General features: G+C 37.2%; 1 protein-coding gene across 1 annotated transcript; it reads right to left on the bottom strand.

The window, feature by feature from the left end:
* Positions 1 to 49,949: 49,949 nt before the first annotated feature.
* Positions 49,950 to 52,337, bottom strand: LOC147616854 (uncharacterized). The gene is made up of 2 exons (XM_086776300.1): positions 52,043 to 52,337; positions 49,950 to 50,661 (listed from the first exon to the last, which is right to left on the bottom strand). Exons 1-2 carry the CDS (start codon positions 52,163 to 52,165, stop codon positions 50,155 to 50,157), a joined length of 630 nt encoding a protein of 209 aa, XP_086632426.1. The 5' UTR covers positions 52,166 to 52,337; the 3' UTR covers positions 49,950 to 50,154.
* Positions 52,338 to 72,089: the final 19,752 nt, after the last annotated feature.

The raw sequence follows: 72,089 nt of genomic DNA, 5'->3' as shown, positions 1-72,089 counted from the left end.
TTATAAAAAGCATCCCATGAAGTCTATTCTCTAATTCATGCTCCGTATCATATATATATATATATATATATATATATAATTGGAAAAATTGAGGAGCCGCATCTCATATTCTATTAGGTATTACAAGCCAACATGATGATATGTAATACCATGGATTCGAAAATTAAATACATGTACCTCCCCCTAGTGATTTGATTATCCAAGTGAGTACCCAGTGAAACGAATGCTAAGGCATTGTTTTTATAAGAGCATATATTCTTTCTGTGTTCCTTACTTGCATTATCATCACCAAGTAACAGATCAACCAATGTAGGAGGAGGATTGTCCTTGCATTTGGAGGAGAGGTTTCATTCTCTCAACCTCTTTCTTTTCACTAGGATTGACTCCATCTTGCTTGAAAACCGCCACGGGCAAGTTTACCTTATAACCGTATATACATAGCCTCTTTGGAGAAGAGGTTGCATTCTCTCCACCTCCTTCTTTGCAATAGGATTGACTCCATTTGCTTGAAAACCACCACGGGCAAGTTCACATTATTATAACCATGCATATCCTCAAATGCTGGCATCCTAACCCTTCTAAACACTTTATAATGCTTATAGAAGTGACGAGCAAGCTTGGTGTTGGTATTTCCCTTTAGTGATCCATATCTAGACTTGGGAATCCTCAAGAACACAAAATACCCTTTTAATTTTCAGGGCCTCCTTTGAGCATCGTCAGAGTCCTTCATTTTCTCTTGTAAGGTCCCGCTCCCAAGCCATTTATGTGTCTCTTTTAATATAGATTTCAAGAAGGAAAGAGAGCGCACTTAGAGAAGGCTGAGACAATAAGGCTAGAAACATTAGGAAAATGATAAGAGTAAAAATATTAGCTCCATAAAATCCTAAAAGAAATAAGAAGACAAGAATAGTTCTATTAAGAGAGATAAGTATCTCCAAAAATAGAAATTCAAATTTAGGTGATAGGAGGTCATATTTAGAGTACTTTTACATATTTAGAGACCATGCACGCTAAAAAGCATTGAAAACCAATGGGATTTTGAAACGTAAGTGTGCAGTACATCCATTTAAAAGTAACAATGCAGCTATTCTAGAAGATGCACATGCAAAAGCAACTTGATTCTATCCACGTAATCAAGATAGAAAGGCACTATAAATATATATTTTGCCTAATCCACTTGCTCTGTCAAGGAAAAAAACAATGGCAAAAAACACTTCCATTGTTTAAATAAACAGTCTCAAAGATGGTATGAAATGCTCTTGATTGACAACTATTAAGACTCCGCTGCAAGATTTGATCTATCAGGAAGAGACAACCCTTCAAAATCATATAGATGTTTTTCATATTATTGTAAGAGGTCTTGCATGTGTAATAGAGATTGATTCTTAGCTATAGAATTACAAACACCAGTGTCACCACACCTTCTCTCCAAGCCATGAAAAAAATATTTGGAAGTTTGGTAGAGAATTTGTGCCAAACCTGTCCAAGAGATATAGGCTCACAAAAAAGCAGAATAATGACAAAAAGTTGATGCAATTAGAATCTGGTTTTTTGAAATGCAGCTTCTCGAAGACATATATACCACTTGTATCTCTCCAGCATTCCTCTAGCTTCACACGAAATCTTAAAACAACAATACAAATGTCCATTCACTGTTTGTACATCCTCAAAAGATATGCAGCCTTTACACACTATAAGTAACATGTATGGATAATATTGATTACATGCACACTCGGCCTAACATTATACATATATGTACAATCATATTTTCTTTTTTATTTTAGTCCATGATCAAAAAGTTAGATAGCACGCAATTTGAATCTGCATGCAATTGACCAGCTCTGAACCATTCAGTGAGACTAGTTATTCAGTTTTCGCTTTCCGAGCCCGATAGAGTTTTCTGGCAGGTCTCCGGCAGTCCTTGCTGGGAGGGGTACGCAAGGATTTAAAGCATTGCTATATATATAGGTAGATAGATATAGATACATCCATCTATCTATATGTATCATGCTATGAGTATCAACAATGTATTGTTACAAAAGTCGACCACCACGTAGAAGGCACACATTTGTATCTTCCCTTATTTGTAATCTATATGCATAATATCACCGTTGAATTATAGTATTTGTCTCCTCATTTGAACCTTGTCTATTCCTACCATGGAGTGAAATTCTAACATGCTAACTATCCTCTCCTCGAGTAACCAGAACATATTTTTTTATAGTATTTGTGCGAGACATTATTTGAATATCTCTATGACCTACATGAAGAGCATCCCCTTGACCTAGTATGATAGCAGCTATCTTACTACCTGTAGGAACCAATTATTTCCTTAATATTGATCCAACTTCAGTGACCATTCTCAAATCTACATGTGGACTGGACTGTAACATTTCTCTTATTGTATGCAATGCACATGCATATGGATTGTGTTTATACATCATTATTTGTAAGCTTTCAAGCATGTTATGATTTATAAAAAGCATCCCATGAAGTCTATTCTCTAATTCATGCTCCGTATCATATATATATATATATATATATATAAAATTGGAAAAATTGAGGAGCCGCATCTCATATTCTATTAGGTATTACAAGCCAACATGATGATATGTAATACCATGGATTCGAAAATTAAATACATGTACCTCCCCCTAGTGATTTGATTATCCAAGTGAGTACCCAGTGAAACGAATGCTAAGGCATTGTTTTTATAAGAGCATATATTCTTTCTGTGTTCCTTACTTGCATTATCATCACCAAGTAACAGATCAACCAATGTAGGAGGAGGATTGTCCTTGCATTTGGAGGAGAGGTTTCATTCTCTCAACCTCTTTCTTTTCACTAGGATTGACTCCATCTTGCTTGAAAACCGCCACGGGCAAGTTTACCTTATAACCGTATATACATAGCCTCTTTGGAGAAGAGGTTGCATTCTCTCCACCTCCTTCTTTGCAATAGGATTGACTCCATTTGCTTGAAAACCACCACGGGCAAGTTCACATTATTATAACGATGCATATCCTCAAATGCTGGCATCCTAACCCTTCTAAACACTTTATAATGCTTATAGAAGTGATGAGCAAGCTTGGTGTTGGTATTTCCCTTTAGTGATCCATATCTAGACTTGGGAATCCTCAAGAACACAAAATACCCTTTTAATTTTCAGGGCCTCCTTTGAGCATCGTCATAGTCCTTCATTTTCTCTTGTAAGGTCCCGCTCCCAAGCCATTTATGTGTCTCTTTTAATATAGATTTCAAGAAGGAAAGAGAGCGCACTTAGAGAAGGCTGAGACAATAAGGCTAGAAACATTAGGAAAATGATAAGAGTAAAAATATTAGCTCCATAAAATCCTAAAAGAAATAAGAAGACAAGAATAGTTCTATTAAGAGAGATAAGTATCTCCAAAAATAGAAATTCGAATTTAGGTGATAGGAGGTCATATTTAGAGTACTTTTACATATTTAGAGACCATGCATGCTAAAAAGCATTGAAAACCAATGGGATTTTGAAACGTAAGTGTGCAGTACATCCATTTAAAAGTAACAATGCAGCTATTCTAGAAGATGCACATGCGAAAGCAACTTGATTCTATCCACGTAATCAAGATAGAAAGGCACTATAAATATATATTTTGCCTAATCCACTTGCTCTGTCAAGGAAAAAAAACAATGGCAAAAAACACTTCCATTGTTTAAATAAACAGCCTCAAAGATGGTATGAAATGCTCTTGATTGACAACTATTAAGACTCCTTTTTTGGAAAGAGCCAAATCATCCTGTTGAGAACAGAATCAAACATCATCTCTTTCCATCAACAAACCATTGTTTTCAGTAGCAAGATTTGATCTATCAGGAAGAGACAACCCTTCAAAATCGTATAGATGTTTTTCATATTATTGTAAGAGGTCTTGCATGTGTAATAGAGATTGATTCTTAGCTATAGAATTACAAACACCAGTGTCACCACACCTTCTCTCCAAGCCATGAAAGAAATATTTGGAAGTTTGGTAGAGAATTTGTGCCAAACCTGTCCAAGAGATATAGGCTCACAAAAAAGCAGAATAATGACAAAAAGTTGATGCAATTAGAATCTGGTTTTTTGAAATGCAGCTTCTCGAAGACATATATACCACTCGTATCTCTCCAGCATTCCTCTAGCTTCACACGAAATCTTAAAACAACAATACAAATGTCCATTCACTGTTTGTACATCCTCAAAAGATATGCAGCCTTTACACACTATAAGTAACATGTATGGATAATATTGATTACATGCACACTCGGCCTAACATTATACATATATGTACAATCATATTTCCTTTTTTATTTTAGTCCATGATCAAAAAGTTAGATAGCACGCAATTTGAATCTGCATGCAATTGACCAGCTCTGAACCATTCAGTGAGAGTAGTTATTGAGTTTCCGCTTTCCGAGCCCGATAGTGTTTTCTGGCAGGTCTCCGGCAGTCCTTGCTGGGAGGGGTACGCAAGGATTTAAAGCATTGCTATATATATAGGTAGATAGATATAGATACATCCATCTATCTATATGTATCATGCTATGAGTATCAACAATGTATTGTTACAAAAGTCGACCACCACGTAGAAGGCACACATTTGTATCTTCCCTTATTTGTAATCTATATGCATAATATCACCGTTGAATTATAGTATTTGTCTCCTCATTTGAACCTTGTCTATTCCTACCACGGAGTGAAATTCTAACATGCTAACTATCCTCTCCTCGAGTAACCAGAACATATTTTTTTATAGTATTTGTGCGAGACATTATTTGAATATCTCTATGACCTACATGAAGAGCATCCCCTTGACCTAGTATGATAGCAGCTATCTTACTACCTGTAGGAACCAATTATTTCCTTAATATTGATCCAACTTCAGTGACCATTCTCAAATCTACATGTGGACTGGACTGTAACATTTCTCTTATTGTATGCAATGCACATGCATATGGATTGTGTTTATACATCATTATTTGTAAGCTTTCAAGCATGTTATGATTTATAAAAAGCATCCCATGAAGTCTATTCTCTAATTCATGCTCCGTATCATATATATATATATATATATATATATATATATATATATATATAATTGGAAAAATTGAGGAGCCGCATCTCATATTCTATTAGGTATTACAAGCCAACATGATGATATGTAATACCATGGATTCGAAAATTAAATACATGTACCTCCCCCTAGTGATTTGATTATCCAAGTGAGTACCCAGTGAAACGAATGCTAAGGCATTGTTTTTATAAGAGCATATATTCTTTCTGTGTTCCTTACTTGCATTATCATCACCAAGTAACAGATCAACCAATGTAGGAGGAGGATTGTCCTTGCATTTGGAGGAGAGGTTTCATTCTCTCAACCTCTTTCTTTTCACTAGGATTGACTCCATCTTGCTTGAAAACCGCCACGGGCAAGTTTACCTTATAACCGTATATACATAGCCTCTTTGGAGAAGAGGTTGCATTCTCTCCACCTCCTTCTTTGCAATAGGATTGACTCCATTTGCTTGAAAACCACCACGGGCAAGTTCTCATTATTATAACCATGCATATCCTCAAATGCTGGCATCCTAACCCTTCTAAACACTTTATAATGCTTATAGAAGTGACGAGCAAGCTTGGTGTTGGTATTTCCCTTTAGTGATCCATATCTAGACTTGGGAATCCTCAAGAACACAAAATACCCTTTTAATTTTCAGGGCCTCCTTTGAGCATCGTCAGAGTCCTTCATTTTCTCTTGTAAGGTCCCGCTCCCAAGCCATTTATGTGTCTCTTTTAATATAGATTTCAAGAAGGAAAGAGAGCGCACTTAGAGAAGGCTGAGACAATAAGACTAGAAACATTAGGAAAATGATAAGAGTAAAAATATTAGCTCCATAAAATCCTAAAAGAAATAAGAAGACAAGAATAGTTCTATTAAGAGAGATAAGTATCTCCAAAAATAGAAATTCGAATTTAGGTGATAGGAGGTCATATTTAGAGTACTTTTACATATTTAGAGACCATGCACGCTAAAAAGCATTGAAAACCAATGGGATTTTGAAACGTAAGTGTGCAGTACATCCATTTAAAAGTAACAATGCAGCTATTCTAGAAGATGCACATGCGAAAGCAACTTGATTCTATCCACGTAATCAAGATAGAAAGGCACTATAAATATATATTTTGCCTAATCCACTTGCTCTGTCAAGGAAAAAAACAATGGCAAAAAACACTTCCATTGTTTAAATAAACAGTCTCAAAGATGGTATGAAATGCTCTTGATTGACAACTATTAAGACTCCTTTTTTGGAAAGAGCCAAATCATCCTGTTGAGAACAGAATCAAACATCATCTCTTTCCATCAACAAACCATTGTTTTCAGTAGCAAGATTTGATCTATCAGGAAGAGACAACCCTTCAAAATCATATAGATGTTTTTCATATTATTGTAAGAGGTCTTGCATGTGTAATAGAGATTGATTCTTAGCTATAGAATTACAAACACCAGTGTCACCACACCTTCTCTCCAAGCCATGAAAGAAATATTTGGAAGTTTGGTAGAGAATTTGTGCCAAACCTGTCCAAGAGATATAGGCTCACAAAAAAGCAGAATAATGACAAAAAGTTGATGCAATTAGAATCTGGTTTTTTGAAATGCAGCTTCTCGAAGACATATATACCACTCGTATCTCTCCAGCATTCCTCTAGCTTCACACGAAATCTTAAAACAACAATACAAATGTCCATTCACTGTTTGTACATCCTCAAAAGATATGCAGCCTTTACACACTATAAGTAACATGTATGGATAATATTGATTACATGCACACTCGGGCTAACATTATACATATATGTACAATCATATTTCCTTTTTTATTTTAGTCCATGATCAAAAAGTTAGATAGCACGCAATTTGAATCTGCATGCAATTGACCAGCTCTGAACCATTCAGTGAGAGTAGTTATTGAGTTTCCGCTTTCCGAGCCCGATAGTGTTTTCTGGCAGGTCTCCGGCAGTCCTTGCTGGGAGGGGTACGCAAGGATTTAAAGCATTGCTATATATATAGGTAGATAGATATAGATACATCCATCTATCTATATGTATCATGCTATGAGTATCAACAATGTATTGTTACAAAAGTCGACCACCACGTAGAAGGCACACATTTGTATCTTCCCTTATTTGTAATCTATATGCATAATATCACCGTTGAATTATAGTATTTGTCTCCTCATTTGAACCTTGTCTATTCCTACCACGGAGTGAAATTCTAACATGCTAACTATCCTCTCCTCGAGTAACCAGAACATATTTTTTTATAGTATTTGTGCGAGACATTATTTGAATATCTCTATGACCTACATGAAGAGCATCCCCTTGACCTAGTATGATAGCAGCTATCTTACTACCTGTAGGAACCAATTATTTCCTTAATATTGATCCAACTTCAGTGACCATTCTCAAATCTACATGTGGACTGGACTGTAACATTTCTCTTATTGTATGCAATGCACATGCATATGGATTGTGTTTATACATCATTATTTGTAAGCTTTCAAGCATGTTATGATTTATAAAAAGCATCCCATGAAGTCTATTCTCTAATTCATGCTCCGTATCATATATATATATATATATATATATATATATATATATATATATATATATAATTGGAAAAATTGAGGAGCCGCATCTCATATTCTATTAGGTATTACAAGCCAACATGATGATATGTAATACCATGGATTCGAAAATTAAATACATGTACCTCCCCCTAGTGATTTGATTATCCAAGTGAGTACCCAGTGAAACGAATGCTAAGGCATTGTTTTTATAAGAGCATATATTCTTTCTGTGTTCCTTACTTGCATTATCATCACCAAGTAACAGATCAACCAATGTAGGAGGAGGATTGTCCTTGCATTTGGAGGAGAGGTTTCATTCTCTCAACCTCTTTCTTTTCACTAGGATTGACTCCATCTTGCTTGAAAACCGCCACGGGCAAGTTTACCTTATAACCGTATATACATAGCCTCTTTGGAGAAGAGGTTGCATTCTCTCCACCTCCTTCTTTGCAATAGGATTGACTCCATTTGCTTGAAAACCACCACGGGCAAGTTCTCATTATTATAACCATGCATATCCTCAAATGCTGGCATCCTAACCCTTCTAAACACTTTATAATGCTTATAGAAGTGACGAGCAAGCTTGGTGTTGGTATTTCCCTTTAGTGATCCATATCTAGACTTGGGAATCCTCAAGAACACAAAATACCCTTTTAATTTTCAGGGCCTCCTTTGAGCATCGTCAGAGTCCTTCATTTTCTCTTGTAAGGTCCCGCTCCCAAGCCATTTATGTGTCTCTTTTAATATAGATTTCAAGAAGGAAAGAGAGCGCACTTAGAGAAGGCTGAGACAATAAGACTAGAAACATTAGGAAAATGATAAGAGTAAAAATATTAGCTCCATAAAATCCTAAAAGAAATAAGAAGACAAGAATAGTTCTATTAAGAGAGATAAGTATCTCCAAAAATAGAAATTCGAATTTAGGTGATAGGAGGTCATATTTAGAGTACTTTTACATATTTAGAGACCATGCACGCTAAAAAGCATTGAAAACCAATGGGATTTTGAAACGTAAGTGTGCAGTACATCCATTTAAAAGTAACAATGCAGCTATTCTAGAAGATGCACATGCGAAAGCAACTTGATTCTATCCACGTAATCAAGATAGAAAGGCACTATAAATATATATTTTGCCTAATCCACTTGCTCTGTCAAGGAAAAAAACAATGGCAAAAAACACTTCCATTGTTTAAATAAACAGTCTCAAAGATGGTATGAAATGCTCTTGATTGACAACTATTAAGACTCCTTTTTTGGAAAGAGCCAAATCATCCTGTTGAGAACAGAATCAAACATCATCTCTTTCCATCAACAAACCATTGTTTTCAGTAGCAAGATTTGATCTATCAGGAAGAGACAACCCTTCAAAATCATATAGATGTTTTTCATATTATTGTAAGAGGTCTTGCATGTGTAATAGAGATTGATTCTTAGCTATAGAATTACAAACACCAGTGTCACCACACCTTCTCTCCAAGCCATGAAAGAAATATTTGGAAGTTTGGTAGAGAATTTGTGCCAAACCTGTCCAAGAGATATAGGCTCACAAAAAAGCAGAATAATGACAAAAAGTTGATGCAATTAGAATCTGGTTTTTTGAAATGCAGCTTCTCGAAGACATATATACCACTCGTATCTCTCCAGCATTCCTCTAGCTTCACACGAAATCTTAAAACAACAATACAAATGTCCATTCACTGTTTGTACATCCTCAAAAGATATGCAGCCTTTACACACTATAAGTAACATGTATGGATAATATTGATTACATGCACACTCGGGCTAACATTATACATATATGTACAATCATATTTCCTTTTTTATTTTAGTCCATGATCAAAAAGTTAGATAGCACGCAATTTGAATCTGCATGCAATTGACCAGCTCTGAACCATTCAGTGAGAGTAGTTATTGAGTTTCCGCTTTCCGAGCCCGATAGTGTTTTCTGGCAGGTCTCCGGCAGTCCTTGCTGGGAGGGGTACGCAAGGATTTAAAGCATTGCTATATATATAGGTAGATAGATATAGATACATCCATCTATCTATATGTATCATGCTATGAGTATCAACAATGTATTGTTACAAAAGTCGACCACCACGTAGAAGGCACACATTTGTATCTTCCCTTATTTGTAATCTATATGCATAATATCACCGTTGAATTATAGTATTTGTCTCCTCATTTGAACCTTGTCTATTCCTACCACGGAGTGAAATTCTAACATGCTAACTATCCTCTCCTCGAGTAACCAGAACATATTTTTTTATAGTATTTGTGCGAGACATTATTTGAATATCTCTATGACCTACATGAAGAGCATCCCCTTGACCTAGTATGATAGCAGCTATCTTACTACCTGTAGGAACCAATTATTTCCTTAATATTGATCCAACTTCAGTGACCATTCTCAAATCTACATGTGGACTGGACTGTAACATTTCTCTTATTGTATGCAATGCACATGCATATGGATTGTGTTTATACATCATTATTTGTAAGCTTTCAAGCATGTTATGATTTATAAAAAGCATCCCATGAAGTCTATTCTCTAATTCATGCTCCGTATCATATATATATATATATATATATATATATATATATATATATATATATATATATATATATATATATAATTGGAAAAATTGAGGAGCCGCATCTCATATTCTATTAGGTATTACAAGCCAACATGATGATATGTAATACCATGGATTCGAAAATTAAATACATGTACCTCCCCCTAGTGATTTGATTATCCAAGTGAGTACCCAGTGAAACGAATGCTAAGGCATTGTTTTTATAAGAGCATATATTCTTTCTGTGTTCCTTACTTGCATTATCATCACCAAGTAACAGATCAACCAATGTAGGAGGAGGATTGTCCTTGCATTTGGAGGAGAGGTTTCATTCTCTCAACCTCTTTCTTTTCACTAGGATTGACTCCATCTTGCTTGAAAACCGCCACGGGCAAGTTTACCTTATAACCGTATATACATAGCCTCTTTGGAGAAGAGGTTGCATTCTCTCCACCTCCTTCTTTGCAATAGGATTGACTCCATTTGCTTGAAAACCACCACGGGCAAGTTCTCATTATTATAACCATGCATATCCTCAAATGCTGGCATCCTAACCCTTCTAAACACTTTATAATGCTTATAGAAGTGACGAGCAAGCTTGGTGTTGGTATTTCCCTTTAGTGATCCATATCTAGACTTGGGAATCCTCAAGAACACAAAATACCCTTTTAATTTTCAGGGCCTCCTTTGAGCATCGTCAGAGTCCTTCATTTTCTCTTGTAAGGTCCCGCTCCCAAGCCATTTATGTGTCTCTTTTAATATAGATTTCAAGAAGGAAAGAGAGCGCACTTAGAGAAGGCTGAGACAATAAGACTAGAAACATTAGGAAAATGATAAGAGTAAAAATATTAGCTCCATAAAATCCTAAAAGAAATAAGAAGACAAGAATAGTTCTATTAAGAGAGATAAGTATCTCCAAAAATAGAAATTCGAATTTAGGTGATAGGAGGTCATATTTAGAGTACTTTTACATATTTAGAGACCATGCACGCTAAAAAGCATTGAAAACCAATGGGATTTTGAAACGTAAGTGTGCAGTACATCCATTTAAAAGTAACAATGCAGCTATTCTAGAAGATGCACATGCGAAAGCAACTTGATTCTATCCACGTAATCAAGATAGAAAGGCACTATAAATATATATTTTGCCTAATCCACTTGCTCTGTCAAGGAAAAAAACAATGGCAAAAAACACTTCCATTGTTTAAATAAACAGTCTCAAAGATGGTATGAAATGCTCTTGATTGACAACTATTAAGACTCCTTTTTTGGAAAGAGCCAAATCATCCTGTTGAGAACAGAATCAAACATCATCTCTTTCCATCAACAAACCATTGTTTTCAGTAGCAAGATTTGATCTATCAGGAAGAGACAACCCTTCAAAATCATATAGATGTTTTTCATATTATTGTAAGAGGTCTTGCATGTGTAATAGAGATTGATTCTTAGCTATAGAATTACAAACACCAGTGTCACCACACCTTCTCTCCAAGCCATGAAAGAAATATTTGGAAGTTTGGTAGAGAATTTGTGCCAAACCTGTCCAAGAGATATAGGCTCACAAAAAAGCAGAATAATGACAAAAAGTTGATGCAATTAGAATCTGGTTTTTTGAAATGCAGCTTCTCGAAGACATATATACCACTCGTATCTCTCCAGCATTCCTCTAGCTTCACACGAAATCTTAAAACAACAATACAAATGTCCATTCACTGTTTGTACATCCTCAAAAGATATGCAGCCTTTACACACTATAAGTAACATGTATGGATAATATTGATTACATGCACACTCGGGCTAACATTATACATATATGTACAATCATATTTCCTTTTTTATTTTAGTCCATGATCAAAAAGTTAGATAGCACGCAATTTGAATCTGCATGCAATTGACCAGCTCTGAACCATTCAGTGAGAGTAGTTATTGAGTTTCCGCTTTCCGAGCCCGATAGTGTTTTCTGGCAGGTCTCCGGCAGTCCTTGCTGGGAGGGGTACGCAAGGATTTAAAGCATTGCTATATATATAGGTAGATAGATATAGATACATCCATCTATCTATATGTATCATGCTATGAGTATCAACAATGTATTGTTACAAAAGTCGACCACCACGTAGAAGGCACACATTTGTATCTTCCCTTATTTGTAATCTATATGCATAATATCACCGTTGAATTATAGTATTTGTCTCCTCATTTGAACCTTGTCTATTCCTACCATGGAGTGAAATTCTAACATGCTAACTATCCTCTCCTCGAGTAACCAGAACATATTTTTTTATAGTATTTGTGCGAGACATTATTTGAATATCTCTATGACCTACATCAAGAGCATCCCCTTGACCTAGTATGATAGCAGCTATCTTACTACCTGTAGGAACCAATTATTTCCTTAATATTGATCCAACTTCAGTGACCATTCTCAAATCTACATGTGGACTGGACTGTAACATTTCTCTTATTGTATGCAATGCACATGCATATGGATTGTGTTTATACATCATTATTTGTAAGCTTTCAAGCATGTTATGATTTATAAAAAGCATCCCATGAAGTCTATTCTCTAATTCATGCTCCGTATCATATATATATATATATATATATATATATATATATATATATATATATAATTGGAAAAATTGAGGAGCCGCATCTCATATTCTATTAGGTATTACAAGCCAACATGATGATATGTAATACCATGGATTCAAAAATTAAATACATGTACCTCCCCCTAGTGATTTGATTATCCAAGTGAGTACCCAGTGAAACGAATGCTAAGGCATTGTTTTTATAAGAGCATATATTCTTTCTGTGTTCCTTACTTACATTATCATCACCAAGTAACAGATCAACCAATGTAGGAGGAGGATTGTCCTTGCATTTGGAGGAGAGGTTTCATTCTCTCAACCTCTTTCTTTTCACTAGGATTGACTCCATCTTGCTTGAAAACCGCCACGGGCAAGTTTACCTTATAACCGTATATACATAGCCTCTTTGGAGAAGAGGTTGCATTCTCTCCACCTCCTTCTTTGCAATAGGATTGACTCCATTTGCTTGAAAACCACCACGGGCAAGTTCTCATTATTATAACCATGCATATCCTCAAATGCTGGCATCCTAACCCTTCTAAACACTTTATAATGCTTATAGAAGTGACGAGCAAGCTTGGTGTTGGTATTTCCCTTTAGTGATCCATATCTAGACTTGGGAATCCTCAAGAACACAAAATACCCTTTTAATTTTCAGGGCCTCCTTTGAGCATCGTCAGAGTCCTTCATTTTCTCTTGTAAGGTCCCGCTCCCAAGCCATTTATGTGTCTCTTTTAATATAGATTTCAAGAAGGAAAGAGAGCGCACTTAGAGAAGGCTGAGACAATAAGGCTAGAAACATTAGGAAAATGATAAGAGTAAAAATATTAGCTCCATAAAATCCTAAAAGAAATAAGAAGACAAGAATAGTTCTATTAAGAGAGATAAGTATCTCCAAAAATAGAAATTCGAATTTAGGTGATAGGAGGTCATATTTAGAGTACTTTTACATATTTAGAGACCATGCACGCTAAAAAGCATTGAAAACCAATGGGATTTTGAAACGTAAGTGTGCAGTACATCCATTTAAAAGTAACAATGCAGCTATTCTAGAAGATGCACATGCGAAAGCAACTTGATTCTATCCACGTAATCAAGATAGAAAGGCACTATAAATATATATTTTGCCTAATCCACTTGCTCTGTCAAGGAAAAAAACAATGGCAAAAAACACTTCCATTGTTTAAATAAACAGTCTCAAAGATGGTATGAAATGCTCTTGATTGACAACTATTAAGACTCCTTTTTTGGAAAGAGCCAAATCATCCTGTTGAGAACAGAATCAAACATCATCTCTTTCCATCAACAAACCATTGTTTTCAGTAGCAAGATTTGATCTATCAGGAAGAGACAACCCTTCAAAATCATATAGATGTTTTTCATATTATTGTAAGAGGTCTTGCATGTGTAATAGAGATTGATTCTTCGCTATAGAATTACAAACACCAGTGTCACCACACCTTCTCTCCAAGCCATGAAAGAAATATTTGGAAGTTTGGTAGAGAATTTGTGCCAAACCTGTCCAAGAGATATAGGCTCACAAAAAAGCAGAATAATGACAAAAAGTTGATGCAATTAGAATCTGGTTTTTTGAAATGCAGCTTCTCGAAGACATATATACCACTCGTATCTCTCCAGCATTCCTCTAGCTTCACACGAAATCTTAAAACAACAATACAAATGTCGATTCACTGTTTGTACATCCTCAAAAGATATGCAGCCTTTACACACTATAAGTAACATGTATGGATAATATTGATTACATGCACACTCGGGCTAACATTATACATATATGTACAATCATATTTCCTTTTTTATTTTAGTCCATGATCAAAAAGTTAGATAGCACGCAATTTGAATCTGCATGCAATTGACCAGCTCTGAACCATTCAGTGAGAGTAGTTATTGAGTTTCCGCTTTCCGAGCCCGATAGTGTTTTCTGGCAGGTCTCCGGCAGTCCTTGCTGGGAGGGGTACGCAAGGATTTAAAGCATTGCTATATATATAGGTAGATAGATATAGATACATCCATCTATCTATATGTATCATGCTATGAGTATCAACAATGTATTGTTACAAAAGTCGACCACCACGTAGAAGGCACACATTTGTATCTTCCCTTATTTGTAATCTATATGCATAATATCACCGTTGAATTATAGTATTTGTCTCCTCATTTGAACCTTGTCTATTCCTACCACGGAGTGAAATTCTAACATGCTAACTATCCTCTCCTCGAGTAACCAGAACATATTTTTTTATAGTATTTGTGCGAGACATTATTTGAATATCTCTATGACCTACATGAAGAGCATCCCCTTGACCTAGTATGATAGCAGCTATCTTACTACCTGTAGGAACCAATTATTTCCTTAATATTGATCCAACTTCAGTGACCATTCTCAAATCTACATATGGACTGGACTGTAACATTTCTCTTATTGTATGCAATGCACATGCATATGGATTGTGTTTATACATCATTATTTGTAAGCTTTCAAGCATGTTATGATTTATAAAAAGCATCCCATGAAGTCTATTCTCTAATTCATGCTCCGTATCATATATATATATATATATATATATATATATATATATATATATATATATATATATATAATTGGAAAAATTGAGGAGCCGCATCTCATATTCTATTAGGTATTACAAGCCAACATGATGATATGTAATACCATGGATTCGAAAATTAAATACATGTACCTCCCCCTAGTGATTTGATTATCCAAGTGAGTACCCAGTGAAACGAATGCTAAGGCATTGTTTTTATAAGAGCATATATTCTTTCTGTGTTCCTTACTTGCATTATCATCACCAAGTAACAGATCAACCAATGTAGGAGGAGGATTGTCCTTGCATTTGGAGGAGAGGTTTCATTCTCTCAACCTCTTTCTTTTCACTAGGATTGACTCCATCTTGCTTGAAAACCGCCACGGGCAAGTTTACCTTATAACCGTATATACATAGCCTCTTTGGAGAAGAGGTTGCATTCTCTCCACCTCCTTCTTTGCAATAGGATTGACTCCATTTGCTTGAAAACCACCACGGGCAAGTTCTCATTATTATAACCATGCATATCCTCAAATGCTGGCATCCTAACCCTTCTAAACACTTTATAATGCTTATAGAAGTGACGAGCAAGCTTGGTGTTGGTATTTCCCTTTAGTGATCCATATCTAGACTTGGGAATCCTCAAGAACACAAAATACCCTTTTAATTTTCAGGGCCTCCTTTGAGCATCGTCAGAGTCCTTCATTTTCTCTTGTAAGGTCCCGCTCCCAAGCCATTTATGTGTCTCTTTTAATATAGATTTCAAGAAGGAAAGAGAGCGCACTTAGAGAAGGCTGAGACAATAAGGCTAGAAACATTAGGAAAATGATAAGAGTAAAAATATTAGCTCCATAAAATCCTAAAAGAAATAAGAAGACAAGAATAGTTCTATTAAGAGAGATAAGTATCTCCAAAAATAGAAATTCGAATTTAGGTGATAGGAGGTCATATTTAGAGTACTTTTACATATTTAGAGACCATGCACGCTAAAAAGCATTGAAAACCAATGGGATTTTGAAACGTAAGTGTGCAGTACATCCATTTAAAAGTAACAATGCAGCTATTCTAGAAGATGCACATGCGAAAGCAACTTGATTCTATCCACGTAATCAAGATAGAAAGGCACTATAAATATATATTTTGCCTAATCCACTTGCTCTGTCAAGGAAAAAAACAATGGCAAAAAACACTTCCATTGTTTAAATAAACAGTCTCAAAGATGGTATGAAATGCTCTTGATTGACAACTATTAAGACTCCTTTTTTGGAAAGAGCCAAATCATCCTGTTGAGAACAGAATTAAACATCATCTCTTTCCATCAACAAACCATTGTTTTCAGTAGCAAGATTTGATCTATCAGGAAGAGACAACCCTTCAAAATCATATAGATGTTTTTCATATTATTGTAAGAGGTCTTGCATGTGTAATAGAGATTGATTCTTAGCTATAGAATTACAAACACCAGTGTCACCACACCTTCTCTCCAAGCCATGAAAGAAATATTTGGAAGTTTGGTAGAGAATTTGTGCCAAACCTGTCCAAGAGATATAGGCTCACAAAAAAGCAGAATAATGACAAAAAGTTGATGCAATTAGAATCTGGTTTTTTGAAATGCAGCTTCTCGAAGACATATATACCACTCGTATCTCTCCAGCATTCCTCTAGCTTCACACGAAATCTTAAAACAACAATACAAATGTCCATTCACTGTTTGTACATCCTCAAAAGATATGCAGCCTTTACACACTATAAGTAACATGTATGGATAATATTGATTACATGCACACTCGGGCTAACATTATACATATATGTACAATCATATTTCCTTTTTTATTTTAGTCCATGATCAAAAAGTTAGATAGCACGCAATTTGAATCTGCATGCAATTGACCAGCTTTGAACCATTCAGTGAGAGTAGTTATTCAGTTTCCGCTTTCCGAGCCCGATAGTGTTTTCTGGCAGGTCTCCGGCAGTCCTTGCTGGGAGGGGTACGCAAGGATTTAAAGCATTGCTATATATATAGGTAGATAGATATAGATACATCCATCTATCTATATGTATCATGCTATGAGTATCAACAATGTATTGTTACAAAAGTCGACCACCACGTAGAAGGCACACATTTGTATCTTCCCTTATTTGTAATCTATATGCATAATATCACCGTTGAATTATAGTATTTGTCTCCTTATTTGAACCTTGTCTATTCCTACCACGGAGTGAAATTCTAACATGCTAACTATCCTCTCCTCGAGTAACCAGAACATATTTTTTTATAGTATTTGTGCAAGACATTATTTGAATATCTCTATGACCTACATGAAGAGCATCCCCTTGACCTAGTATGATAGCAGCTATCTTACTACCTGTAGGAACCAATTATTTCCTTAATATTGATCCAACTTCAGTGACCATTCTCAAATCTACATGTGGACTGGACTGTAACATTTCTCTTATTGTATGCTGTGAGATCCCTGTTCACACTGAGCAACGGATTCAGGATACTGGCAGCGGAAGTAACACATCATGCGCGGGTAGGGGTCTCACACTCGGGGCCTCGCCCACGAATATCCGGACAAGAGACTAATCCGTCGGTTTGTCCAAAACCGAAACCGGAAAAACTTCCTTTACCCGGAAAGCATGGGCGATTCCACCAGGATAACTCTTTACTCTAACGTAGTCAAGATCATTACGGATCAACTGATCTGACTGCACCTCTAACGGTACTTGGTCAAATCAAGGAAGAAACTTGCACTTGGATCATTGGGATCAACGCTTTTTTCCCCATCAAGAGGCACAGCCGTTGATTCCTATCCATAGAACAATTTCTTTTCAGGATTTACTTCATCTATCGTAATAATAGAAATTAAATCTCGATTTACGGATCCATCAGTCCAGCCTAACCCCATCCGATCCCATGGGTTAGCCAACCGCCCAACCACTGTAGTGATGGGATCCAATTTTGGAATTTGGTTAGGTTTTGTCCCGGGTACCAAGGAAAAGAGTTCCAAGGCCCCCTAGCCGGAAGTTCATGCAAACATAGAACTAGCCACACCACTTACACACCCAATATGAAATTGCCTTTTTCTTAGCATCAACTAACTTTAAAACAATCCTTTAATGAAACCATAGTACCACTGATCATAATCTTCCAATTTATCCGGTTGATTCATAATTTCCCATCATTCCTTCATCAGAGTATCTATGGCATCATTGGCAACTAGAACGCTCACCACCTGTCCACACAGGGGCCTTTTCAATAGTTCTTAGCCCATAATACTCGGTAATATAATCACTTATAAAAATCAAGATGGACTCTCGTTGAAGATCAGCAAGATCAACCAACAGATCCATATAAAGAGCCATGGACTCATCCATTGAAGACCAGCAAGGTCAATCAACCAGATCCATGCCCGGTTTCACAAAACAACTCTTACTCCTTGTTCCAATATCTTCCTCGACGCACGTGTGGGTATCCTGGGCGACCCAGAGCCCGAGCACCGTATGGTCAGCACCCTCTAGGATCCTTCGCAGGTGACCTAGCGCTTCACTCATAGGCCGCTTCCTTGGTCCCTTATCCACCGTACCGGAAGCTCACCATTTAAATCGAACTGAGGCTGGTCAAGACCTCGGTCGACCTTGCTACGCGAGATGTCCTCCATTGACTCTCCGTCAGCAGTTGCAACTTTAACAGTTAGGTCTTCATGACCTTAATCCACAAGATGGTCAAAATGCTTCCCCAGCATTCTTGACATAAAACAGTCATTTACAAACAGTCACAAAATACAGTTTCTAAATCAACTCTCGTCTTTCCACATTATCCCTCCTTAGTCCACATTACTTATTCCACATTCCATTCATTCTCATCCATTTCCTCATATCGACGACACATTAATTCACATTCACATTCATACATCCACATTTACATGGATACATCCATTTTCACATCCTCATTTATACATCCACATCCCATATCCACATTCATACATACACATCCATATCCACATCCATACATCCATATTTACATCCTCGTTCACATTCACATCCACATTCACATCCTCATTTATACATCCACATCCACATCCATATTCACATCCATACATCCACATCTACATGCATACCTCCATTTTCACATCCTCATTTATACATCCACATCCCTTATCTACATTCATACATACACATCCATATCCACATCCATACATCCACGTCCACATCCACATTCATATTCACATCCATATATCCACATGCATACATCCATTATCACGTCCTCATTCATACATCCACATCCACATACATACATACATCCACATCCACATTCCCATTCACATCTATACATCCACATCTACATCCACATACATACATACATCCACATCCACATTCCCATTCACATCTATACATCCACATCTACATCCACATTCATATACATCCACATCCACATTCCCATTCACATCTATACATTCACATCTACTTCACATCCACATTCCCATTCACATCTATACATCCACATCTACATCCACATTCACATCTATGCATATACATCTTCATGCATACATCCATTTTCACATTCATACATCCACTTTCACATTCATACATCCATACTCCCATCTCCACATCCACACATCCACATACATACATCCATTTCCACATTCCCATTCATGTAACCCCATATGTCTTCACATCTAATCTTTTACATCACATCCATTCTCGCCCTATCACAACCCATATACATCCTATTCTATCACATACACTTCTTACCTCATCCCATACACATCTTATCACATCCTATCACTTTCCATACGCATCTTATCAATTCTTATCACATCTCATACACCTCTTATCACATCTTATCACATTTCATATCTTTTTAAAAAAAAAGAGAATTCTTATATTTGATATAAGATTTCTCTACACATTTATTTATACATAAATTCCATTTAAGGAGACTAACACTTTCGAAATTAAAATCAATCTTTTATGCATCTTCTTATGCATAAATTCAGTTTGGTAGGAAATTACACTTTTAGAATGAAAGAATTTCTCTTATGCATCTAAGTTAAGCATAAAATCCATTTATGAGGAAAATCACACTTTTAGTATAAAAAGAATATCTTTTATGCATACCTATATGCATGAAATCCAATATGATAAAAGTAACACTCTTACAATAAAATAATCAACTTTTATGCATACCTCTATGCATGAAATTCAATTATGATAAAAGTCACACTTTTATAATAAAATAATCAACTCTTATGCATACTTCTATGCATGAAAATTAAAATGATAAAAGTAACACTTTTGATATAAAAAAATTTCTTTTATGCATACTTCTATGCATGAAAATTAAAAATGATAAAAGTAACACTTTTGATATAAAAAAATTTCTTTTATGCATACTTCTATGCATGAAAATTAAAAATGATAAAAATAACACTTTTGATATAAAAATTTATCCATTATGCATACTTCTATGCATGAAATAAAAATGGTAAAAATAACACTTTTGATATAAAAATTTATCCATTATGCATACTTCTATGCATGAAATAAAAATGGTAAAAATAACACTTTTGATATAAAAATTTATCCATTATGCATACTTCTATGCATGAAATAAAAATGGTAAAAATAACACTTTTGATATAAAAATTTATCCATTATGCATACTTCTATGCATGAAATAAAAATGGTAAAAATAACACTTTTGATATAAAAACTTATCCTTTATGCATGATATTAAAATTCAATTTCTCCATGATTGTAATGAAATTCTTTCAATTAATCTAGGATGATAATTCCTAGAATATGGTAGGAAGTCCTCTTTTTATGCTTTGAATGAGATTATTTTATGCATAATTTTTATAAAAATTTTGCCATAGCTCCGTTGCTATGACTGATAAATCTCAATTTTTCTAAGGGATAATGCTTATCATTAAGAAAATAATTAAAATAATCTCTAATTAGATTATTAATCCATAATGGATTGAATCATTAATATACATAAACTAAAAGCATAGAAAAAAGGCATTAATTTGGTCTCAAGCATAGCTTAATCTTGGGTTAAGGAAAAGCTTTATGAAAAGCTTGATTTGGATTGAGAATGGGTCATGAGTATGACCATTTCTTGAGTGAGAGAGAGAATTTACATAAAAATCATTAGAATTTAAACATAAATGAAAATTAACTTTAATAGCATTATGTAACTCTTCACTACTATTCAAACTTCAATAGCATTTAAAAAAAACCATACCAATTAAACTTCTCAAGCTTGAGAGGGGTTGAGAAGAGAGAAACATTGAGAAATTATAGAAAGATCAATATTCACTAATTACCTTACAAATTGCTTGATTCTTTGTTCACGGTAGAGGCCCCCAACCAATCAATTGGTTAAGTATGTTGATGGAGCCACTAATGGGGATTGAAGAAAGAGGGAAGCTCCAAAAACTAGTGAATTATGAAATGAATTCACAGTTCTTGGCTTAGGTGGAGTAGAGTAACGATGCATAAACACTATATATTTTTCAACAAGGGGGAGGCTTCTATTTATAGGAAAAATTGAGCTGCTAACCAAACAAACTGATTCTAGAATTTTCTAAATCAGTTTGGTCAATATTTGACCATTTTTAGGTCAGTTAAGCTAACTTTTTGGAACTAGACTTAAATGAGGAGAGAGGAGAGATGAAATATCTCAATTTTTATGAGTTTAAAACTCATTCAAGCATGTGAAATATGCACCTCCTTTAAAGAACTCTCTTTCCTTACATATGTGTCATAATGGAATCATTTTAATATTGCTCATAGTTTTCTACTAATAAACCTTGTACATTTTCAACTCTTCATCTTATGTGAAATATGCACATCCTTTAAAGAACTCCCCTTCCTTACATATGTGTCATAATGGAATCATTTTAATATTGCTCATAGTTTTTTACTAATAAACCTTGTACATTTTCAACTCTTCATCTTATGTGAGCATTTAAGGGACTCCCCTTCCTTACATATGTGTCATAATAAAATCATTATTCCCAAAATATCTCATATTTTTAATATTGCTCATAGTTTTTTACTAATAAACCTTGTACATTTTCAACTCTTCACCTTATGTGAGCATTTACTCATTTTTGGGTATCTTCTTTTTTACAAATTGGATTTATCTACTCCCTACACATGGATTGATGCTATTGGCCCATAGGAACCTTAATTGGACCATAGTCTAAAGATTTCTGAAAATCTAGACCCTTAGACTAAGGTCCTTTATACCTATTTCCAATTAATTCCAATTGCACATTGGAAAATTCTTTTTGAATTTCTGTTTCTGGGGAACTCATCTGAATTATAAGAGATATTTTTCTATCCAAAAATATTCAAAATCTGAATATTCTCTCTCTAGAATATTTTCTCTCTCTAGGCTAAAATATTTAGAAACAAGGTCTTTATATTTCTGAAGAGGGGTTGATTAAAGGGGAAGATACTAGACATCAAAAAGGGGTTGGGAGAGGAATCTTACATATGCAATGCACATGCATATGGATTGTGTTTATACATCATTATTTGTAAGCTTTCAAGCATGTTATGATTTATAAAAAGCATCCCATGAAGTCTATTCTCTAATTCATGCTCCGTATCATATATATATATATATATATATATATATATATATATATATATATATATAATTGGAAAAATTGAGGAGCCGCATCTCATATTCTATTAGGTATTACAAGCCAACATGATGATATGTAATACCATGGATTCGAAAATTAAATACATGTACCTCCCCCTAGTGATTTGATTATCCAAGTGAGTACCCAGTGAAACGAATGCTAAGGCATTGTTTTTATAAGAGCATATATTCTTTCTGTGTTCCTTACTTGCATTATCATCACCAAGTAACAGATCAACCAATGTAGGAGGAGGATTGTCCTTGCATTTGGAGGAGAGGTTTCATTCTCTCAACCTCTTTCTTTTCACTAGGATTGACTCCATCTTGCTTGAAAACCGCCACGGGCAAGTTTACCTTATAACCGTATATACATAGCCTCTTTGGAGAAGAGGTTGCATTCTCTCCACCTCCTTCTTTGCAATAGGATTGACTCCATTTGCTTGAAAACCACCACGGGCAAGTTCTCATTATTATAACCATGCATATCCTCAAATGCTGGCATCCTAACCCTTCTAAACACTTTATAATGCTTATAGAAGTGACGAGCAAGCTTGGTGTTGGTATTTCCCTTTAGTGATCCATATCTAGACTTGGGAATCCTCAAGAACACAAAATACCCTTTTAATTTTCAGGGCCTCCTTTGAGCATCGTCAGAGTCCTTCATTTTCTCTTGTAAGGTCCCGCTCCCAAGCCATTTATGTGTCTCTTTTAATATAGATTTCAAGAAGGAAAGAGAGCGCACTTAGAGAAGGCTGAGACAATAAGGCTAGAAACATTAGGAAAATGATAAGAGTAAAAATATTAGCTCCATAAAATCCTAAAAGAAATAAGAAGACAAGAATAGTTCTATTAAGAGAGATAAGTATCTCCAAAAATAGAAATTCGAATTAGGTGATAGGAGGTCATATTTAGAGTACTTTTACATATTTAGAGACCATGCACGCTAAAAAGCATTGAAAACCAATGGGATTTTGAAACGTAAGTGTGCAGTACATCCATTTAAAAGTAACAATGCAGCTATTCTAGAAGATGCACATGCGAAAGCAACTTGATTCTATCCACGTAATCAAGATAGAAAGGCACTATAAATATATATTTTGCCTAATCCACTTGCTCTGTCAAGGAAAAAAACAATGGCAAAAAACACTTCCATTGTTTAAATAAACAGTCTCAAAGATGGTATGAAATGCTCTTGATTGACAACTATTAAGACTCCTTTTTTGGAAAGAGCCAAATCATCCTGTTGAGAACAGAATCAAACATCATCTCTTTCCATCAACAAACCATTGTTTTCAGTAGCAAGATTTGATCTATCAGGAAGAGACAACCCTTCAAAATCATATAGATGTTTTTCATATTATTGTAAGAGGTCTTGCATGTGTAATAGAGATTGATTCTTAGCTATAGAATTACAAACACCAGTGTCACCACACCTTCTCTCCAAGCCATGAAAGAAATATTTGGAAGTTTGGTAGAGAATTTGTGCCAAACCTGTCCAAGAGATATAGGCTCACAAAAAAGCAGAATAATGACAAAAAGTTGATGCAATTAGAATCTGGTTTTTTGAAATGCAGCTTCTCGAAGACATATATACCACTCGTATCTCTCCAGCATTCCTCTAGCTTCACACGAAATCTTAAAACAACAATACAAATGTCCATTCACTGTTTGTACATCCTCAAAAGATATGCAGCCTTTACACACTATAAGTAACATGTATGGATAATATTGATTACATGCACACTCGGGCTAACATTATACATATATGTACAATCATATTTCCTTTTTTATTTTAGTCCATGATCAAAAAGTTAGATAGCACGCAATTTGAATCTGCATGCAATTGACCAGCTCTGAACCATTCAGTGAGAGTAGTTATTCAGTTTCCGCTTTCCGAGCCCGATAGAGTTTTCTGGCAGGTCTCCGGCAGTCCTTGCTGGGAGGGATACGCAAGGATTTAAAGCATTGCTATATATATAGGTAGATAGATATAGATACATCCATCTATCTATATGTATCATGCTATGAGTATCAACAATGTATTGTTACAAAAGTCGACCACCACGTAGAAGGCACACATTTGTATCTTCCCTTATTTGTAATCTATATGCATAATATCACCGTTGAATTATAGTATTTGTCTCCTCATTTGAACCTTGTCTATTCCTACCACGGAGTGAAATTCTAACATGCTAACTATCCTCTCCTCGAGTAACCAGAACATATTTTTTTATAGTATTTGTGCGAGACATTATTTGAATATCTCTATGACCTACATGAAGAGCATCCCCTTGACCTAGTATGATAGCAGCTATCTTACTACCTGTAGGAACCAATTATTTCCTTAATATTGATCCAACTTCAGTGACCATTCTCAAATCTACATGTGGACTGGACTGTAACATTTCTCTTATTGTATGCAATGCACATGCATATGGATTGTGTTTATACATCATTATTTGTAAGCTTTCAAGCATGTTATGATTTATAAAAAGCATCCCATGAAGTCTATTCTCTAATTCATGCTCCGTATCATATATATATATATATATATATATAAAATTGGAAAAATTGAGGAGCCGCATCTCATATTCTATTAGGTATTACAAGCCAACATGATGATATGTAATACCATGGATTCGAAAATTAAATACATGTACCTCCCCCTAGTGATTTGATTATCCAAGTGAGTACCCAGTGAAACGAATGCTAAGGCATTGTTTTTATAAGAGCATATATTCTTTCTGTGTTCCTTACTTGCATTATCATCACCAAGTAACAGATCAACCAATGTAGGAGGAGGATTGTCCTTGCATTTGGAGGAGAGGTTTCATTCTCTCAACCTCTTTCTTTTCACTAGGATTGACTCCATCTTGCTTGAAAACCGCCACGGGCAAGTTTACCTTATAACCGTATATACATAGCCTCTTTGGAGAAGAGGTTGCATTCTCTCCACCTCCTTCTTTGCAATAGGATTGACTCCATTTGCTTGAAAACCACCACGGGCAAGTTCTCATTATTATAACCATGCATATCCTCAAATGCTGGCATCCTAACCCTTCTAAACACTTTATAATGCTTATAGAAGTGACGAGCAAGCTTGGTGTTGGTATTTCCCTTTAGTGATCCATATCTAGACTTGGGAATCCTCAAGAACAAAAAATACCCTTTTAATTTTCAGGGCCTCCTTTGAGCATCGTCAGAGTCCTTCATTTTCTCTTGTAAGGTCCCGCTCCCAAGCCATTTATGTGTCTCTTTTAATATAGATTTCAAGAAGGAAAGAGAGCGCACTTAGAGAAGGCTGAGACAATAAGGCTAGAAACATTAGGAAAATGATAAGAGTAAAAATATTAGCTCCATAAAATCCTAAAAGAAATAAGAAGACAAGAATAGTTCTATTAAGAGAGATAAGTATCTCCAAAAATAGAAATTCGAATTAGGTGATAGGAGGTCATATTTAGAGTACTTTTACATATTTAGAGACCATGCACGCTAAAAAGCATTGAAAACCAATGGGATTTTGAAACGTAAGTGTGCAGTACATCCATTTAAAAGTAACAATGCAGCTATTCTAGAAGATGCACATGCGAAAGCAACTTGATTCTATCCACGTAATCAAGATAGAAAGGCACTATAAATATATATTTTGCCTAATCCACTTGCTCTGTCAAGGAAAAAAACAATGGCAAAAAACACTTCCATTGTTTAAATAAACAGTCTCAAAGATGGTATGAAATGCTCTTGATTGACAACTATTAAGACTCCTTTTTTGGAAAGAGCCAAATCATCCTGTTGAGAACAGAATCAAACATCATCTCTTTCCATCAACAAACCATTGTTTTCAGTAGCAAGATTTGATCTATCAGGAAGAGACAACCCTTCAAAATCATATAGATGTTTTTCATATTATTGTAAGAGGTCTTGCATGTGTAATAGAGATTGATTCTTAGCTATAGAATTACAAACACCAGTGTCACCACACCTTCTCTCCAAGCCATGAAAGAAATATTTGGAAGTTTGGTAGAGAATTTGTGCCAAACCTGTCCAAGAGATATAGGCTCACAAAAAAGCAGAATAATGACAAAAAGTTGATGCAATTAGAATCTGGTTTTTTGAAATGCAGCTTCTCGAAGACATATATACCACTCGTATCTCTCCAGCATTCCTCTAGCTTCACACGAAATCTTAAAACAACAATACAAATGTCCATTCACTGTTTGTACATCCTCAAAAGATATGCAGCCTTTACACACTATAAGTAACATGTATGGATAATATTGATTACATGCACACTCGGGCTAACATTATACATATATGTACAATCATATTTCCTTTTTTATTTTAGTCCATGATCAAAAAGTTAGATAGCACGCAATTTGAATCTGCATGCAATTGACCAGCTCTGAACCATTCAGTGAGAGTAGTTATTCAGTTTTCGCTTTCCGAGCCCGATAGAGTTTTCTGGCAGGTCTCCGGCAGTCCTTGCTGGGAGGGGTACGCAAGGATTTAAAGCATTGCTATATATATAGGTAGATAGATATAGATACATCCATCTATCTATATGTATCATGCCATGAGTATCAACAATGTATTGTTACAAAAGTCGACCACCACGTAGAAGGCACACATTTGTATCTTCCCTTATTTGTAATCTATATGCATAATATCACCGTTGAATTATAGTATTTGTCTCCTCATTTGAACCTTGTCTATTCCTACCACGGAGTGAAATTCTAACATGCTAACTATCCTCTCCTCGAGTAACCAGAACATATTTTTTTATAGTATTTGTGCGAGACATTATTTGAATATCTCTATGACCTACATGAAGAGCATCCCCTTGACCTAGTATGATAGCAGCTATCTTACTACCTGTAGGAACCAATTATTTCCTTAATATTGATCCAACTTCAGTGACCATTCTCAAATCTACATGTGGACTGGACTGTAACATTTCTCTTATTGTATGCAATGCACATGCATATGGATTGTGTTTATACATCATTATTTGTAAGCTTTCAAGCATGTTATGATTTATAAAAAGCATCCCATGAAGTCTATTCTCTAATTCATGCTCCGTATCATATATATATATATATATATATATATAATTGGAAAAATTGAGGAGCCGCATCTCATATTCTATTAGGTATTACAAGCCAACATGATGATATGTAATACCATGGATTCGAAAATTAAATACATGTACCTCCCCCTAGTGATTTGATTATCCAAGTGAGTACCCAGTGAAACGAATGCTAAGGCATTGTTTTTATAAGAGCATATATTCTTTCTGTGTTCCTTACTTGCATTATCATCACCAAGTAACAGATCAACCAATGTAGGAGGAGGATTGTCCTTGCATTTGGAGGAGAGGTTTCATTCTCTCAACCTCTTTCTTTTCACTAGGATTGACTCCATCTTGCTTGAAAACCGCCACGGGCAAGTTTACCTTATAACCGTATATACATAGCCTCTTTGGAGAAGAGGTTGCATTCTCTCCACCTCCTTCTTTGCAATAGGATTGACTCCATTTGCTTGAAAACCACCACGGGCAAGTTCTCATTATTATAACCATGCATATCCTCAAATGCTGGCATCCTAACCCTTCTAAACACTTTATAATGCTTATAGAAGTGACGAGCAAGCTTGGTGTTGGTATTTCCCTTTAGTGATCCATATCTAGACTTGGGAATCCTCAAGAACACAAAATACCCTTTTAATTTTCAGGGCCTCCTTTGAGCATCGTCAGAGTCCTTCATTTTCTCTTGTAAGGTCCCGCTCCCAAGCCATTTATGTGTCTCTTTTAATATAGATTTCAAGAAGGAAAGAGAGCGCACTTAGAGAAGGCTGAGACAATAAGGCTAGAAACATTAGGAAAATGATAAGAGTAAAAATATTAGCTCCATAAAATCCTAAAAGAAATAAGAAGACAAGAATAGTTCTATTAAGAGAGATAAGTATCTCCAAAAATAGAAATTCGAATTAGGTGATAGGAGGTCATATTTAGAGTACTTTTACATATTTAGAGACCATGCACGCTAAAAAGCATTGAAAACCAATGGGATTTTGAAACGTAAGTGTGCAGTACATCCATTTAAAAGTAACAATGCAGCTATTCTAGAAGATGCACATGCGAAAGCAACTTGATTCTATCCACGTAATCAAGATAGAAAGGCACTATAAATATATATTTTGCCTAATCCACTTGCTCTGTCAAGGAAAAAAACAATGGCAAAAAACACTTCCATTGTTTAAATAAACAGTCTCAAAGATGGTATGAAATGCTCTTGATTGACAACTATTAAGACTCCTTTTTTGGAAAGAGCCAAATCATCCTGTTGAGAACAGAATCAAACATCATCTCTTTCCATCAACAAACCATTGTTTTCAGTAGCAAGATTTGATCTATCAGGAAGAGACAACCCTTCAAAATCATATAGATGTTTTTCATATTATTGTAAGAGGTCTTGCATGTGTAATAGAGATTGATTCTTAGCTATAGAATTACAAACACCAGTGTCACCACACCTTCTCTCCAAGCCATGAAAGAAATATTTGGAAGTTTGGTAGAGAATTTGTGCCAAACCTGTCCAAGAGATATAGGCTCACAAAAAAGCAGAATAATGACAAAAAGTTGATGCAATTAGAATCTGGTTTTTTGAAATGCAGCTTCTCGAAGACATATATACCACTCGTATCTCTCCAGCATTCCTCTAGCTTCACACGAAATCTTAAAACAACAATACAAATGTCCATTCACTGTTTGTACATCCTCAAAAGATATGCAGCCTTTACACACTATAAGTAACATGTATGGATAATATTGATTACATGCACACTCGGGCTAACATTATACATATATGTACAATCATATTTCCTTTTTTATTTTAGTCCATGATCAAAAAGTTAGATAGCACGCAATTTGAATCTGCATGCAATTGACCAGCTCTGAACCATTCAGTGAGAGTAGTTATTCAGTTTCCGCTTTCCGAGCCCGATAGAGTTTTCTGGCAGGTCTCCGGCAGTCCTTGCTGGGAGGGATACGCAAGGATTTAAAGCATTGCTATATATATAGGTAGATAGATATAGATACATCCATCTATCTATATGTATCATGCTATGAGTATCAACAATGTATTGTTACAAAAGTCGACCACCACGTAGAAGGCACACATTTGTATCTTCCCTTATTTGTAATCTATATGCATAATATCACCGTTGAATTATAGTATTTGTCTCCTCATTTGAACCTTGTCTATTCCTACCACGGAGTGAAATTCTAACATGCTAACTATCCTCTCCTCGAGTAACCAGAACATATTTTTTTATAGTATTTGTGCGAGACATTATTTGAATATCTCTATGACCTACATGAAGAGCATCCCCTTGACCTAGTATGATAGCAGCTATCTTACTACCTGTAGGAACCAATTATTTCCTTAATATTGATCCAACTTCAGTGACCATTCTCAAATCTACATGTGGACTGGACTGTAACATTTCTCTTATTGTATGCAATGCACATGCATATGGATTGTGTTTATACATCATTATTTGTAAGCTTTCAAGCATGTTATGATTTATAAAAAGCATCCCATGAAGTCTATTCTCTAATTCATGCTCCGTATCATATATATATATATATATATATATATAATTGGAAAAATTGAGGAGCCGCATCTCATATTCTATTAGGTATTACAAGCCAACATGATGATATGTAATACCATGGATTCGAAAATTAAATACATGTACCTCCCCCTAGTGATTTGATTATCCAAGTGAGTACCCAGTGAAACGAATGCTAAGGCATTGTTTTTATAAGAGCATATATTCTTTCTGTGTTCCTTACTTGCATTATCATCACCAAGTAACAGATCAACCAATGTAGGAGGAGGATTGTCCTTGCATTTGGAGGAGAGGTTTCATTCTCTCAACCTCTTTCTTTTCACTAGGATTGACTCCATCTTGCTTGAAAACCGCCACGGGCAAGTTTACCTTATAACCGTATATACATAGCCTCTTTGGAGAAGAGGTTGCATTCTCTCCACCTCCTTCTTTGCAATAGGATTGACTCCATTTGCTTGAAAACCACCACGGGCAAGTTCTCATTATTATAACCATGCATATCCTCAAATGCTGGCATCCTAACCCTTCTAAACACTTTATAATGCTTATAGAAGTGACGAGCAAGCTTGGTGTTGGTATTTCCCTTTAGTGATCCATATCTAGACTTGGGAATCCTCAAGAACAAAAAATACCCTTTTAATTTTCAGGGCCTCCTTTGAGCATCGTCAGAGTCCTTCATTTTCTCTTGTAAGGTCCCGCTCCCAAGCCATTTATGTGTCTCTTTTAATATAGATTTCAAGAAGGAAAGAGAGCGCACTTAGAGAAGGCTGAGACAATAAGGCTAGAAACATTAGGAAAATGATAAGAGTAAAAATATTAGCTCCATAAAATCCTAAAAGAAATAAGAAGACAAGAATAGTTCTATTAAGAGAGATAAGTATCTCCAAAAATAGAAATTCGAATTAGGTGATAGGAGGTCATATTTAGAGTACTTTTACATATTTAGAGACCATGCACGCTAAAAAGCATTGAAAACCAATGGGATTTTGAAACGTAAGTGTGCAGTACATCCATTTAAAAGTAACAATGCAGCTATTCTAGAAGATGCACATGCGAAAGCAACTTGATTCTATCCACGTAATCAAGATAGAAAGGCACTATAAATATATATTTTGCCTAATCCACTTGCTCTGTCAAGGAAAAAAACAATGGCAAAAAACACTTCCATTGTTTAAATAAACAGTCTCAAAGATGGTATGAAATGCTCTTGATTGACAACTATTAAGACTCCTTTTTTGGAAAGAGCCAAATCATCCTGTTGAGAACAGAATCAAACATCATCTCTTTCCATCAACAAACCATTGTTTTCAGTAGCAAGATTTGATCTATCAGGAAGAGACAACCCTTCAAAATCATATAGATGTTTTTCATATTATTGTAAGAGGTCTTGCATGTGTAATAGAGATTGATTCTTAGCTATAGAATTACAAACACCAGTGTCACCACACCTTCTCTCCAAGCCATGAAAGAAATATTTGGAAGTTTGGTAGAGAATTTGTGCCAAACCTGTCCAAGAGATATAGGCTCACAAAAAAGCAGAATAATGACAAAAAGTTGATGCAATTAGAATCTGGTTTTTTGAAATGCAGCTTCTCGAAGACATATATACCACTCGTATCTCTCCAGCATTCCTCTAGCTTCACACGAAATCTTAAAACAACAATACAAATGTCCATTCACTGTTTGTACATCCTCAAAAGATATGCAGCCTTTACACACTATAAGTAACATGTATGGATAATATTGATTACATGCACACTCGGGCTAACATTATACATATATGTACAATCATATTTCCTTTTTTATTTTAGTCCATGATCAAAAAGTTAGATAGCACGCAATTTGAATCTGCATGCAATTGACCAGCTCTGAACCATTCAGTGAGAGTAGTTATTCAGTTTCCGCTTTCCGAGCCCGATAGAGTTTTCTGGCAGGTCTCCGGCAGTCCTTGCTGGGAGGGGTACGCAAGGATTTAAAGCATTGCTATATATATAGGTAGATAGATATAGATACATCCATCTATCTATATGTATCATGCCATGAGTATCAACAATGTATTGTTACAAAAGTCGACCACCACGTAGAAGGCACACATTTGTATCTTCCCTTATTTGTAATCTATATGCATAATATCACCGTTGAATTATAGTATTTGTCTCCTCATTTGAACCTTGTCTATTCCTACCACGGAGTGAAATTCTAACATGCTAACTATCCTCTCCTCGAGTAACCAGAACATATTTTTTTATAGTATTTGTGCGAGACATTATTTGAATATCTCTATGACCTACATGAAGAGCATCCCCTTGACCTAGTATGATAGCAGCTATCTTACTACCTGTAGGAACCAATTATTTCCTTAATATTGATCCAACTTCAGTGACCATTCTCAAATCTACATGTGGACTGGACTGTAACATTTCTCTTATTGTATGCAATGCACATGCATATGGATTGTGTTTATACATCATTATTTGTAAGCTTTCAAGCATGTTATGATTTATAAAAAGCATCCCATGAAGTCTATTCTCTAATTCATGCTCCGTATCATATATATATATATATATATATATATATATATATATATATATATATATATATATATAATTGGAAAAATTGAGGAGCCGCATCTCATATTCTATTAGGTATTACAAGCCAACATGATGATATGTAATACCATGGATTCGAAAATTAAATACATGTACCTCCCCCTAGTGATTTGATTATCCAAGTGAGTACCCAGTGAAACGAATGCTAAGGCATTGTTTTTATAAGAGCATATATTCTTTCTGTGTTCCTTACTTGCATTATCATCACCAAGTAACAGATCAACCAATGTAGGAGGAGGATTGTCCTTGCATTTGGAGGAGAGGTTTCATTCTCTCAACCTCTTTCTTTTCACTAGGATTGACTCCATCTTGCTTGAAAACCGCCACGAGCAAGTTTACCTTATAACCGTATATACATAGCCTCTTTGGAGAAGAGGTTGCATTCTCTCCACCTCCTTCTTTGCAATAGGATTGACTCCATTTGCTTGAAAACCACCACGGGCAAGTTCTCATTATTATAACCATGCATATCCTCAAATGCTGGCATCTTAACCCTTCTAAACACTTTATAATGCTTATAGAAGTGACGAGCAAGCTTGGTGTTGGTATTTCCCTTTAGTGATCCATATCTAGACTTGGGAATCCTCAAGAACACAAAATACCCTTTTAATTTTCAGGGCCTCCTTTGAGCATCGTCAGAGTCCTTCATTTTCTCTTGTAAGGTCCCGCTCCCAAGCCATTTATGTGTCTCTTTTAATATAGATTTCAAGAAGGAAAGAGAGCGCACTTAGAGAAGGCTGAGACAATAAGGCTAGAAACATTAGGAAAATGATAAGAGTAAAAATATTAGCTCCATAAAATCCTAAAAGAAATAAGAAGACAAGAATAGTTCTATTAAGAGAGATAAGTATCTCCAAAAATAGAAATTCGAATTTAGGTGATAGGAGGTCATATTTAGAGTACTTTTACATATTTAGAGACCATGCACGCTAAAAAGCATTGAAAACCAATGGGATTTTGAAACGTAAGTGTGCAGTACATCCATTTAAAAGTAACAATGCAGCTATTCTAGAAGATGCACATGCGAAAGCAACTTGATTCTATCCACGTAATCAAGATAGAAAGGCACTATAAATATATATTTTGCCTAATCCACTTGCTCTGTCAAGGAAAAAAACAATGGCAAAAAACACTTCCATTGTTTAAATAAACAGTCTCAAAGATGGTATGAAATGCTCTTGATTGACAACTATTAAGACTCCTTTTTTGGAAAGAGCCAAATCATCCTGTTGAGAACAGAATCAAACATCATCTCTTTCCATCAACAAACCATTGTTTTCAGTAGCAAGATTTGATCTATCAGGAAGAGACAACCCTTCAAAATCATATAGATGTTTTTCATATTATTGTAAGAGGTCTTGCATGTGTAATAGAGATTGATTCTTAGCTATAGAATTACAAACACCAGTGTCACCACACCTTCTCTCCAAGCCATGAAAGAAATATTTGGAAGTTTGGTAGAGAATTTGTGCCAAACCTGTCCAAGAGATATAGGCTCACAAAAAAGCAGAATAATGACAAAAAGTTGATGCAATTAGAATCTGGTTTTTTGAAATGCAGCTTCTCGAAGACATATATACCACTCGTATCTCTCCAGCATTCCTCTAGCTTCACACGAAATCTTAAAACAACAATACAAATGTCCATTCACTGTTTGTACATCCTCAAAAGATATGCAGCCTTTACACACTATAAGTAACATGTATGGATAATATTGATTACATGCACACTCGGGCTAACATTATACATATATGTACAATCATATTTCCTTTTTTATTTTAGTCCATGATCAAAAAGTTAGATAGCACGCAATTTGAATCTGCATGCAATTGACCAGCTCTGAACCATTCAGTGAGAGTAGTTATTCAGTTTCCGCTTTCCGAGCCCGATAGAGTTTTCTGGCAGGTCTCCGGCAGTCCTTGCTGGGAGGGGTACGCAAGGATTTAAAGCATTGCTATATATATAGGTAGATAGATATAGATACATCCATCTATCTATATGTATCATGCTATGAGTATCAACAATGTATTGTTACAAAAGTCGACCACCACGTAGAAGGCACACATTTGTATCTTCCCTTATTTGTAATCTATATGCATAATATCATCGTTGAATTATAGTATTTGTCTCCTCATTTGAACCTTGTCTATTCCTACCACGGAGTGAAATTCTAACATGCTAACTATCCTCTCCTCGAGTAACCAGAACATATTTTTTTATAGTATTTGTGCGAGACATTATTTGAATATCTCTATGACCTACATGAAGAGCATCCCCTTGACCTAGTATGATAGCAGCTATCTTACTACCTGTAGGAACCAATTATTTCCTTAATATTGATCCAACTTCAGTGACCATTCTCAAATCTACATGTGGACTGGACTGTAACATTTCTCTTATTGTATGCAATGCACATGCATATGGATTGTGTTTATACATCATTATTTGTAAGCTTTCAAGCATGTTATGATTTATAAAAAGCATCCCATGAAGTCTATTCTCTAATTCATGCTCCGTATCATATATATATATATATATATATATAATTGGAAAAATTGAGGAGCCGCATCTCATATTCTATTAGGTATTACAAGCCAACATGATGATATGTAATACCATGGATTCGAAAATTAAATACATGTACCTCCCCCTAGTGATTTGATTATCCAAGTGAGTACCCAGTGAAACGAATGCTAAGGCATTGTTTTTATAAGAGCATATATTCTTTCTGTGTTCCTTACTTGCATTATCATCACCAAGTAACAGATCAACCAATGTAGGAGGAGGATTGTCCTTGCATTTGGAGGAGAGGTTTCATTCTCTCAACCTCTTTCTTTTCACTAGGATTGACTCCATCTTGCTTGAAAACCGCCACGGGCAAGTTTACCTTATAACCGTATATACATAGCCTCTTTGGAGAAGAGGTTGCATTCTCTCCACCTCCTTCTTTGCAATAGGATTGACTCCATTTGCTTGAAAACCACCACGGGCAAGTTCTCATTATTATAACCATGCATATCCTCAAATGCTGGCATCCTAACCCTTCTAAACACTTTATAATGCTTATAGAAGTGACGAGCAAGCTTGGTGTTGGTATTTCCCTTTAGTGATCCATATCTAGACTTGGGAATCCTCAAGAACACAAAATACCCTTTTAATTTTCAGGGCCTCCTTTGAGCATCGTCAGAGTCCTTCATTTTCTCTTGTAAGGTCCCGCTCCCAAGCCATTTATGTGTCTCTTTTAATATAGATTTCAAGAAGGAAAGAGAGCGCACTTAGAGAAGGCTGAGACAATAAGGCTAGAAACATTAGGAAAATGATAAGAGTAAAAATATTAGCTCCATAAAATCCTAAAAGAAATAAGAAGACAAGAATAGTTCTATTAAGAGAGATAAGTATCTCCAAAAATAGAAATTCGAATTTAGGTGATAGGAGGTCATATTTAGAGTACTTTTACATATTTAGAGACCATGCACGCTAAAAAGCATTGAAAACCAATGGGATTTTGAAACGTAAGTGTGCAGTACATCCATTTAAAAGTAACAATGCAGCTATTCTAGAAGATGCACATGCGAAAGCAACTTGATTCTATCCACGTAATCAAGATAGAAAGGCACTATAAATATATATTTTGCCTAATCCACTTGCTCTGTCAAGGAAAAAAACAATGGCAAAAAACACTTCCATTGTTTAAATAAACAGTCTCAAAGATGGTATGAAATGCTCTTGATTGACAACTATTAAGACTCCTTTTTTGGAAAGAGCCAAATCATCCTGTTGAGAACAGAATCAAACATCATCTCTTTCCATCAACAAACCATTGTTTTCAGTAGCAAGATTTGATCTATCAGGAAGAGACAACCCTTCAAAATCATATAGATGTTTTTCATATTATTGTAAGAGGTCTTGCATGTGTAATAGAGATTGATTCTTAGCTATAGAATTACAAACACCAGTGTCACCACACCTTCTCTCCAAGCCATGAAAGAAATATTTGGAAGTTTGGTAGAGAATTTGTGCCAAACCTGTCCAAGAGATATAGGCTCACAAAAAAGCAGAATAATGACAAAAAGTTGATGCAATTAGAATCTGGTTTTTTGAAATGCAGCTTCTCGAAGACATATATACCACTCGTATCTCTCCAGCATTCCTCTAGCTTCACACGAAATCTTAAAACAACAATACAAATGTCCATTCACTGTTTGTACATCCTCAAAAGATATGCAGCCTTTACACACTATAAGTAACATGTATGGATAATATTGATTACATGCACACTCGGGCTAACATTATACATATATGTACAATCATATTTCCTTTTTTATTTTAGTCCATGATCAAAAAGTTAGATAGCACGCAATTTGAATCTGCATGCAATTGACCAGCTCTGAACCATTCAGTGAGAGTAGTTATTCAGTTTCCGCTTTCCGAGCCCGATAGAGTTTTCTGGCAGGTCTCCGGCAGTCCTTGCTGGGAGGGGTACGCAAGGATTTAAAGCATTGCTATATATATAGGTAGATAGATATAGATACATCCATCTATCTATATGTATCATGCTATGAGTATCAACAATGTATTGTTACAAAAGTCGACCACCACGTAGAAGGCACACATTTGTATCTTCCCTTATTTGTAATCTATATGCATAATATCACCGTTGAATTATAGTATTTGTCTCCTCATTTGAACCTTGTCTATTCCTACCACGGAGTGAAATTCTAACATGCTAACTATCCTCTCCTCGAGTAACCAGAACATATTTTTTTATAGTATTTGTGCGAGACATTATTTGAATATCTCTATGACCTACATGAAGAGCATCCCCTTGACCTAGTATGATAGCAGCTATCTTACTACCTGTAGGAACCAATTATTTCCTTAATATTGATCCAACTTCAGTGACCATTCTCAAATCTACATGTGGACTGGACTGTAACATTTCTCTTATTGTATGCAATGCACATGCATATGGATTGTGTTTATACATCATTATTTGTAAGCTTTCAAGCATGTTATGATTTATAAAAAGCATCCCATGAAGTCTATTCTCTAATTCATGCTCCGTATCATATATATATATATATATATATATATAATTGGAAAAATTGAGGAGCCGCATCTCATATTCTATTAGGTATTACAAGCCAACATGATGATATGTAATACCATGGATTCGAAAATTAAATACATGTACCTCCCCCTAGTGATTTGATTATCCAAGTGAGTACCCAGTGAAACGAATGCTAAGGCATTGTTTTTATAAGAGCATATATTCTTTCTGTGTTCCTTACTTGCATTATCATCACCAAGTAACAGATCAACCAATGTAGGAGGAGGATTGTCCTTGCATTTGGAGGAGAGGTTTCATTCTCTCAACCTCTTTCTTTTCACTAGGATTGACTCCATCTTGCTTGAAAACCGCCACGGGCAAGTTTACCTTATAACCGTATATACATAGCCTCTTTGGAGAAGAGGTTGCATTCTCTCCACCTCCTTCTTTGCAATAGGATTGACTCCATTTGCTTGAAAACCACCACGGGCAAGTTCTCATTATTATAACCATGCATATCCTCAAATGCTGGCATCCTAACCCTTCTAAACACTTTATAATGCTTATAGAAGTGACGAGCAAGCTTGGTGTTGGTATTTCCCTTTAGTGATCCATATCTAGACTTGGGAATCCTCAAGAACACAAAATACCCTTTTAATTTTCAGGGCCTCCTTTGAGCATCGTCAGAGTCCTTCATTTTCTCTTGTAAGGTCCCGCTCCCAAGCCATTTATGTGTCTCTTTTAATATAGATTTCAAGAAGGAAAGAGAGCGCACTTAGAGAAGGCTGAGACAATAAGGCTAGAAACATTAGGAAAATGATAAGAGTAAAAATATTAGCTCCATAAAATCCTAAAAGAAATAAGAAGACAAGAATAGTTCTATTGAGAGAGATAAGTATCTCCAAAAATAGAAATTCGAATTTAGGTGATAGGAGGTCATATTTAGAGTACTTTTACATATTTAGAGACCATGCACGCTAAAAAGCATTGAAAACCAATGGGATTTTGAAACGTAAGTGTGCAGTACATCCATTTAAAAGTAACAATGCAGCTATTCTAGAAGATGCACATGCGAAAGCAACTTGATTCTATCCACGTAATCAAGATAGAAAGGCACTATAAATATATATTTTGCCTAATCCACTTGCTCTGTCAAGGAAAAAAACAATGGCAAAAAACACTTCCATTGTTTAAATAAACAGTCTCAAAGATGGTATGAAATGCTCTTGATTGACAACTATTAAGACTCCTTTTTTGGAAAGAGCCAAATCATCCTGTTGAGAACAGAATCAAACATCATCTCTTTCCATCAACAAACCATTGTTTTCAGTAGCAAGATTTGATCTATCAGGAAGAGACAACCCTTCAAAATCATATAGATGTTTTTCATATTATTGTAAGAGGTCTTGCATGTGTAATAGAGATTGATTCTTAGCTATAGAATTACAAACACCAGTGTCACCACACCTTCTCTCCAAGCCATGAAAGAAATATTTGGAAGTTTGGTAGAGAATTTGTGCCAAACCTGTCCAAGAGATATAGGCTCACAAAAAAGCAGAATAATGACAAAAAGTTGATGCAATTAGAATCTGGTTTTTTGAAATGCAGCTTCTCGAAGACATATATACCACTCGTATCTCTCCAGCATTCCTCTAGCTTCACACGAAATCTTAAAACAACAATACAAATGTCCATTCACTGTTTGTACATCCTCAAAAGATATGCAGCCTTTACACACTATAAGTAACATGTATGGATAATATTGATTACATGCACACTCGGGCTAACATTATACATATATGTACAATCATATTTCCTTTTTTATTTTAGTCCATGATCAAAAAGTTAGATAGCACGCAATTTGAATCTGCATGCAATTGACCAGCTCTGAACCATTCAGTGAGAGTAGTTATTCAGTTTCCGCTTTCCGAGCCCGATAGAGTTTTCTGGCAGGTCTCCGGCAGTCCTTGCTGGGAGGGGTACGCAAGGATTTAAAGCATTGCTATATATATAGGTAGATAGATATAGATACATCCATCTATCTATATGTATCATGCTATGAGTATCAACAATGTATTGTTACAAAAGTCGACCACCACGTAGAAGGCACACATTTGTATCTTCCCTTATTTGTAATCTATATGCATAATATCACCGTTGAATTATAGTATTTGTCTCCTCATTTGAACCTTGTCTATTCCTACCACGGAGTGAAATTCTAACATGCTAACTATCCTCTCCTCGAGTAACCAGAACATATTTTTTTATAGTATTTGTGCGAGACATTATTTGAATATCTCTATGACCTACATGAAGAGCATCCCCTTGACCTAGTATGATAGCAGCTATCTTACTACCTGTAGGAACCAATTATTTCCTTAATATTGATCCAACTTCAGTGACCATTCTCAAATCTACATGTGGACTGGACTGTAACATTTCTCTTATTGTATGCAATGCACATGCATATGGATTGTGTTTATACATCATTATTTGTAAGCTTTCAAGCATGTTATGATTTATAAAAAGCATCCCATGAAGTCTATTCTCTAATTCATGCTCCGTATCATATATATATATATATATATATATATAATTGGAAAAATTGAGGAGCCGCATCTCATATTCTATTAGGTATTACAAGCCAACATGATGATATGTAATACCATGGATTCGAAAATTAAATACATGTACCTCCCCCTAGTGATTTGATTATCCAAGTGAGTACCCAGTGAAACGAATGCTAAGGCATTGTTTTTATAAGAGCATATATTCTTTCTGTGTTCCTTACTTGCATTATCATCACCAAGTAACAGATCAACCAATGTAGGAGGAGGATTGTCCTTGCATTTGGAGGAGAGGTTTCATTCTCTCAACCTCTTTCTTTTCACTAGGATTGACTCCATCTTGCTTGAAAACCGCCACGGGCAAGTTTACCTTATAACCGTATATACATAGCCTCTTTGGAGAAGAGGTTGCATTCTCTCCACCTCCTTCTTTGCAATAGGATTGACTCCATTTGCTTGAAAACCACCACGGGCAAGTTCTCATTATTATAACCATGCATATCCTCAAATGCTGGCATCCTAACCCTTCTAAACACTTTATAATGCTTATAGAAGTGACGAGCAAGCTTGGTGTTGGTATTTCCCTTTAGTGATCCATATCTAGACTTGGGAATCCTCAAGAACACAAAATACCCTTTTAATTTTCAAGGCCTCCTTTGAGCATCGTCAGAGTCCTTCATTTTCTCTTGTAAGGTCCCGCTCCCAAGCCATTTATGTGTCTCTTTTAATATAGATTTCAAGAAGGAAAGAGAGCGCACTTAGAGAAGGCTGAGACAATAAGGCTAGAAACATTAGGAAAATGATAAGAGTAAAAATATTAGCTCCATAAAATCCTAAAAGAAATAAGAAGACAAGAATAGTTCTATTGAGAGAGATAAGTATCTCCAAAAATAGAAATTCGAATTTAGGTGATAGGAGGTCATATTTAGAGTACTTTTACATATTTAGAGACCATGCACGCTAAAAAGCATTGAAAACCAATGGGATTTTGAAACGTAAGTGTGCAGTACATCCATTTAAAAGTAACAATGCAGCTATTCTAGAAGATGCACATGCGAAAGCAACTTGATTCTATCCACGTAATCAAGATAGAAAGGCACTATAAATATATATTTTGCCTAATCCACTTGCTCTGTCAAGGAAAAAAACAATGGCAAAAAACACTTCCATTGTTTAAATAAACAGTCTCAAAGATGGTATGAAATGCTCTTGATTGACAACTATTAAGACTCCTTTTTTGGAAAGAGCCAAATCATCCTGTTGAGAACAGAATCAAACATCATCTCTTTCCATCAACAAACCATTGTTTTCAGTAGCAAGATTTGATCTATCAGGAAGAGACAACCCTTCAAAATCATATAGATGTTTTTCATATTATTGTAAGAGGTCTTGCATGTGTAATAGAGATTGATTCTTAGCTATAGAATTACAAACACCAGTGTCACCACACCTTCTCTCCAAGCCATGAAAGAAATATTTGGAAGTTTGGTAGAGAATTTGTGCCAAACCTGTCCAAGAGATATAGGCTCACAAAAAAGCAGAATAATGACAAAAAGTTGATGCAATTAGAATCTGGTTTTTTGAAATGCAGCTTCTCGAAGACATATATACCACTCGTATCTCTCCAGCATTCCTCTAGCTTCACACGAAATCTTAAAACAACAATACAAATGTCCATTCACTGTTTGTACATCCTCAAAAGATATGCAGCCTTTACACACTATAAGTAACATGTATGGATAATATTGATTACATGCACACTCGGGCTAACATTATACATATATGTACAATCATATTTCCTTTTTTATTTTAGTCCATGATCAAAAAGTTAGATAGCACGCAATTTGAATCTGCATGCAATTGACCAGCTCTGAACCATTCAGTGAGAGTAGTTATTCAGTTTCCGCTTTCCGAGCCCGATAGAGTTTTCTGGCAGGTCTCCGGCAGTCCTTGCTGGGAGGGGTACGCAAGGATTTAAAGCATTGCTATATATATAGGTAGATAGATATAGATACATCCATCTATCTATATGTATCATGCTATGAGTATCAACAATGTATTGTTACAAAAGTCGACCACCACGTAGAAGGCACACATTTGTATCTTCCCTTATTTGTAATCTATATGCATAATATCACCGTTGAATTATAGTATTTGTCTCCTCATTTGAACCTGTAAGGCCCCCGACCCGTAGGGCGGGGGAATCCTTTTGATAGGCAGTTAAGTCTCGTGTTATTTTCCGATTGACGACACCTCGATCTCGTAGAAATACGAGGTTACGAGCAAACGGACGGACCTAATTCTATCTCGCAGGGGAAGCGTAGTCATCCTAAAGGAAATTCTAACCTCCAGCACGGAATGTGCGTGGAGATGGAACAAGACCCACACTTGGTTCAAGGAAGCCAACGCCTTTTTCCCCCGTATTTCAAGAGGCACGGCCGCTGGCTCGGTCCCCTAAAACAAGTCTTGTTCGTGACTCTATTATTCCCTAAGTATCGTAAGTTACGACTAGTAGAAAGCTACCCGACTGATCGGGTCCACCCATCCTTAGAATGGTACCGTCAGGGCATCCATTCTCCCACTTTCCACGCACTCACCCATTCAATTATTTTCTAATTAAGTCCTATCACACTGTGAAACACTTAAAAACAAATTCCTTTGTTAATTAATTACACTTGATTCCTTTAAGGAAATCTTCCTTAGCATAACATTGAAATCAACAAACATACTTACAGTGAAAAAATATTTACAAAGACCCCGAAACCGGGCCGATATTCCAATCCAAACTCATGTCCAAACCATAACCATAACCACAACTACATCGATAATCTAGAATTCGATCTTCCAGCCTCAACCAGCTGGGTAAACCTCACGGACCGTCTCCCCTCGTCGTCAGCCAGACGATGAGGGTCAAGCCGTCCTGTCACCCCCTCAGGTACTGACGCTTGTACCAAACCCTCTCGCTCTTCGGAGGGGACGTCTCCTCATGAGGTGGGGGTTAAGTCACCGCACTAGCCTGGACCCACAGAACTAGGCAGCATATATACATCACCCTGGTGGTGAAAACCAATTCCCAGTGGCATAGGAGGGGATTGCCCTGGGCCGACTCCCGGCCTCGCTATATCCTCCGCCCGTCTACACAGACAAGCACGGAGTTAGCTAAGGGGGGGGGAGAAGCTGTACCTGCATGTTAGCAATAAACCAGCAGTATATCCAATAAAAGAAAGACATAGCCTTTATTCAATGAATTCACACATTAACAAAACCCATCGTTTTGAAAAGACAATGATTCAAAAGCAAGATTATTTTGCTATAACTTTACTTAAGAGTAACCATAAGGTACTTTAGGCCATCTATACTAGGGGTTTAACCTTGGTTCCTTTCCTATTATTACGAATCTTAGCATTAAGCTTCATAAGAGAGAATTTTTACTTAAACTTATTAAATGACCAACCTGGTTATCGTTTTCATGCCTATTCACTTCAAGAGGGGCGAAGTCGATTGCAGGGACACGATTTGCTTCATTCCCTCCTTGGGCAGCGCGCGGTTCTTCAATTCGGCGGCGTTTCGGCGCCATAGGAGCACTAGAGTTTTAAGAGGATAGAGAGAAAACGAGGTGAATACAAGAGGTTGGGAGCGTGGAGAGAAAAGAGAGAATTCTATTGGTTCAAACGGATTTGAAAACGGAGTCCGTTTGGGGTAGGAAAAGCTTGTTGGGCTTATGGGCAGGAACGACCTCTTAGCCTAAGTTTAAGTCGCCGCATATGGGGGGGGGGGGGGGAATTGAGAGGGGTGTCCTTAACTGGGAGAGCTCTTGAGAAGAGTGTACGTCTAGGGAGGCCTAGGGAAGAGTAAGGCAAGGGGTAGAGGAGAAGCACACTTTAAGTCTATTCACACGGGGGGGGGGGGGGGGGAGAAGAGTGTAGGACATGTCCTAGAGCTTGAGAGAGAGCTTGCGCGTAGGGGCTTGCTGGGGGCTTGTCTGGAGAAGGGGGCTAGGAGGGTCCTTTTATAGGTGCTGGAGGGTGGACGTCCGGGTACGGGAGGGTGACACCTGGGTGGTGTAGGTGTCCGGGAGAGGTGTGGGCGTGAGACACCTGGGGGTGGAGGTGTCTCGAGGAGAGAGAAAGTGTGACACATGGGGGTGGAGGTGTCCCCAAGAGAGAGAGAGCGCGACACCTGTGGATAGAGGGTTCTGGGAGGAGGGGGTACGTGTAGGGGTGTGCTGGAGGGTGCGTCTAGGTCGTGTACACGCTTGGGTGTCCCGGGCGGATTGTCGGTTTTTTTCACGGGCGGCGCCCGTGGTGGGGCCCACGCCGGCCGCCCGCCGCCCGGGGGGGGGTCAAAAAATATTTTTTGACGGAAATGTCCGGCCTTGCCCCATGACCATGGAGGCGTATTCCGTTCGTTGATTAGACGCCTGGATAGTTACTATTTTTGGTCGGAAGTTCGCAGATTAAAGGCTTAAAAGCTTGATTAAACCCATTCCGGGTGCCCGTTTTTAGTTCAGAAAAAACTATTTTAAGCGTAAAATTACACGTAGATTCCAAATTTGGATTCAGAATTACAAATTTCTAAGCAAAAATGGCTTATTTTCCAAAAATAGAAGTTTTTTGATCGGAAAAATGACAAGCTAAGATATATTTTTCAACTCTGAAGCAAGTACAGTGTTATTTACAATGGGTATGTTACATCCTTCCCTACTAAAAGAACTCGAGATGTCCTCATCTCGGCACGAACTCTGGGTAATTCTTTTGGAGGGTTGACTCTTCCTCCCAAGTGGCATCCTCCTCAGGGTAATCTTTCCATTCCACTAAATGTTCTCTAAGGATTCTATTGCGAAGCACTCTTTCTCTAGAGTCGATGATTCTATTAGGTCTCATTTCAAGGACTCCCTGAGTTGGCATTACAATTTGTTCATCATCAAGAACATGATCAGGATGAGGCACATATGGCTTTAGTAAGCTAACATGGAATACATCATGGATCTTGAGGTGGGTTGGGAGGCGAAGTTTGTAGGCATGTTTTCCCAAACATTTGATGACTTCATAAGGCCCACAATACCTTGGACTCAGTTTCCTAAATTTTCCAAGAGATAAAGAACTTCTCTTTGGCCGCACTCGAAGAAAAACTTTGTCTCCTTGCTGAAAAATTCTGTCAGATCTTTTGGTATCAGCATAATGCTTCTGTCGATCCTGGGCGGCTTTAATATCCTTACGAATAGCTTTGGTTTGTTCTTCCATTTCTTCAAGCATTATCCTGGAGGCTTCGACCTTTAGAGTGGGGTCAGAAAAATTTAAGGGGGATAAACATTCCTGACCATAAAGAGCTTTGAATGGTGACATCCCTATGCTTTGGTGATAGGATGTATTGTAAGAGAATTCCACTAGAGAGAGATACTGAATCCACTTCTTTGGTTCACGCCCACAATAGGCTCTCAGAATGTCTTCTATAACCTGATTAACTCTCTCAGTTTGACCATCTGTTTCTGGGTGGTAAGCTGTACTGAAACAAAGTTGTGTTCCAATAGCCTGGAATAATGATGTCCAGAACTTTGAAGTGAAGTCAGAGTCCCGGTCACTGACTATTCTTTTTGGCAATCCATGAAGCCTAAAGATTTCCTTGATGAAAAGGCGGGCAATATCAGAAGATTTAAATGTCTTCTTTACTGGGATAATATGGGTGACTTTGGTAAGCATATCCACAACTACTAAAATAGAATCATACCCTCCTTGTGTTGTGGGAAGACTTGTGACAAAATCCATACTGATACATTCCCACTTCATCTGAGGAATGTCCAAAGGTTGGAGTTTCCCGGGCATTTTGATTCTTTCAGCTTTAATCCTTTGACATGAAAGGCATTGTCTGATGTATTGAAGGATATCTCTCTTCATTCCAGGCCAAAAGTAACTTCTCCTTAAGGCATTCAGGGTTTTTGCATAACCTGGGTGTCCTGCTACGGGGCTATCATGAGCTTCATACAAGATCATCTTCTTTAGTGCAAGGTCTTTGGGAATACATAACCTATGCATGAAGTAGAGGCATTCATCATCGAGGGTGTATCCCTTGATCAATATATTTTCCTTTTCTGTGGGTGCCTCCTTGTGAACCAGGCTTACTAGCTTTTGGTAATCAGGGTCATGAAGTGAAACCTGCTTTACCTTCTCTAGGATGGGGTTATTTGGCATAGAGATTGCACTTAGGAAGGATTTGCGACTGAGGGCATCTGCTACAACATTATCCTTTCCAGGACGAAATTTGATATCAAAATCAAACTCTTGCAGAATCTCAATCCACCTTCTTTGCCTCATGTTGAGATTGGGCTGGGTGAAGATCCACTTTAAACTCTGGTGGTCAGTTACAAGCAGAAACTTACGGCCTAGGAGATAGTGTCTCCATAACTTGAAACAATGAACAACTGCAAGGAGTTCCAAATCATGGGTGGCATAATTGACTTCGTAGGATTTAAGCTTACGAGAAGTGTAAGCCACAGGCCTTCCTTCTTGAATTAAGACACCACCAAGTGCAAGGCCACTAGCATCAGTGACAACCTCAAACTCTTTGGTGAAATCAGGGAGCTTCAGAACTGGTGCTGAGGTGAGGATAGCCTTAAGTTGGCTAAAACTGATTTGGTGGATTGGTAACCATACTATCTTGCATTCCTTCTTGAGGAGATCAGTTAAGGGTGCGGCTATCTTGGCATAATCCTTGATGAAGATCCTATACCATCCTGTGATGCCTAGAAACCCACGGATTTCTCTGACTGTCCTAGGGGGTGGCCATTCCAATATATCCTTGACTTTGGCAGGGTCTACTGAGATGCCCTTTGAGGAGACAATGAACCCTAGATATTCAATTTGGGAAGTGAAGAAGGTACATTTGTTTTTCTTGGCATAGAGCTTATGTTCGCGCAGTATTTGCAATACTTTGCGTACATGCTCCTCATGTTCCTCTATAGACTGAGAATAGACCAAGATGTCATCGAAGAAGACAAGGACAAATTCATCCAAGTAGGGTCGGAAGATATCCTGCATCAGGCGGTTGAAGGTGGCGGGAGCATTGGTTAATCCGAATGGCATGACTGTAAATTCATAGTGGCCATAGCGGGTATTAAAAGCGGTTTTGGAGATATCTGATTCCTTGATCCTAATTTGATAGTAGCCAGACCTTAAATCCATCTTGGAGAAAACTTTGGATCCATAAAGTCTGTCAAGAAGTTCGTCGATGCGAGGAATGGGGTATTTGTTTTTGACAGTGACCTTGTTTAGGCCTCGGTAGTCAATACAAAGCCGAAGCGAGCCATCCTTCTTTCTCTGGAAAAGAACAGGCGCTCCCCATGGGGAATTACTAGGGCGAATGAATCCTTGCTCAATGAGCTGCCTAAGTTGTTCTTTGAGCTCTATGGCTTCGGGAAGAGACATTTTGTAAGGTCTCCTTGAAACTGATTCAGCACCAGGGATTAACTCAATCCCATGATCTACTTCTCGAGATGGGGGTAGTTTTGTAAGTTCCTCTGGAAAGATATCTGAAAACTCCTGGAGCCAAGAGGGTTCTAAATCTGGGTTGCTTTCTTCTACCTTGTTGAGTTTGACAAGGAAGATCTGTTGGCCCTTGCGCACTCCCTTAAGAAGGCGATTAGCTTTGACCAAATGAAATTTGGGTTTACCTGTTTTTCCCTGGGCTGATACTACCTGTCCTTGACTATTCTTAAAGGTGATGCTTCCTTCAGCACAGTGAATGTCAGCATTGTTTGCAATTAACCAATCCATACCAAGGATTCCATCATAAATCCCTAATGGTAAGCTTCTAAAATACCCATGGGTTGATTCACCATCCAATTCAAATTCAAGATCTCCCACACAATGTCGGGATACTTCTTCTTTTCCACTAGCTAACTCAACAATCATTGCTTGGGCTGGTTTTTGATCTAACTGTAGCTTACGCAAGCATTTTGGAGAAAGAAACGAATGCGTACTACCACAATCAACCAAAAGCTGGAAAGATCTACCTTGATAAGTAGCCGGAGCTTGGATAACAGAAAACTGCTGATTAGGTCCTTGATGTTCTATAGCTGCATGAATGGTGGCTTGCTCTTCTTCTTCCATCTCTAAAGTCGGTTCACCAATCATAGAGCAGACACGGGCAGTCATTCCACGACCTCTACCACGTCCACCACCACCTCGTCTAGCTTGGCGGTTATTAGGAATCCCACGACCTTGAACTACCCGGCCACCTTGTGGAGCAGCAGTGACACTAGGATTGAGAGAGGATCTTGCAAGTTTGGGGCATTCATTCCGGAAGTGGCCAACTTCATTGCAATAAAAGCACCTTTGGTCCCCATAGGATTCTGAAGTGGAATTAGCATAACTGCGGGGGACAAAATTATTGGGGTACTGACCAATAGTATTGTGGCGGAAATTCGATTGGTAATTCCTCTGAAGGCGCCCCCTTGGGTTAGACTCAGGATAGCCTCTCTTCTTTGCTTGACCACTCTTTACTTCTTTAGCTAGAGGTTTGGCTCGGGTAAGAGCATCTTGTAAAGTAGTTGGCCTCATTGCTTCAAGGCGAGAATCCAAAGGTTCATTCAGCCCTTGGCAAAATCGGGCCACTTGTTGAGTGATCGACATAGGTGGAGCATATTTGCCAAGTGTGACAAATTTTGAATAGTATTCCTCCAAGGTTAAGCTAAGCTGCTTGAGGCTGAAGAACTCGTTCATCTTAATAGATTCATGAGATGGGGGAAGATAACGACCCTTCACAGCTTGCTTAATGTCACTCCAGGTTTGGGTATCTTCAGTGACGCCCTTATCTCGGCACCATTGCTTCCACCAAAGTTTGGCGTCCCCGGTAAGACGGAATCTGGCAAGCATAGATTGATTCCCAATTCCTGTACCAGCAGCCGAAAAGTAATCGTCCATGGCTTCTATCCAAACTTCTGCATCCCTTTCAATCTTTGAACCTGCCCCATTAAATGAGGGAGGTTGCATTTGTTTGAGGAGAAGCTTCTTCTCCTGTGTATCTGTATATAATGCATTGGGAGCAAGAAGTTGACGATCCTGGTTATCAATATGAAGCTAAATTTAGAATCATGTCACTTAGGCGGTTTAATACACATAAGACAATGAGTGTGAAAATCAAAACCTTTTATTCCAAGCTTTAATATTTACAAGTAAACCAAGCCATTTACAAGTAAACCAAGCCATTTACAAGGATTGGACTAAATCCAATCTTATTTATTTACATGGTAGTCCTCTAGGAAACCTAATAAAGATCTGCGGTGGTAGCATTGAAAAAGTAGGGGGGTTCTCCCATGGTTTCAAGAACTCGATAAGTCTCTGGTAGGGGAGGTAAACCTCGTCTAGAAAGACGGGTAACGGCTACTCTATCAGGGGATACAACTTGAGTCACCTTATCATAAACCCAACGATTCTGCAGCATGCGATTCCCATCGATAGTGACATAGGTGTTACGAGGAGTGCCAATAAACCAGAACAGGCGAACCATCCGCAACATCTCGGCATATCGGATCCGCCTCAAGTCGTTGGTGAGATTGCCGACGTGCTCAGCTCGAATGATGAAGTAGGTAGATCGACGATGCCAATACTCAGTTCTGTTCCATCCCCTTTCGATGCGAGTGTAAAGAGGAAGGGTTAGCTTGTCTACAATGTGCATCATAGTGTCACGGAACTCGAATTCGGAAGAGCGACAAGCAGTCATGAACATGCATTGGAATACCAGGAAGCGAGAATAGGGATCCATCTCGTCCTCCTGCATCCAGCCGTAACTAGATTAGTTTAACAAGAATTTCTAGAGTAACAAGAGAATACAATATAAAATCTCCCAAGTCTAAACGCGCTCTGATACCACGTGTAAGGCCCCCGACCCGTAGGGCGGGGGAATCCTTTTGATAGGCAGTTAAGTCTCGTGTTATTTTCCGATTGACGACACCTCGATCTCGTAGAAATACGAGGTTACGAGCAAACGGACGGACCTAATTCTATCTCGCAGGGGAAGCGTAGTCATCCTAAAGGAAATTCTAACCTCCAGCACGGAATGTGCGTGGAGATGGAACAAGACCCACACTTGGTTCAAGGAAGCCAACGCCTTTTTCCCCCGTATTTCAAGAGGCACGGCCGCTGGCTCGGTCCCCTAAAACAAGTCTTGTTCGTGACTCTATTATTCCCTAAGTATCGTAAGTTACGACTAGTAGAAAGCTACCCGACTGATCGGGTCCACCCATCCTTAGAATGGTACCGTCAGGGCATCCATTCTCCCACTTTCCACGCACTCACCCATTCAATTATTTTCTAATTAAGTCCTATCACACTGTGAAACACTTAAAAACAAATTCCTTTGTTAATTAATTACACTTGATTCCTTTAAGGAAATCTTCCTTAGCATAACATTGAAATCAACAAACATACTTACAGTGAAAAAATATTTACAAAGACCCCGAAACCGGGCCGATATTCCAATCCAAACTCATGTCCAAACCATAACCATAACCACAACTACATCGATAATCTAGAATTCGATCTTCCAGCCTCAACCAGCTGGGTAAACCTCACGGACCGTCTCCCCTCGTCGTCAGCCAGACGATGAGGGTCAAGCCGTCCTGTCACCCCCTCAGGTACTGACGCTTGTACCAAACCCTCTCGCTCTTCGGAGGGGACGTCTCCTCATGAGGTGGGGGTTAAGTCACCGCACTAGCCTGGACCCACAGAACTAGGCAGCATATATACATCACCCTGGTGGTGAAAACCAATTCCCAGTGGCATAGGAGGGGATTGCCCTGGGCCGACTCCCGGCCTCGCTATATCCTCCGCCCGTCTACACAGACAAGCACGGAGTTAGCTAAGGGGGGGGGAGAAGCTGTACCTGCATGTTAGCAATAAACCAGCAGTATATCCAATAAAAGAAAGACATAGCCTTTATTCAATGAATTCACACATTAACAAAACCCATCGTTTTGAAAAGACAATGATTCAAAAGCAAGATTATTTTGCTATAACTTTACTTAAGAGTAACCATAAGGTACTTTAGGCCATCTATACTAGGGGTTTAACCTTGGTTCCTTTCCTATTATTACGAATCTTAGCATTAAGCTTCATAAGAGAGAATTTTTACTTAAACTTATTAAATGACCAACCTGGTTATCGTTTTCATGCCTATTCACTTCAAGAGGGGCGAAGTCGATTGCAGGGACACGATTTGCTTCATTCCCTCCTTGGGCAGCGCGCGGTTCTTCAATTCGGCGGCGTTTCGGCGCCATAGGAGCACTAGAGTTTTAAGAGGATAGAGAGAAAACGAGGTGAATACAAGAGGTTGGGAGCGTGGAGAGAAAAGAGAGAATTCTATTGGTTCAAACGGATTTGAAAACGGAGTCCGTTTGGGGTAGGAAAAGCTTGTTGGGCTTATGGGCAGGAACGACCTCTTAGCCTAAGTTTAAGTCGCCGCATATGGGGGGGGGGGGGGGAATTGAGAGGGGTGTCCTTAACTGGGAGAGCTCTTGAGAAGAGTGTACGTCTAGGGAGGCCTAGGGAAGAGTAAGGCAAGGGGTAGAGGAGAAGCACACTTTAAGTCTATTCACACGGGGGGGGGGGGGGGGGAGAAGAGTGTAGGACATGTCCTAGAGCTTGAGAGAGAGCTTGCGCGTAGGGGCTTGCTGGGGGCTTGTCTGGAGAAGGGGGCTGGGAGGGTCCTTTTATAGGTGCTGGAGGGTGGACGTCCGGGTACGGGAGGGTGACACCTGGGTGGTGTAGGTGTCCGGGAGAGGTGTGGGCGTGAGACACCTGGGGGTGGAGGTGTCTCGAGGAGAGAGAAAGTGTGACACATGGGGGTGGAGGTGTCCCCAAGAGAGAGAGAGCGCGACACCTGTGGATAGAGGGTTCTGGGAGGAGGGGGTACGTGTAGGGGTGTGCTGGAGGGTGCGTCTAGGTCGTGTACACGCTTGGGTGTCCCGGGCGGATTGTCGGTTTTTTTCACGGGCGGCGCCCGTGGTGGGGCCCACGCCGGCCGCCCGCCGCCCGGGGGGGGGTCAAAAAATATTTTTTGACGGAAATGTCCGGCCTTGCCCCATGACCATGGAGGCGTATTCCGTTCGTTGATTAGACGCCTGGATAGTTACTATTTTTGGTCGGAAGTTCGCAGATTAAAGGCTTAAAAGCTTGATTAAACCCATTCCGGGTGCCCGTTTTTAGTTCAGAAAAAACTATTTTAAGCGTAAAATTACACGTAGATTCCAAATTTGGATTCAGAATTACAAATTTCTAAGCAAAAATGGCTTATTTTCCAAAAATAGAAGTTTTTTGATCGGAAAAATGACAAGCTAAGATATATTTTTCAACTCTGAAGCAAGTACAGTGTTATTTACAATGGGTATGTTACAGAACCTTGTCTATTCCTACCACGGAGTGAAATTCTAACATGCTAACTATCCTCTCCTCGAGTAACCAGAACATATTTTTTTATAGTATTTGTGCGAGACATTATTTGAATATCTCTATGACCTACATGAAGAGCATCCCCTTGACCTAGTATGATAGCAGCTATCTTACTACCTGTAGGAACCAATTATTTCCTTAATATTGATCCAACTTCAGTGACCATTCTCAAATCTACATGTGGACTGGACTGTAACATTTCTCTTATTGTATGCAATGCACATGCATATGGATTGTGTTTATACATCATTATTTGTAAGCTTTCAAGCATGTTATGATTTATAAAAAGCATCCCATGAAGTCTATTCTCTAATTCATGCTCCGTATCATATATATATATATATATATATATATAATTGGAAAAATTGAGGAGCCGCATCTCATATTCTATTAGGTATTACAAGCCAACATGATGATATGTAATACCATGGATTCGAAAATTAAATACATGTACCTCCCCCTAGTGATTTGATTATCCAAGTGAGTACCCAGTGAAACGAATGCTAAGGCATTGTTTTTATAAGAGCATATATTCTTTCTGTGTTCCTTACTTGCATTATCATCACCAAGTAACAGATCAACCAATGTAGGAGGAGGATTGTCCTTGCATTTGGAGGAGAGGTTTCATTCTCTCAACCTCTTTCTTTTCACTAGGATTGACTCCATCTTGCTTGAAAACCGCCACGGGCAAGTTTACCTTATAACCGTATATACATAGCCTCTTTGGAGAAGAGGTTGCATTCTCTCCACCTCCTTCTTTGCAATAGGATTGACTCCATTTGCTTGAAAACCACCACGGGCAAGTTCTCATTATTATAACCATGCATATCCTCAAATGCTGGCATCCTAACCCTTCTAAACACTTTATAATGCTTATAGAAGTGACGAGCAAGCTTGGTGTTGGTATTTCCCTTTAGTGATCCATATCTAGACTTGGGAATCCTCAAGAACACAAAATACCCTTTTAATTTTCAGGGCCTCCTTTGAGCATCGTCAGAGTCCTTCATTTTCTCTTGTAAGGTCCCGCTCCCAAGCCATTTATGTGTCTCTTTTAATATAGATTTCAAGAAGGAAAGAGAGCGCACTTAGAGAAGGCTGAGACAATAAGGCTAGAAACATTAGGAAAATGATAAGAGTAAAAATATTAGCTCCATAAAATCCTAAAAGAAATAAGAAGACAAGAATAGTTCTATTAAGAGAGATAAGTATCTCCAAAAATAGAAATTCGAATTTAGGTGATAGGAGGTCATATTTAGAGTACTTTTACATATTTAGAGACCATGCACGCTAAAAAGCATTGAAAACCAATGGGATTTTGAAACGTAAGTGTGCAGTACATCCATTTAAAAGTAACAATGCAGCTATTCTAGAAGATGCACATGCGAAAGCAACTTGATTCTATCCACGTAATCAAGATAGAAAGGCACTATAAATATATATTTTGCCTAATCCACTTGCTCTGTCAAGGAAAAAAACAATGGCAAAAAACACTTCCATTGTTTAAATAAACAGTCTCAAAGATGGTATGAAATGCTCTTGATTGACAACTATTAAGACTCCTTTTTTGGAAAGAGCCAAATCATCCTGTTGAGAACAGAATCAAACATCATCTCTTTCCATCAACAAACCATTGTTTTCAGTAGCAAGATTTGATCTATCAGGAAGAGACAACCCTTCAAAATCATATAGATGTTTTTCATATTATTGTAAGAGGTCTTGCATGTGTAATAGAGATTGATTCTTAGCTATAGAATTACAAACACCAGTGTCACCACACCTTCTCTCCAAGCCATGAAAGAAATATTTGGAAGTTTGGTAGAGAATTTGTGCCAAACCTGTCCAAGAGATATAGGCTCACAAAAAAGCAGAATAATGACAAAAAGTTGATGCAATTAGAATCTGGTTTTTTGAAATGCAGCTTCTCGAAGACATATATACCACTCGTATCTCTCCAGCATTCCTCTAGCTTCACACGAAATCTTAAAACAACAATACAAATGTCCATTCACTGTTTGTACATCCTCAAAAGATATGCAGCCTTTACACACTATAAGTAACATGTATGGATAATATTGATTACATGCACACTCGGGCTAACATTATACATATATGTACAATCATATTTCCTTTTTTATTTTAGTCCATGATCAAAAAGTTAGATAGCACGCAATTTGAATCTGCATGCAATTGACCAGCTCTGAACCATTCAGTGAGAGTAGTTATTCAGTTTCCGCTTTCCGAGCCCGATAGAGTTTTCTGGCAGGTCTCCGGCAGTCCTTGCTGGGAGGGGTACGCAAGGATTTAAAGCATTGCTATATATATAGGTAGATAGATATAGATACATCCATCTATCTATATGTATCATGCTATGAGTATCAACAATGTATTGTTACAAAAGTCAACCACCACGTAGAAGGCACACATTTGTATCTTCCCTTATTTGTAATCTATATGCATAATATCACCGTTGAATTATAGTATTTGTCTCCTCATTTGAACCTTGTCTATTCCTACCATGGAGTGAAATTCTAACATGCTAACTATCCTCTCCTCGAGTAACCAGAACATATTTTTTTATAGTATTTGTGCGAGACATTATTTGAATATCTCTATGACCTACATGAAGAGCATCCCCTTGACCTAGTATGATAGCAGCTATCTTACTACCTGTAGGAACCAATTATTTCCTTAATATTGATCCAACTTCAGTGACCATTCTCAAATCTACATGTGGACTGGACTGTAACATTTCTCTTATTGTATGCAATGCACATGCATATGGATTGTGTTTATACATCATTATTTGTAAGCTTTCAAGCATGTTATGATTTATAAAAAGCATCCCATGAAGTCTATTCTCTAATTCATGCTCCGTATCACATATATATATATATATATATATATATATATATATATATATATATATATATATATATAAAATTGGAAAAATTGAGGAGCCGCATCTCATATTCTATTAGGTATTACAAGCCAACATGATGATATGTAATACCATGGATTCGAAAATTAAATACATGTACCTCCCCCTAGTGATTTGATTATCCAAGTGAGTACCCAGTGAAACGAATGCTAAGGCATTGTTTTTATAAGAGCATATATTCTTTCTGTGTTCCTTACTTGCATTATCATCACCAAGTAACAGATCAACCAATGTAGGAGGAGGATTGTCCTTGCATTTGGAGGAGAGGTTTCATTCTCTCAACCTCTTTCTTTTCACTAGGATTGACTCCATCTTGCTTGAAAACCGCCACGGGCAAGTTTACCTTATAACCGTATATACATAGCCTCTTTGGAGAAGAGGTTGCATTCTCTCCACCTCCTTCTTTGCAATAGGATTGACTCCATTTGCTTGAAAACCACCACGGGCAAGTTCTCATTATTATAACCATGCATATCCTCAAATGCTGGCATCCTAACCCTTCTAAACACTTTATAATGCTTATAGAAGTGACGAGCAAGCTTGGTGTTGGTATTTCCCTTTAGTGATCCATATCTAGACTTGGGAATCCTCAAGAACACAAAATACCCTTTTAATTTTCAGGGCCTCCTTTAAGCATTGTCAGAGTCCTTCATTTTCTCTTGTAAGGTCCCGCTCCCAAGCCATTTATGTGTCTCTTTTAATATAGATTTCAAGAAGGAAAGAGAGCGCACTTAGAGAAGGCTGAGACAATAAGGCTAGAAACATTAGGAAAATGATAAGAGTAAAAATATTAGCTCCATAAAATCCTAAAAGAAATAAGAAGACAAGAATAGTTCTATTAAGAGAGATAAGTATCTCCAAAAATAGAAATTCGAATTTAGGTGATAGGAGGTCATATTTAGAGTACTTTTACATATTTAGAGACCATGCACGCTAAAAAGCATTGAAAACCAATGGGATTTTGAAACGTAAGTGTGCAGTACATCCATTTAAAAGTAACAATGCAGCTATTCTAGAAGATGCACATGCGAAAGCAACTTGATTCTATCCACGTAATCAAGATAGAAAGGCACTATAAATATATATTTTGCCTAATCCACTTGCTCTGTCAAGGAAAAAAAACAATGGCAAAAAACACTTCCATTGTTTAAATAAACAGCCTCAAAGATGGTATGAAATGCTTTTGATTGACAACTATTAAGACTCCATTTTTGGAAAGAGCCAAATCATCCTGTTGAGAACAGAATCAAACATCATCTCTTTCCATCAACAAACCATTGTTTTCAGTAGCAAGATTTGATCTATCAGGAAGAGACAACCCTTCAAAATCATAAAGATGTTTTTCATATTATTGTAAGAGGTCTTGCATGTGTAATAGAGATTGATTCTTAGCTATAGAATTACAAACACCAGTGTCACCACACCTTCTCTCCAAGCCATGAAAAAAATATTTGGAAGTTTGGTAGAGAATTTGTGCCAAACCTGTCCAAGAGATATAGGCTCACAAAAAAGCAGAATAATGACAAAACGTTGATGCAATTAGAATCTGGTTTTTTGAAATGCAGCTTCTCGAAGACATATATATACCACTCGTATCTCTCCAGCATTCCTCTAGCTTCACACGAAATCTTAAAATAACAATACAAATGTCCATTCACTGTTTGTACATCCTCAAAAGATATGCAGCCTTTACACACTATAAGTAACATGTATGGATAATATTGATTACATGCACACTCGGGCTAACATTATACATATATGTACAATCATATTTCCTTTTTTATTTTAGTCCATGATCAAAAAGTTAGATAGCACGCAATTTGAATCTGCATGCAATTGACCAGCTCTGAACCATTCAGTGAGAGTAGTTATTTAGTTTCCGCTTTCCGAGCCCGATAGAGTTTTCTGGCAGGTCTCCGGCAGTCCTTGCTGGGAGGGGTACGCAAGGATTTAAAGCATTGCTATATATATAGGTAGATAGATATAGATACATCCATCTATCTATATGTATCATGCTATGAGTATCAACAATGTATTGTTACAAAAGTCGACCACCACGTAGAAGGCACACATTTGTATCTTCCCTTATTTGTAATCTATATGCATAATATCACCGTTGAATTATAGTATTTGTCTCCTCATTTGAACCTTGTCTATTCCTACCATGGAGTGAAATTCTAACATGCTAACTATCCTCTCCTCGAGTAACCAGAACATATTTTTTTATAGTATTTGTGCGAGACATTATTTGAATATCTCTATGACCTACATGAAGAGCATCCTTGACCTAGTATGATAGCAGCTATCTTACTACCTGTAGGAACCAATTATTTCCTTAATATTGATCCAACTTCAGTGACCATTCTCAAATCTACATGTGGACTGGACTGTAACATTTCTCTTATTGTATGCAATGCACATGCATATGGATTGTGTTTATACATCATTATTTGTAAGCTTTCAAGCATGTTATGATTTATAAAAAGCATCCCATGAAGTCTATTCTCTAATTCATGCTCCGTATCATATATATATATATATATATATATATATATATATATATATATATATATATATATATAATTGGAAAAATTGAGGAGCCGCATCTCATATTTTATTAGGTATTACAAGCCAACATGATGATATGTAATACCATGGATTCGAAAATTAAATACATGTACCTCCCCCTAGTGATTTGATTATCCAAGTGAGTACCCAGTGAAACGAATGCTAAGGCATTGTTTTTATAAGAGCATATATTCTTTCTGTGTTCCTTACTTGCATTATCATCACCAAGTAACAGATCAACCAATGTAGGAGGAGGATTGTCCTTGCATTTGGAGGAGAGGTTTCATTCTCTCAACCTCTTTCTTTTGACTAGGATTGACTCCATCTTGCTTGAAAACCGCCACGGGCAAGTTTACCTTATAACCGTATATACATAGCCTCTTTGGAGAAGAGGTTGCATTCTGTAAGATCCCTGTTCCCACCGAGCAACGGATTCCAGGTACTGGCAGCGGAAGTAGCGCTTCTCGCGCGGGACAGGGGTCCCACACTCGGGGCCTCGCCCACGGATATCCGGATAAGAGACTAATCCGTCGGTTGTTCCAAAACCGAACCCGGAAAAACTTCCTCTACCGGAAAGCACGGGCGATTCCACCAGGATAACTTTTTACTCTAACGTAGTCAAGATCATTTCTGATCGAGATGATCCGATTACATCTATAAGATACTTAGTTAGTTCAAGGAAGAAACTTGCACTTGGATCATTGGGATCAACGCTTTTTTCCCCATTCAAGAGGCACAGCCGTTGATTCCTATCCATAGAACAGTTTCTGTCCGGGATTTTTTTTTTCTATCGTAAAAACAAAAGTTTGAGTCTCGATTTACGGATCCATCAGTCCAGCCTAACCCCATCCAATCCCATGGGTTAGCCAACCGCCCAACCACTGTAGTGATGGGATCCAATTAAAAATTTGGTTAGGTTTTGTCCCGGGTACCAAGGAAAAGAGTTCCGAGGCCCCCTAGCCGGATGTTCATGCAAAATAAAACTAGTCACACCACTCACACACCCAATATGAAATTGCCTTTTTCAACCAGATTCAACCAGTTTAAAACAATCCTTTAATAAAACCATAGTATCATTGATTGCCATCTTCCAATTTATCCAATTGATTCTTAATTTCCCATCATTCCTTCATCAGAGTATCTATGGCATCATTGGCAACTAGAACGCTCAGGAGCCGTTTCGATAGTTCCTAGCCCATAATACTTGGCAATATAATCACTTAACATGATGGACTCTCGTTGAAGATCAGCAAGATCAACCAACAGATCCATATAAGGAGCCATGGACTCATCCATTGAAGACCAGCAAGGTCAATCAACCAGATCCATGCTCGATTTCAGAAAACAACTCCAACTCTGTTCCAATATCTTCCTCGACGCACGCGTGGGTATCCTAGGCGACCCAGAGCCCGAGCACCGTATGGTCAGCACCCTCTAGGATCCTTCGCAGGTAACCTAGCGCTTCACGCATAGGCCGCTTCCTTGGCCCCTCATCCACCGTACCGGAAGCTCACCATTTTAATCGCACCGAGGCTGGTCAAGACCTCGGCCGACCTTGCTACGCGAGACGTCCTTCATTGACTCCCCGTCAGCAGTTGCAACTTTCTCATCACGACCTTAATCACAAGACGGTCAAAATGCTCCCCCCAGCATTCTTGACATAAAACAATCATTTACAGACAGCATTTACAAACAGCATTTACAAACAGTTTACAATACAATTTCTATTTTAACTTTCATTTTTCCACATTATCCCTCCTCAAACTATATTACTTATTCCATATTCCATTTATATGTATACTCATCCCATCACATCATTTCCATCTCATCACTTCAGATTCCCTCACATCACAATCGTATATTCACCTCCATACATCCACAACTATATGCGTACATTCACATCTACATGCATACATCTACATCCCTATGCATACATCCACATCCACATTCACATTCACCTCCATACATCTACATCTACATGCATACATCCACTCCACATTCACATTCACCTCCATACATCTACATCTACATGCATACATCCACTCCACATTCACATTCACATCTATACATCTACATCTACATGCATACATCCACCTCTACATCCACATCTACGTCTATACACCTACATCAACATGCATACATCTCCATCCACATCCACATCTACATCTATACATCTACATCTACATGTATACATATACATCTCCATTCACAACTACATCTACATGCATACATCCATATCTCCATTCCCATCTACATCTATACATCTACATCTACATGCATCCATCCACCTCCACATCCACATCTACATCTATACATCTACATCTACATGTATACATCCACATCTCCATTCACATCTACATCTATACCTCTACATCTACATGCATCCATCCACATCTCCATTTACATCCTCATCTACACATCTATTTCTACATGCATACATCCACCTCCACATCCACATCTACATCTATACATCTACATCTACATGTATATTCCATTCACATCTACATCTATACCTCTACATCTACATGCATCCATCCACATCTCCATTTACATCCTCATCTACACATCTATTTCTACATGCATACATCCACGTCCCATGCATACATCCACCTCCACATACTCACATCCATACATCTACATCTACATGCAACATCCACATCCCCATGCATAATAAAATTCTTTTAATTAATCTAGGATGATAGTTCCTAGAATATGGTAGGAATTCCTCTTTTTATACTTTGAATGAATTTATTTTATGCGTAATTTCTATAAAAATTTTGCCATAGTTCCGCTACTATGACTGATAAATCTCAATTTTTTTCTAAGGGATAAAGCTCATTATTAAAGAAATAATTAGAATGGTCTCTAATTGGTTCATCAATCCATAATGGTCTCTAATTGGATCATCAATCCATAATGGTCTCTAATTGGATCATTAAGAAAACAATTAGAATGGTCTCTAATTGGGTCATCAATCCATAATGGATTGAATCATCAATGTGCATAAACTAAAAGCATAGCAAAAAGCCATTAATTTGGCCTCAAGCATAGCTTAATCTTGGATTAAGGAAAGGCTTTATGAAAAGCTTCATTTGGATTGAGAATGGTTCATGAGTATGACCATTTCTTGAGTGAGAGAGAGAAATTACATAAAAACCATTAGAATTTAAACATAAATGGAAATTAACTTCTATAGCATTTATTAATTTATGTAACTCTTCACTACTATTCACCAATTAACTTCAATAGCATTTAAAAAACCATACCAATTAAACTTCTCAAGCTTGAGAGGGATTGAGAAGAGAGAATCATTGAGAAATCATAGAAAAGATCAAAATTCAATATACTTACCTTATGATTTGCTTGATTCTTTATTCACGGTAGAGGCCCCCAACCAATCAATTGGTTTAGTATGTTGATGGAGCCACCAATGGGGATTGAAGAAAGAGAGAAGTGTCAAAAACTAGTGAATTATTAAAGAATTCACAGTTCTTGGCTTTGGTGGAGTAACATAGCATAAGACACTATATATTTTGGCTTAAATGGAGTAGAGTAACAAAGCATAAGACACTATCTAATTTGGCTTAGGTGGAGTAGAGTGACAAGGCATAAGACACTATATTTTTTTCAACAAGGGGAGGCTTCTATTTATAGGAAAATTTGAGCTCCTAACCAAACAAACTGATTCTAGAATTTTCCAAGTCAGTTTGGTTGAATTTGGACTAGATTTGGACCTAGTTTGGTTACTTTTTGATTCGGTTTGGTTCCATTTTGATTTGGTTTGGTTCAAGAGAGATGAGAGATAAAAATATCACATTATTTTTGAGTTTAAAACTCATTCAAGCATGTGAAATATGCACCTCCTTTAAAGAATTCCCCTACCTTACATATGTGTCAAAATTTTATTGCTCATAGTTTTTTACTAATAAACCTTGTACATTTTCAACTCTTCATCTTATGTGAAATATGCACCTCCTTTAAAGAACTCCTCTTCCTTACATATGTGTCATAGTTTTTTTACTAATAAGCCTTGTACATTTTCAACTCTTCATCTTATGTGAAATATGCACCTCCTTTAAAGAACTCCCCTTCCTTACATATGTGTTTATTTACTAATAAACCTTGTACATTTTCAACTCTTCATCTTATGTGAAATATGCACCTCCTTTAAAGAACTCCCCTTCCTTACATATGTGTTTATTTACTAATAAACCTTGTACATTTTCAACTCTTCATCTTATGTGAGCATTTACTCATTTTTGGGTATCTTCTTTTACAAATTGGATTTATCTCCTCCCTACACATGGATTGATGCTATTGGCCCATAGGAACCTTAATTGGACCATAATCTAAAAATTTCTGAAAATCTAGACCCTTAGACTAAGGTTCTTTATACTTATTTCCATTTAATTCCAATTGCACATTGGAAAATTCTTTTTGAATTTCTATTTCAGGGGACTTATTTTAATAAGATGAGTTAATTTTCTATCCAAAAATATTCATAATCTGAATATTCTCTCTCTAGCATATTTTCTCTCTCTAGGTTAAAACAGCCACAAACAAGATCTCTTATATTTCAGAAAAGGAATTGATTACAGGGGAATATACTAGACATCAAAAAGGGGTTGGGGGAGGAATCTTACATTCTACCCCACTTAAAAAACGCGAGATGTCCTCATCTCGCAACTTGGGATAATTTCGCAAGGTGAACGAATATGAGACTTAGAGGAAAATTTTAATCAAGATTAACCACCAAGAAAAGTCTTAAAGAGAGCAAGATTCAAAATAAGAACAAGATTTAAACTTTATTCATTCTCGGAACTTATACAGTAAGATAGAAGAACTCTTTACACTTCCATAAGCCCGTCCATCATATGGTCACAAAAGCAGTCCTCACAAGCTGCACAAGTATAGGGTAACTCATCTATGGGAATGATTCTGCTGGTTATTGCCGCACCTATCTCAGTGGTATGAGGTGATCTAACAAAAGGACCTCTGAGAGGCAAGCCAAAAACGGGATAAAGGCATATCTTCTCATGAGGAAGAAAACACGCCAATAAGAAGACTCGCTCAGAAAACCCAAGATGCCTTGATCTCATGACGCAGTAGTATCGGGGACCCAAACCCAAAGCTTCAATAACCATGGCCAAGCGGACATTGTTACGAAAGTGCTGCTGACCCCAGGGTGTTACCCTAGTTATGTTTTGATAGGTCCGCCATTTGGTCTGCGCTACAGAAGTTCCTAGGTGAGGAAAAAGTGAGCGCTCATACTGTTCTATAAAGTCTTTCTTCACAGACTCTCTTGCGTCTTGAAGGTGAGAAATCATCAGGGATAAAACTAATTCCTGTTGCCAAGCCATGAAGGAGATTAAGAAAGAAAGGAGATTGATGGGAGTAAGATTACTGTGAGCGGCAAGTAAAAATTACGACTTATATAAAGGAAGGAGCTAGCGTAACCTAGAAGCCAACGGTAACTTGCCACTGAAGTTTTACCGTCTTTCCATGATTTGAGTTTGACACATTTTTCTATAGAAGGCATTAAGAATTTTGAGATGAGGGAATAAAAGAAACTTGTAGGCTAAGTCACCTACTTTCATTGAATTCAGATATAAGGGTCACAATATCTGGGGGATAACTTCTTATACTCCCCAAGAGATAAAGAACTTCTTTTGGGCCGTACTCGAATGAAAACCAAAACCTTGGTATCCAAAACACCGATTCTCACTTCTGGACTCATTGTTCTAAAGCCTTAAAACAGGTGGGACTCCTGAGAAGTATTCTAGGGAAAGGGTCTTCCTTTTTTAAACAGAAACTTTCTTTTATTTTAGAGAGGGAATAATTATAAGATCAGAAAGGAAGATTCTTACCCCTGTATGCTTCGAATGTTGGGGAGGAATCTTACATTCTACCCCACTTAAAAAGTGCGAGATGTCCTCATCTCGCAAGGTAGGGGACAGCTCTTTTTCTTAAGATCCAATTTTATTCTGGGGTTCCTTATATTCTGGTCAACCCAACAGAACACTGGGATAAATATCCCTTATATAGAACTCATCATTAAATAACAATTCATTCAGATCATGTCATTCATATCTTTAACATGATAATGGTCCATTAGACCCAAAAGTTTCCTTCGGAACATTCCTCCACGGAAATTTCAGTCAAGCAAGTTCTCAATTTGACATCCCTTAACTCGATCTACCGGTCAAGTATTAACAGTAGCAATCTGACAGCACAACCCACTAATCTCATAGTGATTTGCTGAATTCGTTATCATCATTCTAGTTATGAATATTCATCACAGGGACTCGTCCCACTCCCCCTCATTGTAGTTTCATTATATTTCAACTAATTTTTAAAAATCAACATTTTTCAATCAGCATTTTCAATCAGAATCCAAATCAATTCATCCATTCTCAAACAGAATTAAAAATCATATCAATCACATTCGAAATCATCATCTAGATAGCATTAACGCTTATAATTTCAAGTCTTAGATTTACCCGTATATACTGTCAGTAAAGAGCTGCAGTATACTCTCGGTATATACAGGTAGTCACGGCCCTTGGAATTATAAGGTAAATACTATCATGTCTAGGCCTCAAGCAAGTCAGGGATTCTATATAATTGCGGTACTTCCATCTGAAGACCCAATTACCAAATTACGAGTTTCAGTTTGAATATCAAATTGTATGAATTATATCACACAATTATAACCTTTTTGTGTTTCTTGATAAATTTTTGATATATTTGTCTTCTCAGTTGATCTTTATTAACCAAATGCTCTGATACCAACTGTAAGATCCCTGTTCCCACCGAGCAACGGATTCCAGGTACTGGCAGCGGAAGTAGCGCTTCTCGCGCGGGACAGGGGTCCCACACTCGGGGCCTCGCCCACGGATATCCGGATAAGAGACTAATCCGTCGGTTGTTCCAAAACCGAACCCGGAAAAACTTCCTCTACCGGAAAGCACGGGCGATTCCACCAGGATAACTTTTTACTCTAACGTAGTCAAGATCATTTCTGATCGAGATGATCCGATTACATCTATAAGATACTTAGTCAGTTCAAGGAAGAAACTTGCACTTGGATCATTGGGATCAACGCTTTTTTCCCCATTCAAGAGGCACAGCCGTTGATTCCTATCCATAGAACAGTTTCTGTCCGGGATTTTTTTTTTCTATCGTAAAAACAAAAGTTTGAGTCTCGATTTACGGATCCATCAGTCCAGCCTAACCCCATCCAATCCCATGGGTTAGCCAACCGCCCAACCACTGTAGTGATGGGATCCAATTAAAAATTTGGTTAGGTTTTGTCCCGGGTACCAAGGAAAAGAGTTCCGAGGCCCCCTAGCCGGATGTTCATGCAAAATAAAACTAGTCACACCACTCACACACCCAATATGAAATTGCCTTTTTCAACCAGATTCAACCAGTTTAAAACAATCCTTTAATAAAACCATAGTATCATTGATTGCCATCTTCCAATTTATCCAATTGATTCTTAATTTCCCATCATTCCTTCATCAGAGTATCTATGGCATCATTGGCAACTAGAACGCTCAGGAGCCGTTTCGATAGTTCCTAGCCCATAATACTTGGCAATATAATCACTTAACATGATGGACTCTCGTTGAAGATCAGCAAGATCAACCAACAGATCCATATAAGGAGCCATGGACTCATCCATTGAAGACCAGCAAGGTCAATCAACCAGATCCATGCTCGATTTCAGAAAACAACTCCAACTCTGTTCCAATATCTTCCTCGACGCACGCGTGGGTATCCTAGGCGACCCAGAGCCCGAGCACCGTATGGTCAGCACCCTCTAGGATCCTTCGCAGGTAACCTAGCGCTTCACGCATAGGCCGCTTCCTTGGCCCCTCATCCACCGTACCGGAAGCTCACCATTTTAATCGCACCGAGGCTGGTCAAGACCTCGGCCGACCTTGCTACGCGAGACGTCCTTCATTGACTCCCCGTCAGCAGTTGCAACTTTCTCATCACGACCTTAATCACAAGACGGTCAAAATGCTCCCCCCAGCATTCTTGACATAAAACAATCATTTACAGACAGCATTTACAAACAGCATTTACAAACAGTTTACAATACAATTTCTATTTTAACTTTCATTTTTCCACATTATCCCTCCTCAAACTATATTACTTATTCCATATTCCATTTATATGTATACTCATCCCATCACATCATTTCCATCTCATCACTTCAGATTCCCTCACATCACAATCGTATATTCACCTCCATACATCCACAACTATATGCGTACATTCACATCTACATGCATACATCTACATCCCTATGCATACATCCACATCCACATTCACATTCACCTCCATACATCTACATCTACATGCATACATCCACTCCACATTCACATTCACCTCCATACATCTACATCTACATGCATACATCCACTCCACATTCACATTCACATCTATACATCTACATCTACATGCATACATCCACCTCTACATCCACATCTACGTCTATACACCTACATCAACATGCATACATCTCCATCCACATCCACATCTACATCTATACATCTACATCTACATGTATACATATACATCTCCATTCACAACTACATCTACATGCATACATCCATATCTCCATTCCCATCTACATCTATACATCTACATCTACATGCATCCATCCACCTCCACATCCACATCTACATCTATACATCTACATCTACATGTATACATCCACATCTCCATTCACATCTACATCTATACCTCTACATCTACATGCATCCATCCACATCTCCATTTACATCCTCATCTACACATCTATTTCTACATGCATACATCCACCTCCACATCCACATCTACATCTATACATCTACATCTACATGTATATTCCATTCACATCTACATCTATACCTCTACATCTACATGCATCCATCCACATCTCCATTTACATCCTCATCTACACATCTATTTCTACATGCATACATCCACGTCCCATGCATACATCCACCTCCACATACTCACATCCATACATCTACATCTACATGCAACATCCACATCCCCATGCATAATAAAATTCTTTTAATTAATCTAGGATGATAGTTCCTAGAATATGGTAGGAATTCCTCTTTTTATACTTTGAATGAATTTATTTTATGCGTAATTTCTATAAAAATTTTGCCATAGTTCCGCTACTATGACTGATAAATCTCAATTTTTTTCTAAGGGATAAAGCTCATTATTAAAGAAATAATTAGAATGGTCTCTAATTGGTTCATCAATCCATAATGGTCTCTAATTGGATCATCAATCCATAATGGTCTCTAATTGGATCATTAAGAAAACAATTAGAATGGTCTCTAATTGGGTCATCAATCCATAATGGATTGAATCATCAATGTGCATAAACTAAAAGCATAGCAAAAAGCCATTAATTTGGCCTCAAGTATAGCTTAATCTTGGATTAAGGAAAGGCTTTATGAAAAGCTTCATTTGGATTGAGAATGGTTCATGAGTATGACCATTTCTTGAGTGAGAGAGAGAAATTACATAAAAACCATTAGAATTTAAACATAAATGGAAATTAACTTCTATAGCATTTATTAATTTATGTAACTCTTCACTACTATTCACCAATTAACTTCAATAGCATTTAAAAAACCATACCAATTAAACTTCTCAAGCTTGAGAGGGATTGAGAAGAGAGAATCATTGAGAAATCATAGAAAAGATCAAAATTCAATATACTTACCTTATGATTTGCTTGATTCTTTATTCACGGTAGAGGCCCCCAACCAATCAATTGGTTTAGTATGTTGATGGAGCCACCAATGGGGATTGAAGAAAGAGAGAAGTGTCAAAAACTAGTGAATTATTAAAGAATTCACAGTTCTTGGCTTTGGTGGAGTAACATAGCATAAGACACTATATATTTTGGCTTAAATGGAGTAGAGTAACAAAGCATAAGACACTATCTAATTTGGCTTAGGTGGAGTAGAGTGACAAGGCATAAGACACTATATTTTTTTCAACAAGGGGAGGCTTCTATTTATAGGAAAATTTGAGCTCCTAACCAAACAAACTGATTCTAGAATTTTCCAAGTCAGTTTGGTTGAATTTGGACTAGATTTGGACCTAGTTTGGTTACTTTTTGATTCGGTTTGGTTCCATTTTGATTTGGTTTGGTTCAAGAGAGATGAGAGATAAAAATATCACATTATTTTTGAGTTTAAAACTCATTCAAGCATGTGAAATATGCACCTCCTTTAAAGAATTCCCCTACCTTACATATGTGTCAAAATTTTATTGCTCATAGTTTTTTACTAATAAACCTTGTACATTTTCAACTCTTCATCTTATGTGAAATATGCACCTCCTTTAAAGAACTCCTCTTCCTTACATATGTGTCATAGTTTTTTTACTAATAAGCCTTGTACATTTTCAACTCTTCATCTTATGTGAAATATGCACCTCCTTTAAAGAACTCCCCTTCCTTACATATGTGTTTATTTACTAATAAACCTTGTACATTTTCAACTCTTCATCTTATGTGAAATATGCACCTCCTTTAAAGAACTCCCCTTCCTTACATATGTGTTTATTTACTAATAAACCTTGTACATTTTCAACTCTTCATCTTATGTGAGCATTTACTCATTTTTGGGTATCTTCTTTTACAAATTGGATTTATCTCCTCCCTACACATGGATTGATGCTATTGGCCCATAGGAACCTTAATTGGACCATAATCTAAAAATTTCTGAAAATCTAGACCCTTAGACTAAGGTTCTTTATACTTATTTCCATTTAATTCCAATTGCACATTGGAAAATTCTTTTTGAATTTCTATTTCAGGGGACTTATTTTAATAAGATGAGTTAATTTTCTATCCAAAAATATTCATAATCTGAATATTCTCTCTCTAGCATATTTTCTCTCTCTAGGTTAAAACAGCCACAAACAAGATCTCTTATATTTCAGAAAAGGAATTGATTACAGGGGAATATACTAGACATCAAAAAGGGGTTGGGGGAGGAATCTTACACATTCTCTCCACCTCCTTCTTTGCAATAGGATTGACTCCATTTGCTTGAAAACCACCACGGGCAAGTTCACATTATTATAACCATGCATATCCTCAAATGCTGGCATCCTAACCCTTCTAAACACTTTATAATGCTTATAGAAGTGATGAGCAAGCTTGGTGTTGGTATTTCCCTTTAGTGATCCATATCTAGACTTGGGAATCCTCAAGAACACAAAATACCCTTTTAATTTTCAGGGCCTCCGTTGAGCATCATCATAGTCCTTCATTTTCTCTTGTAAGGTCCCGCTCCCAAGCCATTTATGTGTCTCTTTTAATATAGATTTCAAGAAGGAAAGAGAGCGCACTTAGAGAAGGCTGAGACAATAAGGCTAGAAACATTAGGAAAATGATAAGAGTAAAAATATTAGCTCCATAAAATCCTAAAAGAAATAAGAAGACAAGAATAGTTCTATTAAGGAATTTAGGTGATAGGAGGTCATATTTAGAGTACTTTTACATATTTAGAGACCATGCACGCTAAAAAGCATTGAAAACCAATGGGATTTTGAAACGTAAGTGTGCAGTACATCCATTTAAAAGTAACAATGCAGCTATTCTAGAAGATGCACATGCGAAAGCAACTTGATTCTATCCACGTAATCAAGATAGAAAGGCACTATAAATATATATTTTGCCTAATCCACTTGCTCTGTCAAGGAAAAAAAACAATGGCAAAAAACACTTCCATTGTTTAAATAAACAGCCTCAAAGATGGTATGAAGTGCTCTTGATTGACAACTATTAAGACTCCTTTTTTGGAAAGAGCCAAATCATCCTGTTGAGAACAGAATCAAACATCATCTCTTTCCATCAACAAACCATTGTTTTTCAGTAGCAAGATTTGATCTATCAGGAAGAGACAACCCTTCAAAATCGTATAGATGTTTTTCATATTATTGTAAGAGGTCTTGCATGTGTAATAGAGATTGATTCTTAGCTATAGAATTACAAACACCAGTGTCACCACACCTTCTCTCCAAGCCATGAAAGAAATATTTGGAAGTTTGGTAGAGAATTTGTGCCAAACCTGTCCAAGAGATATAGGCTCACAAAAAAGCAGAATAATGACAAAAAGTTGATGCAATTAGAATCTGGTTTTTTGAAATGCAGCTTCTCGAAGACATATATACCACTCGTATCTCTCCAGCATTCCTCTAGCTTCACACGAAATCTTAAAACAACAATACAAATGTCCATTCACTGTTTGTACATCCTCAAAAGATATGCAGCCTTTACACACTATAAGTAACATGTATGGATAATATTGATTACATGCACACTCGGGCTAACATTATACATATATGTACAATCATATTTCCTTTTTTATTTTAGTCCATGATCAAAAAGTTAGATAGCACGCAATTTGAATCTGCATGCAATTGACCAGCTCTGAACCATTCAGTGAGAGTAGTTATTCATTTTCCGCTTTCCGAGCCCGATAGTGTTTTCTGGCAGGTCTCCGGCAGTCCTTGCTGGGAGGGGTACGCAAGGATTTAAAGCATTGCTATATATATAGGTAGATAGATATAGATACATCCATCTATCTATATGTATCATGCTATGAGTATCAACAATGTATTGTTACAAAACTCGACCACCACGTAGAAGGCACACATTTGTATCTTCCCTTATTTGTAATCTATATGCATAATATCACCGTTGAATTATAGTATTTGTCTCCTCATTTGAACCTTGTCTATTCCTACCATGGAGTGAAATTCTAACATGCTAACTATCCTCTCCTCGAGTAACCAGAACATATTTTTTTATAGTATTTGTGCGAGACATTATTTGAATATCTCTATGACCTACATGAAGAGCATCCCCTTGACCTAGTATGATAGCAGCTATCTTACTACCTGTAGGAACCAATTATTTCCTTAATATTGATCCAACTTCAGTGACCATTCTCAAATCTACATGTGGAATGGACTGTAACATTTCTCTTATTGTATGCAATGCACATGCATATGGATTGTGTTTATACATCATTATTTGTAAGCTTTCAAGCATGTTATGATTTATAAAAAGCATCCCATGAAGTCTATTCTCTAATTCATGCTCCGTATCATATATATATATATATATATATATATATATATATATATATATATATATATATATATAATTGGAAAAATTGAGGAGCCGCATCTCATATTCTATTAGGTAT

Source organism: Cibotium barometz, chromosome 37, assembly GCF_041138505.1.
Source record: "Cibotium barometz isolate CiBa-2024 chromosome 37, ASM4113850v1, whole genome shotgun sequence".
NCBI lineage: Eukaryota > Viridiplantae > Streptophyta > Polypodiopsida > Cyatheales > Cibotiaceae > Cibotium > Cibotium barometz.
Note: the sequence above shows the minus strand (reverse complement) of the source record. Positions and strands in the feature narration are given on the sequence as shown.

Excerpts from the sequence above, each read along its gene's own strand:
- LOC147616854 (XM_086776300.1), bottom strand. The coding sequence starts at position 52,165 with ATGGCGCCGAAACGCCGCCGAATTGAAGAACCGCGCGCTGCCCAAGGA. Across the intron at positions 50,662-52,042 it reads GGCATGAAAACGATAACCAG|GAGGACGAGATGGATCCCTA; the intron begins GTTGGTCATTTA and ends GGCTGGATGCAG.